At 42.1% G+C, this 53,852-nt stretch overlaps 1 protein-coding gene and 2 long non-coding RNA genes across 3 annotated transcripts; 2 read left to right on the forward strand and 1 right to left on the reverse strand.

Annotated features, from left to right (window-relative positions):
- Positions 1-662: 662 nt before the first annotated feature.
- Positions 663-36,750, reverse strand: LOC139073425 (uncharacterized). Its single transcript, XR_011522149.1, has 4 exons — positions 36,622-36,750; positions 14,230-14,334; positions 1,439-1,642; positions 663-798 (listed from the first exon to the last, which is right to left on the reverse strand). It is a non-coding gene; the product is annotated as an uncharacterized lncRNA (long non-coding RNA).
- On the forward strand, positions 33,858-37,193 carry TCF21 (transcription factor 21). Its single transcript, XM_008535966.2, has 2 exons — positions 33,858-34,900; positions 36,648-37,193. The coding sequence occupies exons 1-2, from the start codon at positions 34,451-34,453 to the stop codon at positions 36,735-36,737; spliced, it is 540 nt and encodes a 179-aa protein (XP_008534188.1). The 5' UTR covers positions 33,858-34,450; the 3' UTR covers positions 36,738-37,193.
- A 6,101-nt stretch (positions 37,194-43,294) lies between these two features.
- On the forward strand, positions 43,295-46,282 carry LOC139073426 (uncharacterized). The gene is made up of 2 exons (XR_011522150.1): positions 43,295-43,583; positions 45,109-46,282. It is a non-coding gene; the product is annotated as an uncharacterized lncRNA (long non-coding RNA).
- The last annotated feature ends 7,570 nt before the right edge of the window (positions 46,283-53,852 follow it).

The raw sequence follows: 53,852 nt of genomic DNA on the forward strand, positions 1-53,852 counted from the left end.
AAAGTTGTGTGCACCAATATTGGGTCCCATCAGTCTAACAAAAAAGACCCACAAAAAAATCTATTAAAGATGCCGTGTCACTAGTCTCATACTAATATTCAGACATTATTCGGCCCATCTGAAGTTGATAGAGCTTTCCATGTTTTCATTTGCTTCAGGTATGCAAACCACTGATTCTTCTCGTCCCCGCTAAGCATCCTGTCCCCCATTTCTGAGATTAAATAAATCAACTTTATGAAACCATCTTGCAATACAGATGCTTCCTTTTCCCAACCCACATATTCTTATAAAAATTTAACAAGAAAATTTTAAAACATTTCGTCAGCATTGTTTTTACAAAGCAACTGTTGGTTATAAACAGTCTTTTAGGTCTCAAGGAGATTTAAGACACTTCAAAGACTTCATCTAAACCCCTAAATCCAGGTTGCTGTCATGTATCTTCTAAGACACGGCATGTTAAGTTTAATGCTTAAAAATTTTTTAAAGTGTTTTCTTAGGCACTGGAAAAATTTTGACTGATCTCATTCTAAGATACAGACATTTGTGGAATTTCCATTTTTATTAGTTCTTTTCTTTTCAAAAGATAAAGAAACTAGTGCCTATGTTCACTGTTTTTACATAAACATCTTTGAACTTGTTTAAAGAAATAACACATTTCATCTGCCAAAGGCAATGTATATTAATATATTTTGATGCATGTTAAAAAAAGAAATTCCTCACAACCTGGGTCTCACAGATGGTCCTCTCGGTTTCTCTTCTTATCAGGAAAGAGGTTAATCTGTTTTCTTTTAGTATATCCTATGGGTCAGTGGCAAGAAAAAACAAATAAAGGCCATCTTGATAATTATTAGAAGTTTGTGCAAATATTAACTGTAAGAACCATGCTAATCTGAACTGCTCAGTTAATATTCATGGTGATGTTTTTTAAATTCTGATTTGAATAATTTATAAAAGCATGCACAATGGTGAGTCTTTATTTTAAACTAAAAGTCATAGTGTATGTTTTCTTCCCTAAGCTTTAGGTGATAATGTAAATGGGGTTTACCGTGGAAAGTTTGGGTTATTTGAAACCACAATTTTTGAGGACAGTATTTTTTATTTCACAAGAAAGCTTCAGTTGGATCAAATAAATAATTCGTCAGCTTTCCGCTCTTCTTTCCACTAGTAAGAAAGAACTATAAGGAGCAGTGAGTTATTTTTTCTTGTTTTAGTACATATTTTGAAGTTTTTATAACCAAGAGGAACACAGATTGTTCTTTAAAGATTCTTTTCTTCTAAAATAAAACAACGCAAAGCTCTCATCACTGACTGGATGTAGTCCCCTCAGTTTTGAAATTGGAGACGAAAAGAAGCAAATGTTTGTCTATTTTTATTCTAATGCCCACTCTATTTATCCATGCAGAATCGCAGAAGCTTTCAGAGGCATTCATTTACATACCTATTTTGCCCAATGAGATCTGTAATCTTCCCATCTTCCCATACAATTTACAGAAAGTGGTAAACGCTTAGCAGGACGCTGAAGGGGCAGCAATAAAAAAATAATCTTATTGCGAGATTTATTCAGAATTAAATCATGGCTGTAATTATTCTTTGCCTTGTTCTTTCTGCATTTTCAAATTTTTTCAAAATGGATGAAATGCACCTAGAAGAAAGAAGAAAATTCGAATCATGGTTTCTAAAGTCCCAAGGAGTTCTGGCAGATTAAACACCACGAATTTCCTAGTCCAGCTCTCAAAACATACAGAGACATCAATAGAAATAAAAACCAAAATTTTGTCCTCCCTTCACAAGACGTTTTGTAATGACTGCTGCTAAAATAATACTGTACTTATAGTGAAAACTGGTATTGAAACTGATAGTGAAAACTTCGTCTGTCTCCTATTACAAAATTAACACTTTAATTTTCTTTTTTATTTCATACTAATAATCCTAAACAAGAATCTTTCTTTTGAGCACTTGTGTGCCTACTTTTGTTAGTTACCAGAGAGCAGTAAGTTGCAATTCTTTTTTAGCTCCTATTTGACTCTCTCTCTCACACACCACACACACCCACAAACACACACACACAGACTCCCAGCACAGAGTTGTGTATCAGGGCACATGGTAATTTTCAATCAAGCCGTCGTTGACACTTCCTGGACAGTCATGGCGTTAGTTAGGCAATGACTCTCTATCTGTAATTCTTCAACTCATAAGGTTACAAAAAGAATACTTTTTCTAGTTCATACACTCAGACCCCAGGTTCCTACGGGGGGAAGATCAGTGTTGACCCCAGTGGCTTTGTTGTTCTCTGTATTTTCTTCAAGATCCAGCCCCCATCCATCAATAGAGAATCTCCAAAAGACTTATATAAACATTTTTAAGTTCCCTATGAGATACATGCTTATTTTCCTGTTACTCATTCCCTATTCCCCAGAGCATGAGCCTTGACGACCTGTGTAGTAAAGTAGCCCAAGCTGTTTTAACTGTCCAGATAATAATAGTAACTAATATTCTTATAATGCAAGGAGACAAGAGAAAGGGTGATAAGTATCGTTAGAATAAAATGCAAATTATATAACTAGGTCGCCAAAGACTATGCTAAATTTCTCCTGCCTTCTTATATAGACAACAGATGTTCTAGATTTTATGGTGTATCCATTGCATCATTCATTCTTTCATTTATTCACTTATCCTTGTGTTTTTTAATTGAAAACCAGTAGACCTCCATATAATGGTTTTAGAGAGTGATGCGTGTGCTACTAATGTCAATATAACTATAATGAGATTAATTACTGTATCCTATTCTGAGGAGAGCTTGTCAGGTGGCAAGTGTCCTTCGATATGTAAATAACATGGAATTATAAATCTCTATATAACTAAGACGATAAGCACGTACAGCTACAAGAAGGACTAAGTTTATGCATATCCATGTAAGGAAGTCAGGTCTCATTTCTTTTCTTGCAAAGGAAATTACCAGAGAACCATTCTGCCTTGAAGAGTCCTATGCCTAGGAAACCCAAGCACATCAAATAGTTTTAACGCTCTTCATTGCACCGAGGCACCTTCCTCTGGTATTTAGCACCCCACGATGTTTTGTCCTGTGCAAGAGCACACTTGGAACCAAGCTCTCCAAAGCCCAATCCTTGCTGTGCAGGGTCCCTTTTGAAGTGCTAGAGAGGAAAAGAGGGTCACAAGCCTTGGCCAATTAAAGATCGACTGAGTGGAATGTCTAAAACATAGATGCGTTTAGTCAAAATGACACAGGAGAGAAGGGGAACTGGAAAGCCCTGAAGATCTGTTGGATTTCATTGCATTGACTCTGAACCTCACGTAGCTCAGGACAGCCCGTGTTTTCTTTCGAATGAAACGTAATCCCGGATCTGGACTGCCGAGGTTAGAGAGAGTCAATGGCATTTTTTCCAGGATTATGATTTTAACCCTACTTCCATAGCTGAGCCTGAATATCTAGAATCTCTCTCTTTAAAATTCCCTCTTGCAAGTGGAACGAGACCTGCTTTATTTCCTCTGAAACATCATATACATTGAGATTTTTACAAAAGTGTTGCTGATACTACCAAAGTGGATTTTCTCTGTCCGAATTATCTACAATCATTAACTATATAATAACCACCACCAGCTCGATAACTCACTTTGCACAATGGAAACTTTAATTAGGTTGGAATTAAGTCAGTTCTATAGTTTCTCAACAGAACCAACTGCATTTCAATGATAGGAAACTGTTGTGAGCTACAGATTATGCTCCATGTCATTTTTGAGTTCCCAAAATGTCTCAGGTATTCTAAGAGGTGCTAGCTGAATCTATGTAATAAATCCCTGTAACAAATAATATCCTAAAGCAAAAAGATTTTAATACTTATGTTTGGAAGCTATATTTAAATATATTATACGCACTTAACCTCTCTCAAATGACGCCATGATACAAGAGTGGCTCAGGCTTGAGCAGTATTTTATCTATTTTAATGAGGAGAATATAAATCCTTAGTTAAATAAAAAACAAGTAGAAGAAGCTCATCAACGTCAACAAGATCAGCACTGTGTTGACAGGCAATCAATAAATATCTGCTGCATGAATGAACGTCTGACCCTTTTTTACAGAGAACATGTACAAGTGCTAACAGCTGTCATTCTGTCTAGTATCGTACCATCTGCTCTCCTTGGAGTTCAACTTTGGAAACAATAAATGTTTTAAAATACATGTTGGAGCCAGATGCATCACACTTGCAAGGCAGAACACCAGAAGCATTCTACCTACGTGCTTAAGAATGCAAATAAGCCTGCAGTCATAGAAATCAAATGCACTGGTAGCACCAAATCAAAATAGGCTGAAGAAGCTCTGCCTACCAAATGGAGGAGAATACTGTCTAAAGCGTAAAGTGGATATTCCATAGGAATATAGGAATTACAACAGCAAGCAAGCATTCAAGAATTTAAGGTTAGCCGTCAACAAAAGAAAAAACATCATCCAATGCACTAGATGGAAAGCCCATAAGCAAGAGCTAGTTTCTAATACTTGAATATAGCTTAATTTGGTTAACTTTATTAATTTGCCTATCTGCAAACAAAAATAACTTTTTCTGTTTTCCAGGTCTCTTTCTTCTAACTGGTTCAAATAAATAGACAAATAACTTTAACTCCTACGGTGCTTCCTAACAATTCACAGCCTGGGAAACAGGCAGAAAAACAGGGTTAGAATTTTGTTTTTTTCAGGGTGGAGAGCAAATTTTCATAGTGTCACGTGGACATACAGGTCAAGCTGTGCTTGTCACTACCTACATGAGCAAAGTGGAACACAACCGTTTGTACACTTGTTCACAGCATTATTCCTAGTAGTCCAAAAATGGAACTAACTCAATGCCCATCAACTGATGAACAGATAAATAAAACGTGGTCTATCCATACAGTGGCAGAGTATTCAACCATAAAAAGGCATGAAGGACTGACGCAAGCTACAACCTGGAGGAACTTCAAAGACATTATGCTAAGTCAAAGAGGCTAGTCACGAAAGAGTAAATGTTATGTGATTCCATTTATATGAAATGTCCAGAATAGGCAAATCTATAAAGACGAAGTCCTTTAGTGGTTGCCTAGAGCTGGGATGGGAAGCAGTGACTGTTAATGGGCAGAGGGTTTCTCTGCAGTGGAGGGAGGATGAAAATATTTTAAACTAGATTGTAGTGATATTTGCACAACCCCATGCATATACCAAAAGACCTTGAATTGTATACTCTAAATGAGTGAAATGTGTGGTATGTGAATTATATCTCAATAAAGTTGTTTTTCAAGAAGCAGAAGGAAGGTTTGAAGAATTATCTGGGCTTAGATCTGTTATTTGAAAGCACAATTATTTAATTACTTTTCTACACAAATCAAATTGGCTAGAAAATTACCTTCAGCTCTTTTTTTTTTTTGATAACGTGATTCCTGTATTTCAAAACTATTTTTAAACTTTTTTAAATCTCCCTTTGAAAAAAATCTGAAAAAGTTACAAAATGTGACAGACATTTTAAATAAATTATGTCAAAGTAGGATAACCAAAAGTGATACCATCATCACAATTGGCATGAAATTATCTTAAACTTTTCTTCCCCATTCCCTCGCTGTTGCTCTTGTTCTGTTCCAGTGCTGTAATAAGTGGCCTCAACCGTACCAAAAGGAAGCTTTGCTTTCATGCTCGTCAGCATTACCCTGAAGCTAATCATTTACCTTGGGGGTTGTCCAAAAATGATTTCTTTTCAGGATAAGTTAATAAAATCTAAAACAAAACTGTTATGCTCTGTCACCCACCAAAATACTCTGGAGTAAAAAAGAACACTCAGTTGGTCGACTGTCCTTGCACAATGTCAGTGTCAAATGAATTCCATAATGGACAACTCGGAACTGTAACTCCGTAATCCCGAGAAACTCCCACCGGCTCCTGGTCCCTCCCCCGCACCTTCTAAAAGGTTCAGGAAACAGCAATCACAGCATCGACAGCTGGCTCTAACTTGCAGAAGACCCATATGTGCTCCTTGGTCTTCTCCTTAAAATCATCCTAGCTTTTGAAGCTCGAAGATGCTGTCTTTAAGCTGCAATTTTCCTATGCCTGTATTTTCTGCCATGTCTTTTTGGCAGAGACACAAACTGGGAAACATAAACAGGAACTACCTCAAGTAACAAAAATTGTATGTCGCCATTGGCTCCACAGAGAGCTCCAAATCTCTGAAATGTGGCAGATCTTTTCCCACAGGAAGGTCTTAATAACTCCCGGCGTATGTCTGTACCGTCTCTGTATCCACGGTTTAAACTCCATTTCTGACTAACAAATCAGGCGAGTTCTCCAAAACTGATTCATAAAACAGGGAAACTCTATGCTCAACAGAGTTCCAGAAGTTCATCCGTGAGAGTGAAGCCGCAGTAGGAAGGAAGACGTGAAGCATCACGGGTCTTGATTGAAGATTGCGCCCCACGCCGGCTGAGCCAACCTCACGCTGTCCAGGTGACAGGGACGCTGGAGCTGGAGCGAGGCCTCCGCCGACTCCCCTCTGGAGCTATCAACCCAAACGAGTGCCAGGAGCAGTTATGAGAACCTGGAGCTCTGCTCAGGGGCACAAAGGCAGGGCCGAGGAGAGCACTCCCCCCTGCCCCCACGAGCCTTATCTTCCCCTTCAAAAGACAGCAATTTTCAAACATAATCACCTAAAAGTATCCACTATCTTTCCAACGAATTTAAATGTTTAGAAATATAAGCCCAGCATATTCTTCATTTTCAGCCTTTTATAAAGAGTTTTGCATAATAATCATATGCAGGCCAAATGATTTGCAAAGAGTAAAATTTGAAAAGAATCTTAGGTAAGAAAATTGAACAAGAAAATCCAATAACAGCTAAAAATATGTTATTATTAAACTATTAGGTTTTGCTTTTGTGAAGAGAAATGTCATAATACTGTTTTTATTTGTTCAAATAAAACCCACCTGAGACTCTTGCAAATGTTTAGGAAAAGAAAGTCCATCTCCCCTTATATTTATCATTTCTCTCAGCATCCCTGCCGTCTACACGCATATAACGGGGTCATCTTCTTGAACGACTTACTTTACTCATGAAATGTAAATGATATCTGGAAATAAGTCCATTGCAAAATTATGTTACCTGGAATCTTTCTAGTAGTTTATTTGATTATCATCAAAATAAAATGAGTGAGATTTCCTGCTTTCTTCAGATTTGGTTTTGTTTTGTTTTTTGCTTCAATAACGGTTTTAGAAGGAAATGGAATAATTCTGTTTTACTTTAGATCTTCTGAAGTTTGTTTGAAGACCTGCTGGACCCCTGTACAAAAGCTGCCTGTGGACCAGTCCTGGGCCTCACACTAATTCCGCAGACTTTGGGAATCAGGGCTGCGTGGAGCAGAGGCGGGGAAGCAACATGCAAGAGATAGCAATCATCGGGTCGATAAAGTGGTTCCACATCGTCCCGCCCAGCACTCAGGATTCACCGTAATTCCCGGTGTTAGCGCTCGCTCAGCGAGCGACAAGTTGACGGGGCAGAAGAAGGTGGGGAGGAAAATGACCCTGGAAGCAGAGTGTTGGTTTTACACCCGCTGGGTATCTGTTACAAGTGAATTTCCTCTGGCGCCAGCAGGTATTTTGAGCAGGCCTCCAGAGGGATCCCCGAGGGGAAGGATGGGAGTGAGGGAGAGGCAGCTCTAAGTGTGGGCATCAAAGCTTTCACGATCTCGGAGGAAATCGGTGAGATCCGGATTGATTGGCTCAAAGGCTGCAAGTGGGATACGGAAGATATTTGGAATTTCTGAGGCTTAGAGAGGCAGGGGCGGGGGAGGAGAGGCAGGGAGTGAACAGGATCCCAGGGAAGAGAGACCTTCCCCAGGCCAAGGAGGTAAAATTCCAGACAAACCCGCAAGGAAGAGGAGAAGCTCTCTCCTGGCTTTTTAGCCCGGCCGCAGCTCGTGCCAGCTCTCTGGGCTGGGCGTCCCCCGCTGCCAGGGGCCCCGCGTGGCGGCAGGGGAGACCGAGGCTCGGGCTGTCGCCCCCTGGGGTCTGCTAGGCCGCGCCGGGAACGACCACGGCCCGCGAGGCGCTGGGGAAAAGGGGCTGGATTTATTTGCACTAGTCACTCTAAAGGGCTGGGGAGACAGCTATTTATCCGATGCGGGACCTTGACAAATGGACTGGACAGTGCGAGAGAGGACAGTCCCTCTGACCCGGGGCCGCGCTGGGGCGGAAGGCAGGGCCCTCCCACCTGCTCCCGACCCCCTGGGCGCATCGCGGCGACAGGCGCGTCTCCACCTGCGGCCAGGGGCCCTCTCCCGGCTGGAGGGGCTCGGCTTAGACGCCGGCCTTTCCGCGGAAGGGCCGGCCCCCTCTCCGGCGGCACCTTCTCCCCAGGTTCCCGGAAGGTCACCAAATCTGCGACCTGGCCGGGTTGCCCTGGAGGTGACCCAGTCCTGAGTTCACACTGGAGGATCCACCTTGGTAAAAATCATTCGGTCTGGCAGCATCCGGGTCATATATCAGAGAGGTCGTTTAAAAGTCTTTTCGAGTTTTTTGAGAGAACTGACAAATGATTTGAGCCTGAAATTTAATTCCACGTAATATGAAATGCACTCATAATGTGCTTACTGGTTCTTAACTGAAGATAACTCAGCGCCTGGTGTCACTGATTCTCCAGAAGATCTGATCAAAAGCCGACGACTCTTGCCTTTGCAGTGCATAGCCTGACGACAAGAAAAGAGCAAACCACTGCCAAATTCACTCTTTCTATATTCCTGAACTGAATGTATTTCTTAGAATGTATTTCTGTCGTTAATATGTAAAGTGCTTTGCGTATTAAAGTCCTTTAGAAACAAAGACATTTGTACTAAATATCGACCAACAAAGATAAATGGGTGAATTTCTAACTTGAAATGCAATCAGGAGGAACTATTTTTCCAACAGCACATTGCTTTTAATGTAATTCAGTTTTGCCAAGGCTGCGTTATCTTGGTAGCCCGAAGATGTAAGGCTAGATCCCTAAATACGGAATTCTGAACAGGAACTCAGACTATTGATAACAAGTAAACAATCACTTTGCTTTCAGGATCGGAAATAGCACTTTTTGGACAATCTCGAAAAAGCTCTGCATCAAGCAGTGATGTTAATTTCTTTCATTGTTCGCCTTTATTTGGTTAAAAACCTAAGACTGAGAGAGTAATTTGAATAAATTCTTTCTTATTCAGTAAAAGAAATCGAAATCGGATCCCACCAGTTAAAAAGATGAAAGTTGAGTGTGGCCAGAAGATGAGGGTTTTAGCCCTTTTGATGGAGACTATTTGAACCTGAAAATTTTGCGTGGCTATCTATCTTGCTAAAAGTCAGGGCGAGATAAAGTGTAATCTGGCTCTGATTTCTGCTGGAAAGAAAACATTGAAATGACTGCTCATTTATCACTGGAGCCGCCCTCCCCCTCTTCCACCTTGGTTTAATTGACAATGTAGCACCGAGCTGTTTGTGTCTTCCCTTGACTGTTGGAAATGAAACCAACCCCGGTGAAGGCAGAGTTCTAAATTACCGGGTTTATTCTGTAAAGAAATCATAAGGAAAAAGTATAGGAAGTGCTTATAAAAACTCTACCCTCAGCAAGAGCAGTGGAGAGGCATCCAAATTCTGTGATGACTCATAAGGTTTTCCTTCTTGTCTGACTGCTTGGAGAATCTGCATAGGTAACCCTGACCAAGGGGAGCTTATTCCCAAACTGATTGCAGGAATACCTACTCTTGTGATTATGGGAATTAAAATGATTGCATCGTCTGTGTCCAGTCCAGACAGCTATTTTAGCCAAATAGATGCAGCATTTATTTCCTCTAAATACATCTCTAAAATCACAACAGAAAAAAAGTCAGTATGCACATATAATAAAATTCAATCTCAATTGTAATCATTTATATAATACTAGGACAATAATAGGAAACCTTTTCCAATGGTCTAATTAGTCAGGATTTCTTAAAATGGTAATAGCCAATTTCGACGAGTCCAATGGAACAGCTACTCCCACAAAAACTGCTTGAGAATGTATAAATTAGAACAACCTAAAAATGTCCAAAAGTGTTCTTTAAGCGACTTTGAAATATATATACCCTTTAATCTAGTAATTCTGTTTCAGGAATGTGTGCTATGGAAAGAATTAAGATTTGAATTAAGATGCACAAAGATTTTACTTAAGGGATATTCGTAATAACAAAAAGCTGGAAACAGATATATACATGAAAAATGATTTTGCCATTCAGTTATGTCATAGGAGAACATTTAATGACATACAGAGATATTTACAGCATGTAAGAGAAACTGGACTACTATAAAATATAATTCAATTCTTTGTGAAAAAAATTTATTCATAGAAAAGATTTGGGAAGATATATATGAAGGCGGTTTATCATAGGGGTGTGGTATTCTACTGTTTTGTTCAAAAGCTTTATATTATATATATTTACATATATATAATTTTAAAATAAAAAAACATTGTGCAATGAAAAGTAAGTCTTCCCTTTCATTTCTCTTATCCATGTTGCTATTTGAGTTGTTGTCTTCTTTCATACTGGTTTGTATAATTCTTAATAGATTAAGGAAATGAGTCCTCTTTCTGTCATATATTTCCAAATATTTTCCCTATTTGAAATCTGTCGTTCAATTTTGTTTATGTTTAAAGCACGTATGGAAGCACATTGATCCATCTTTCATTGCTCTCAGGGTCTATATTTGTTTGGGGCGCCCCCTCACCTACACGCACACACACACTACATTTTTTAAAAGCTTCTCACTTTTCTTCTAGTAGCTTTATAGTTTTCATTTTGAACTGTCTCTGGTCCATTTAGAATTTATTTGAGTTAAAGAAGTAGAGATACAGCCTCTTTGTCCTAACACAATTTATTAAGGAATATATTTTTTCCTTGATCTAGAATATCACCTTTTTCAGAAATTAAATTTTCATTTACACTTGGATTTCTGGACTCTTTATATTATTCCAGTAGTGTGTCTGTGTACTCAGGTGTCAACACACAATTATTTAAATTAATATAAATTTATAATATATTTTAATATAGGCTACTACTCCTCCCTTATAACTTTATTCCTTATTCTTTTTTTGGAATGTTCCCAACACTATAAGCTCCTGTACTTTCTGTATATTTTTATTGATATAGCATAAAATTTATTAATTAAATAGGGAGAAATGATGTCTTCAAAATATTGAGTCTTCAGATCAAGAACAACATATGTTTTTATGGGGGATTTTTATTTCTAATTTCTTTAAATATTCCTCGGAAAGTTATATAGTGCTCAGGAGGAATTATATTCTACTGGCTAAGAGTATAGGCTCTCAAGCTTATCAGACCTTAAGCAAGTTACATAAACACTTTGTATCTCCATTTTCCTGCGTGTAAAACAGAAACAATAATTGCACCTGCCTCAGAGAGTTGTAATAAGGATTGAATGAGCAGTTTCATTCAAAGAACTTAAAACAGCCTCTGGCAGTAGCAAGCACTCAATAAGTATTTCCTATTACAAGATGTTGTACGTAGCTTTTTCAAGTTTTTCCTAAGTATTTAATCTTTTGCAGTTGTTACTGTAAATGGAATCTTTTCTTCTTTTTTAATTTTCTAACAGGTTGTTAGTCCTATTAAGAAAACTGTTAATTTTGCATGTCAATTTACAAATTGCATTCATTAGGTCTCTTATTCTTTCTATAGCTTTTCATTTGGTTCTCTTCAATCACCCAGGTATGTCATTCTATCATCTGAAAACAACTATAAATTGTCCTTCTCCTATGCAGTTTTACTGTTCTTCCTCTTGTTTAATTGCCTTGGCTAAGACTTCTAGAACCAGAATGAATAATAGTAGAGATAACACAAAATTTTTGCCCTTGACTTCAGTAAGAATGTGTCCAGTGCTTCATCATGTATTTTATCACATTACAGAATTTTGTTTAACTATATCATAATAAGATTTTTTAAATGAGTGGATGTTCAATTTTGTCAAATGACTTTAGCTCATATAGACATGTCTGTGGTTTTTTTATATGACTTATTAACATAATGAATATATTAGTAGAGTTCCTAATATTAAACATCACTGTATTTGTACATATAAAAGTGTGAGTACATTTATGTGTATCCTATTAGTCTGTCCATATACTACTTAATTCTACTTATTTATATTTTGGTTAGGATTTTTGCATGTTAGCCATACAAGTGAGCTCAAAATACACAAGCGCTAGCATGTGGTTTAGAAAATTCTCTAGAGAAACAATTCTTGTCTCCATAGCAGATCACAGTAAGTTTTCATAATATCAGGCCATGAGAAAAGGCATGGAACACACTACTCCTTTGTAAATATTTGAAATACCACATCAGCGTATGTGCCATGCTCAACTATCTCCCACCAAAAACTAGTATTGGTCTTTATTCTTAAAAGCAATAAAATCAAAGGGTTTTAAGCAGAGAAGTGAATTGATTAGATTCGTTTTTCCAAAGATCACTCCGGCAGCATCATGAAGAATGGTTAGAGGTGAGCAGGAAGGGATGGGGGGAGACCACCTGAGCAATCCAGTTGAAGTTATCAAGGTGAGGGAAGGGCTAGCTTGACACTAATGTTGGCTGGGAAGGTGGAAGAGGTGGATGATTTCACGGCTTTTGAGGAGGTAGAATCAAATGAATTTGGTGATGGATTATCCTATATGGAAGGTGAGAGAGAAAGAAGTGTCAAGAATCAGTCCTCTGTTTCTGGCTTCTGCAGCTGCTGCCGCTGCAGAGGATGAGGCTGGCTTGCTCTGTGTCCACGGCCTGGGATCAAAGATACCCTTAGGAACAGGATTACCTCAACTTTGAGACTCATGAAAATAGGAACATAATTAATAAGTTAATATACATATTGATATAATTATTATAAGTATATATACATTACAATGATACCAAACCATGTCCCTGAAATAATTTGAGTAATTATAAAAAGATGGATTCCCCAAGAATCCATCTCTGAGAGAACACCATTTCATCTGATAAAGAAAGGCATTCAGAATTTCTCCCCTAAGAAATATTTCTACCAGAAGAGGGTAATTAGGAAGCAGTGGGAGACAATGGAGAAATATCAATCAGAAAAACCTGGATTCCAGCAACTTCTCCCTGCTTCTCAATGAGTGAACTTGGGCAGATAATCTTGCCAAGTATTAGTTTTATGTCTGTAAAGGAAGACAATAACATCTACCTATAAACCTTATTGTGAGGATTAAGTGTGATGACACATGTCAAGCAGTCAATCCACCTGGTACACAGTAGTTCTTTCCCTTCAAATCAGAAGTTTTTCAAATGACCACATTTGCTTTTAATAAACAAGTAACTCCTGAGAGTAAGTCAGCCAGTCCTTCACACCTTGGTGCAAATTACTTACTGCCTTTTAAAAAAAATAACACTCTTGGAGGCTAATATTGATGAAATGAGTTTGTAATCTTATAAATTCTTAATATCTAATGCAGAAAGAATTACTACAAAGGAGTATACAAACCTGTATTTTTATAAAATTACCAAGTGCATTGAAGAAACATAAAGTGTGATTTGGTCACAGAGAAATGCGGTCTTTTAAAAGGCATAGGACACAGGTATTTTTCTAATATATTCCTTTGCTTTGAATTTCTTTAAATATCGTATGGTAGAAAGGCATTCCTAGAGTTGCATAACAGAGCTTAGCAGGTCCATAAAAATTATAAAAATACATGTCTAATTCTGTTATAATAATCTTAAGAACTGCTCAAATATTTTAGTTGCCTTGAAATTGATGTTTTCGTTATTGTCTATTAAAATCCATAAATTAATGCCATGGCTTTGTAGTCATTTCATTATATTGAGACTTTCACGGTAAGTGGGTTTGCTCAAACTCATAGCATTGGACTGATAGCCTACAATTCCCTAAAAGGTCACGTTGCACAGACTATAATGATTAATTTCTCTAGAAACTTTAGGTTCAGATATAATCTAAACGATCAGAGAAATAATATATTTTACTTAGAGAAAAGAGAAGAAAAAGAACCATAATCCAGAACTTACTAGAAACACAAGATAGAGTGTGTAACAGTAAGAGTTAATACTTATCGAGCACTTAGGATGTGCTAGTTTGTGTGTGTGTATGTGCGTGTGTGCGTGTGAGATCTCACTTCATCCTCACAACAATCCTATGAAGCTTAAAGAGGTTAATAGTGTTCAAACTTACACAGCCAGAGAGAAAAAGAACCGCGATGACCCTTCCCCTGGCTCCAAACCTAATGGCGTTCTCCCACCTCTCATAGGTCCCCATCTCTCCGCAGCAGCCAGTTCACTGAAAGAAGACAAGAGTCACAATAAACTAAGGTCTGCTTCAGAGCTGTCTGTTTTGCAGTCAAACAAACTCAATTCTTTTATCTGGAGCACAAATTTAAATCTTTTAAATAGATTCACTCAGAGATACGCCTGAGTTCAAAACATGTGTGAAATGAAAGGAGAAAAAAAAAAGCCCATCCTACATTGCATCTGCTGATTGGCGCTTTGCAAGCACAGCCCACAGCCCTAAACAGCGTGCTGTGGCCAGCTAAGCACCTTGCTTTCCAACCTGACGAATAAGGTGGAGATGAAGATGAGCGGGAGTCAGGTGAGTGATAAAGTGCACAGGGCCTTGTATGTTACTCGACTCACAGAAGGCTCTAACAAACGTTTGCTGAATGAAAAAAGGATCCTGAAGGACTGACGAGGCGCGGGTTGTTACAAGTGTCGATGGCATCATTTTATACATTTCGGGAGTGGCCTGCTTGGACAGGAATAATCCCCGTTGTTTGTACTCTATACATTGATCAGTTTATTGTTTTTACAGTTTTATTAAAAGAAAATACTATTACGTGACTAAGAAATCAAAACCTACAATTTAAGAAAAAAGTCTTCAACCATTTCAGCAATGATTTCAAATTTACTTAATCAAAATTCTCACATTTAATTGAAATCACAAATCTAACACGGTAGGTATATTTAAACACCTCAAACAGCTTACACAATAATTATAAAACTTCTTCCTATACTGAAACGGATTAAAATGTATTAATACCTTGAATTTAAATTTGCTCCTTCATCATCCCTATACTTATTCTCATTTTTAAAATTATTTTCCAGGCTCTAGGCAGACAGTAGTGAAACTATTTAACAACCAGCACTGCTGACGATGCAGACCTGCACGCCTGTGGTACTGACGCTCCCGAGCTCCCCACCTCCTGCCCTGTCAGTCAGTCATCCCAGGCATAGCCTCTTAGGAGCTAAATCAGGGGAGATCTGTGGAAGTGCAAGGGAGGATGGAGGAGGTTGGGGTATTTATTGACCTGAAGGGAAGTATTTCAATGTTAACCACTGGTATAGCCATCGCTGTACTTACCAGCTGAGTACCAGCCTTTCTTATGATAAGACTACAACACTCAGAGAAGAAAGGCTATTTTTTCAGACCAGCCAAGGTTAACCTGGGTTATTAGCCAAGTGACCAACTGTACAGAGACAGTGTGTATTCACACCATCCAAGACGACTTGAACCCTAACCAAAGGTTATCTGATTGGCCCCTTTTGATGGTTGGATTTTGGCTACCATAAACTTGCAAAGAATATGAGGCTCTGATAGGTAATTTTGGGGTTTTGAGGAAGATTAGCAGCCAATCCTCCTCTTTTTGCTGAAGAAGATTGGCCCTGAGCTAACATCTGTGCCCATCTTCCTCTACTTTATATGTGGGACACCTACCACAGCATGGCTGGACAAGTGGTGCATAGGTCCTCATCTGGGATCCAAACCAGTGAATCCCGGACTACCAAAGCAGAATGTGCAAACTTAACCGCTCTGCCACCAGGCCAGCCCCACTGACAGATAATTTTCCCTATCTTACAAGCTTAGTTATTTTCTCTATTTGTTGCTTGCTTTTTAAGTTTTTTTTTTTAAGGTTTTGCTTTATTATCATTATAAAACCTTATTTTCATCCTCTTGCATAACTTGGGCCTGGACTGGTTTGATCAAGCTGGAAGCCTCTGAAAAGTCTGGTTCTCTGTAATCCCAATTCTTCCTTCTCATCAACAATCAGTGTTGACACGGAGAAGTTAGTTTGCAGGAGAAAGGAAAGAACTTAGTCTTGTACACGCTGCCTGTGAGACACATTCATATGGAAATGACCAGGAATCATATGAAAATTCATCCCAAGCTTTCAGGAATTGAATCCGGAGTAAAGACATAACTGGAGAACCAGGCGTATAGAAATGCCAATGAAGACTTGGAACTGATTGGGATCATTAGATGCAAAAGGAAGAAATGAGAAAACTAGCAACAGAACCTTGAGAAATGCCCATATTGAGGTGATTTGTGTAAGAAGACAGTGAAAACAAAACAAATGATCAAAGATAATGTGAAGACAACATAAGGTACGTATGTCACAGAATCCAAGCAAAGACAAAATTTTAAAAAATATATACAGAGGAAAGTGATATCATTGTGTATAATAACAAGAACAAAATGTTAATAACCTAAATGCCCATCAATCATCAAGTGATTAGATTACGATTCTGTAATACCATAGACTGTTACACAACCATTGGAGTAAGGTAGACCTATGCTTGCTACCATGGAAAGATTTCCAAGTCATATTGTTAAATTTCCAAGTAAATCACAGATATAGAGAGAGAGAGAGAGAGAGAGAGAGAGAGTAATTCCAAATATGCAAAAGGAAAATAAAAAGCGTTGTATAATACATATGTAAGATATATATTCAGGCACATTTCTGTATATCTAGATCCATCAATTGATCAAGCAATCGATAGAGAAATATAGATAGAATAGAGTATTTGGTGGACTTTCAGGTTGACCACCACTCTGGAGAAGAGGGCTTCGGGAAAGAGAGACATGGGACTTGTGTATTTTGATTAAGGTACTTTTGCTTTGTTTGAGGCCTTACAATGAAACTATACTTATACAGTACTTGGATACAATGGTAATAAACTATGCATAATTTTTTATAATAAACCAATAATAAGCCAGCAACCAATGCTGTAGGAAGAAACCAAAGGGGATGAAAACCAAGCGGAAGGCCACTGTTTTTATCACTAGAAATTGGATGGAGGCCTTAAAAGAGCAAGTTCAGAACACTGGTAAGGAACGAGTCCTGATTACAAGGGTGAGAATAAGCGAAAGTGGCAGTCACAGGTATGTCTGACTCAAGATCCTTATCTATGCCTTTGGGAAAGACTATACAGAACAGGTAGCCACAGGTGACTTTTTCAGGGTTAAGTCTGTGGAGTATCCGGTGAGCCTGTCAGAGCCACTGAGTTGCCATGAGGCCTTTGGCTGGAGCTGTGGGAGAATACTCCCTCTTCTGTATGGGAGGAGGGGATGGCTGGACCTTCAGGCAGTGATTCTGTTCCATCTGGAGCCCGCTACAGACGCCAACCCAGCAGACGGCAGAGGAGGAACATGAGTTGAGTTCTAGTGATGAATTTCAGGGCTAAACCTCAATGTGCTGAACCAACTATATCCTTGGACTTTTCACCTGTAAGAGCCAATAAATTCCCCTTCTTTGGTTAAATCATGCTGGGTTTTCTGTCACTTGTTGCAGAACCCACCCAAAAGGCCTATTTTTATTTGGGACTCTACCTAAATAACACAAGAAAGAACATCCTAAAGTGAATTTCACAGACAGCCAAAAAAATTTAGTATGGCCATTAATTTCAGTGTCTGTCCCATCGTTCTCAACCAGCACAGCTTGCTAACCAACACAGAAATAACATTGGGCGTTTTGAATTTCATCGCCTCTCCTTTCCTTTCCCTCCTCTCTAATGGAGGTGCTTAATGAGTAGTGAAAAGTGCCAAAAGGTGAACGAGAAGACAACTGGATAATCAACCCCAAAGGCTAAAGCAGTGAACCCCAAAGCTATTTAGTCAAGTCAGTAAACCCTTGTTTGGCCTCACTGAAGTGTTCATTTTCAACAGGCAGCTCTTCCTGACATGCTGCTAAAGGGTGGATAGGAGATTTTTTTTTTGAATGTTAACATTTGAAATATTCAGTACTATTGAGGAATGGGCTTATTAGAAATATAAATCTGTTTCCACAGTATTTGAGAGGAAATCATAAGTGAATGACTTCTTAAAACCTAGGAGGTCGTTTCAGGCTTGTTTCATGGTTTGATATCAGAAAGTACAATTATATAATATTTGATCCACACAAAAGAAATTAGGCAACACATATATATATTATGAAACATAGTAATAAAAAACACTGCGATAGACTGAATGCACCCGGCCCAAATTCATGTGTTAAAAGCTAATCCTCAGTGGGATGGTATTAGGAGGTAGGGCCTTTGGGAGGTGATTACGTCCTGAGGGCAGAGCCCTCATGATTGGGATTAATGCCCTTATAAAAGAGACCACAGAGAGCCCTCTCACCTCTTCTGCCGTGTGAGGACACAGTGAGAAGACCACCATCTAGGAATGAGGAAGAGGCCCTCACCAGACAAGGAATCTGCCAGTGCCTTGATCTTGGACTTCCTAGCCCCTAGACTGTGAGAAATGAATGTCTGTTATTTATAAGCCACTCAAGTCTACAATATTCTGTTACAACAGCCCCAATGGACTAAGACCAACACCTAGAACCACCATTCAATATAAAAAGTGGAACATTGCCAACACCAGTGACGCTATTTTGTGTGCTCCCCAAGTCACGTCCCCTACTGCCCCTGGATAAAATCGCCACTCTGGATTTTGTGTTCAGCGTTCCTTATGCTTCTGTGTTGTTTCATCCCATATATATGTATCCCTAAACAATCACACTATAGATAGTCTTCTATGGCTTGATGTTTCATTCAATGTTATGTTCCCATGACTCATGCATAATGTTGAGTACAGCTCTAGTTCATGTAATTTTCCCTGCTGTATAACATTAAGCCTTTGGTTGCCATCTTGTATGGTTATTCATTTTCTTCCTCTTTCTTCATACCTAATGTAACCTGGGGGCCTAGGGGTAGAAACAATCCATCCCAGTCAGTGTCTGTATAGAAAGATCACGGTAGGAAGACAGTTTCTCTTTCAGGAGTTATTGACTTAAAGAAAAACTTGCTAACTCATCTATTACAGCCTTCCCAGAACAAATTGCAGTGTTGTCTTCATAAAAAACCTAAGTAGAAACTATGAGGGACCATGGGGAAAATTCCCCCAAAACTGTAAGGAAAATGTCTCTAACTGTTCTAATCTTCACACTCCATTATGGTTTTCAGAAGTGAAAAGAAAGTACTTGTCTTTTTGTTCCTCTCGAAAACACTTAGCATGTAGTTGTTAATATTAAGAAGTTCTGTCCTTTCATTGGGCTGTGTTTCCACACTATGACAAATACCTCGTCAAAAATTAAAATGCAAGGATATCGTTCACCAATTAAAAGGCACAAAATAGTAAGTTGTGCTATAATATAGATGAACTTCACAAACATTATGCTAAGTGAAAGAAAGAAAATGCAAAAGATCAAATATTCTATGATTTATGTAATTTATAATTCATAAAATACGTCTAGCAAAGGGACATTTATAGACACCAAAACCAGTAAAATGATTGTCTGGGGCTTGGGCAGGAGTGAGAACTAACTGCCGATGAACAAGAGGGAAATTTTGGGAGGGATGGAACTGGTCTAAAGTTGGATTGTAGTGATGGACGCACAACTCTAAATTAACTAAAATCATGGAGTTTGTAAGGGTGAATTTTGTGGGATGTAAATTATACTTCAATAAAACTGCTAAAAATTGAAGGGCTGTCATAATGTCTCTAAAATACTAAATCTGATACTTTCTTGATAGTTTCGCTTAATTATTGCAATCTAGAAGTTGCTCGGGCTTTTGAAGAAGCAGCTTCAGTCTGCTAAATTTTAACGTTTACGTGGTTTGCTTAATGTGCCCATTTTAAAGTAAAACTGGAAGGGAGCCGTAGGGCAGCTTGAGAAGACGCTGCTCGTGAAGACGCTGCTGAGCAAGGAGGGGCTGCCAATACGACATGGAAAGATCACCACCGCTCCACAGAGAAGTAGCAAAATCCTAAAACAGCAGCAGATTACCCAAGGGATCCTGTGTCACGAAGAGAAAGGATTACAGGAAACTGCCACTAGCACTTTATTTTCCTTCCTGGAGCTCTGGGAGAGGCTTCAGTGACTCAGCGGGCAGGTCAGCAGCTACTCACACTATAGAGTTACCCACAGGCCTCGTCGTAACTTACGCCTCGCCTGCTCTTTGTGAAGCCCTCTTCCCTTTTGTCAGAGGCATTTAAGATTTTTGTTTCCACAAGTTTGCAACTCTCTGTTGAGTTTGGCTTGTGAGCTGGTAGCTGTTAATTGAAGTGGAACACCAAACAGGCCTTCAAAGGAAACCAACTATAAAAAGCCAGGAATAAAAGGATGGTTCGGCCAAGTCAATCCCACTCTTTTGGATACAATTCTAAATGAAACAGCATTTTTACCTCAATATGGACCAGACCTAAAGCTAAAATATGAGAAAAGAAAGGTAAAATATTAAAAAATATTTTTAAAAAAGTTTTTTTTTGAGGAAGATTAGCCCTGAGCTAACTGCTGCCAATCCTCCTCTTTTTGCTGAGGAAGACTGGCCCTGAGCTAACATCTGTGCCCATCTTCCTCTACTTTATATGTGGGACGCCTAACACAGCATGGCTTTTGGCAAGCAGTGCCATGTCCACACCCGGGATCCGACCCAGCAAACCCTGGGCCACCGAAGTGAACGTGCACACTTAACCACTGTGCCACCAGGCCGGCCCATATTTTTTAAATTTATAATTATGTTTGCGGAGCAGAGAAGGAAGGCAATTGTTTAGATAATTTAAGCTCTTTCTCCAAATACCACTTTTGTCAGTTATCTTTATACTTTAGGAGAAGAAAATTGGCATGGATTATCCTAATGGTGAAAATTCCTCTAATGGTTTTGCACATATAGTAAAAATGTAAGTGAAGTGTGGTCGTATGGAGTTTAACGTTCCAGAAACAAGCAGTCAAAAAAGTCATTATCGTTCTCAAAGTTTTCCCTATAGAGAAAATTGTAAGATGACAGAGCCTGCCATCTTACAAACAGCCACCAGCCTAGTCTGCACTGCATTTTTCTTTTATGTTACGAAAAAAAGAATCTTGTTCCAGATATTTGGTTTGTCAACAGGTCTGACTTTCTATGGCACTCTGATTACTAAAAAAAAATAGACATCAGTCACATGATTTAAAAATTCATCAGAATCCTAGGATGTGAGAAAGAATGTTTCATTCCTACATGCCATTTTTCATAGATGGAGAATAAAAACATATCTACAGAGACTTTAAGATAATATTAATCTAACATAACTAGTTAACATAACTAGTTTCACATGGTATGTGTCAATAATACTTCTAGCATTAAAGATGGAAATCTAATGCAATGCAAGTCATTTTTATGTCAGTGTTTTATTTTTAAAAAAGAGCACATCTGAACCAAGCATCACTAGTGATGATAGCGCACTACAGAATTTCTCAGGAAGGTCACTTTTTAGCATTTCTCCCATAGACTCAGTGGATTTCTCTGTTGGTATAAGTTGCTGTTGAAGATCGAAGTCAGTTTTCACATCTCACCGAAGACCCTATAAGAAAAAGAGAACTGAACAAGAGGAGGGTGTGCTTGCCATCCTACTCTATCTTCAACCCACCAAGGCCATGTGCTGAAATTATATTTTCTAGAAGAGTGCAAAGCATTAAAATATAAATCCAAAGAGGCCAGACAGCTCACTGTGTGACGGCCCGATGCTTTCTCTAGACCTCTTAAGGCATTCTGTAATTCTTGTGAACCTGTGATACACACACAGACCCTTGTCCTGACAATACCTCTGCAAGGGAAGAACAGAAATACGCTTTTGGTTCCGAATTAAAGCTTTAGAATCAGTCCCAAAGTTTACGGAGACTAGAATGTGACCAAATCATTGCACTAAATAATAATTTTAACAGATTATCATAAGCGTCATAATTAAAGGTAAATGCCAGAATAAATAGGGGTCTCTTACTTTCAGAAGACCTTTAAATTAATGTTTGGCAAACTTTTATTGTAACAGTGGAATCCTTGATTCAAATGCACCTTTCTTTCATTTGTTACTGTGTAACTATTTGATTTGCTTATTTTCAATTTTACAATTAGTGGCTGTTTATAAAGAACAGATATTCATTCTCTTCTGAATTTGTATTTGTCAGAGTTAAAAAGAAAATGTTGAGTACTCCAAAGGTTTGCTACATCAAGACAAAGAAGAGTGAGCGGTCCCCCGCTGGCTGGGTGATGACCTGGTTGTGCGAGCAGAGGTGAGAACAAACCAGCTCTGCAGCACGCAGAGCAGCCGCCTGGAGGGCAACCAGGTCTTCAGCCGCTCCAGCTGCCACCAAACGACCAAATCATATGGACCCTTGCTCAGAGTAAATTTTCATTGGTTGTATCATATTCATGTCATCCTTTAAATTAAAGAATTTTTTTAATCTAAAAAGGAGAGTATGTGTAGAAGTAATAACACAAATTGAAAGAGCGCAGAGAAATAAAAACACATCTGTTTAACCAGGAATTTCTTTCTTCCGCAATGAGAAAAATTATCATAAATTTACAAGAAAAGAAATACCACCTAATTTGCATAATTGATGTAATGTTTCTAAGGCTATCTATTTATTGTTTAGGAAGCCTACAAGGCTCCTGAGCCCTTGGATAAAAATCCACAAGGGATGGGGCAGGGCACCACATTCATTCTTAGATTATCCTGTATAAGATATTGACTTCGGACACTTTTCAAAGAAAGGCAATTAACGGGGGAGCTAAGAATGCAAAATGATTGCAATCAAGTGGAGTTACTTGAAAAACTTGAAGGTAAAATCCTTAAGCCTTTCATACTTTTCGTGATGTAACAAGACACTATAATTTTTAAATTTCTCCTTAAAGGCAAAATGATGAACAATACATACAATAATTGGTTCAGTTTTTAGATGATTTGTTAAGACTTGATCTTTTGTAAGACATGAAATGTATATGAATACGAATATATGTATGAAAATTAAAATAAAAAATTATGTATTTGAGTAACACTGAAATAGAGGCTCCAAGATTCTATAACTTGTGTCCATTTAATGGGAAATCATATGTAAATATATTATTAGAGAGGCATGATTATTTTTCCTTCTGTTCAAAAAGTTTAAAATCTTTTATTTAACAGGGTCATTTTAAAAAGCATTCCTGTGTGTTTGGTTGGTTTGTTAATTGGTGGTTTTCCCCCTATCACCAGAAGTAAAGGTTGGCCCCATTTTCCACGTGTATAAATATCCAATGTAAGTCTAAATTTCTTCATGATGAAAACCAATGACTAAATATATTTCTTCACCTACTTGGATTCTCTCACTCCATGGAGACCCAACTTGAGACCCGTGCTCATGGTCATCTGTGGTGTAAATTACAAAGCAAAATGGAGACCTATGGGGGTTGAATAGCGTCCCTTCCAAATTCATGTCCACCCAGAACCTCAGAATGTGACCTTGTCTGGATATAGGATCTTTGCCAATGTAATTAAGGCAAGGATCAAGATGAGATCATACTGGATTAGAGTGTGCCCTAAATCTAATGAGTGTGTGCTTATAAATGACAGGAAAGGGCACAGAGAGAGACACAGAGAGAAGGGCCTGTGAAGATGAAGATGGAGGTCGAAGTGATGCAGCCACAAGCCAAGGAACACCTGGGCCACCCGAAGCTGGAAGGGGCAGGAAGGAGACTTCCCTAGAGCCTTCAGAGGGGCTGTGAACACCTTGGTTTTGAACATCTGGCTTCCAAAACTGTGAGAGAATAAATTTCTGTAGTTTTAAGACCCCTAGTTATGGTCGTTTGTTGCAGCAGCCCTGGGAAACTAATGCAATCTTGTGCCTTCAGATCTTTACATTCATTCGTCAGTCACAGATACGAAAGACAAGTGTTGTTCAAGGTATTGGCCTTTCTTTTTTATAAGAATGAAATCAGAGGCCAGAATTCTAGGATGTGACCATTTTGGCTCTTGGCTAGAACAAGCTTTTTACTGAGATCTAATTCTAAAAGTTGGTAATGCAAAACCGGAGAACGGGCTACAGGTCACCTTCATTTCAACAGTTAATTTTCCTTCCTAAGAAACTCAAGCAATTATCTAGAATAGGCTCGCAGGCAAATAGAACAGAATAGAATAGAGCCAAACAGAATGGGCTCACGTAGGCAAAAGCAAAAATCATGTACTAATAGAGTTCCATCACTTTTTAAAATCACAAAAAATTCAAAAGAGATGTTAACCTAGCATCAATTTTAAAATAAGCAACTCAAAAAAAAAAAAAAGTTGTATCTGCATTTTAATCTTTGTTGATAGCTCTTTTAAAAAGTGTGGTTACTTGCACAGTAAAGAAAGTTGTGATTTTTACCCCACGGTCAAATAAGCTTGGTGATATCAGTGATCTACTGGGAGGCTCTTGCAAAACATGCGATATCTTTATTCCACTATGACCTGAACTTCATAAATTTAATTTGGGGGAAAAAAGAATGATTGCTAATGAAACGAACAGTTAAATCCCCAGACAGTGAAGGGAAAGACCAAAGTAGTTATAGCTCAAAGCTGAACAGATTTCTAATTTTGTGACTGAGACCATGAGCTGCTTTTCATCCAAAATAATAGAATTCTAGATTTTATTGAAACTGTTCCTCTCTCTCCCCCACACACATTTTTAAGGCTTAGTTTTTAGAGAAGGTGTTTCTTTGATGTTGTTGAAAGTCTTATAGTCTTCATAATCACACTCCCAGCCCAAAGTGAAAATGGAAAAAAAAATAGAAGGCGACTGTCAAAAAGCGCCCTAGAGATAGTAATCATAGCAACAACCACCATCACAACAACCGATATTTATAAGTGTTTACTCCAGGTTAAGCACTCAACTAGATCACTCCACAAATATCATCTCAGTTAACGCACCCCAAACACTAAGGAACCCATCCCTGCTGTCACCGTGTTAAACAGGACACCGAGACCCAGCGAAGTTAACGGACTAGTCCAAGTCCACACAACTAATCAGCTATATAAGCAAAAGTCAGACCCAGTCCCTTGGTTCACAGCCCAAGAGTGTTCTACTATGTCACAATAACTTCAGAGAAAAGCTTAAGAACAAAAACCATAATTCTATGAAGAACATTCATGTTTTATCATTTAATCGGCTATGAGCATCACATTTTTCATCCAATATTTAGTTCACCCTTCTGCCCAAATTCATTTGAGAAATGTTATACTCTACCCTTCCTGGGAAGATTATCTCATTGTGGTCAGTTTTGCAGTTGGGTTAAAAGAAAAAAGAGCTTACTTATCCATGTGAGAGGAAGTTTAATATCTGCCGAACATTCTCGCTGAAAATAATACTGGCTTTATCTAAAATATGTCAGAGTGACCAGTTAGAAAGAGCCCAGTGCAGTCAATCAATGTTTGTTTTGTCTATAGAGTAACCCCCCAAGAAATGTTTGGCAAATTTTATTGCTGAATTGGTCTAACCCATGTCTATTTCTGTGTGGGAGCTGAGTGAAACACTCCAATGCACTGGACGAAGAATTCCTAAATTCTTCTACTAATGGGTTCCTTAGAGTTGATTTAGAGCTTCTAACTAAAGAATGGTCTTCCTCTCTTTGGGAGGATTGCCCTCTGCGAATTTTAGGAATGAGTATCAGATGACCCTCCTCGTCATAGACCATGAATCTGAATTTAAAGCTCTTCACCCTAATGATTCCTCAAAAAAGAAACCAAGACAAACAGAGCCCAAGATTTGTTCTACTTGTTGTTGTCATTGTTATTGGTATAATGACATTGGTATACAGTACACTTTCCAATGACAGAAGAGTCCTAGGCATATCTCCTCTTAATCCTGAGTACATGGAAAGTTAGAAATAATAATAAATAAGAAAAACCATTCTCCAGTTATAATTTCTGAAGATAAATGCTATGGACTGATTTTGTCTTCCCCCAAATTCATATGCTGAAGCCCTAATCCCCAGTGGGACTCCATTTGCAGATAAAACTTTTAGGAGGTAACTAAGGTTAAATGAGGTCACAAGAGTGGGGTTCAATGGGATTGGTGGACTTAGGAGAAAAAGAGATCTCCCCCCACCCCCACATACTCAGAGGGAAGGCCATGTGAGGACACGGTGAGAAGGTGGCCATCTGTAAGCCAGGAAGAGAGTCCTCACAGAAAGCAACTGTGCTGGTACCCTGATCTTGATTTCCAGCCTCCAAGACTGTAAGAAAATAAATGTCTGTTGTTCAAGCTACCCAGCCTATGATATTTTGCTGTGGCAGCACAAGCTGACCCAGACAGTAAACTACTATCAAATCTTGAAAATAAGTCAAAAAAAATAAAAAATGGGGGGGGGGGGAAGAAGCTTGCCACTCACTCCCAACCCTTTACACCTGTTGCATGATCAGAGCAATAGAAATTAAACAAGCAGCCTCGAGGGCTTTAGGGAGGGCCAATAGTTGCTAATATAAATAGCTTTAACAACCTGCACATTTTTACTGGTCCATCCTCAAAAACGGTAACTTCATAAAGCCACTTTACTGAGTGTTAAGTTAGTGACAACCTTAGTTGGAATGGCTCACACAGGTGTGTGTTCTCAGACATGTAGTCAGAGGTAGGTTGTTAAATATGTTTCAACTAATTCTGAGCTCCAAATGAGAACTGAAGCCTGGTTGGCCCAGTGGCATAGTGGTTAAGCTGACAGACTCAGCTTTGGCAGCCTAGGGTTTGAGGTTTTGGATCCCCAGGGGTAGACCTGCATATCACTCAAGCCATGCTGTGGCAGCATCTCACATACAAAATAGAGGAAGATTGGCACAGATATTAGCTCAGTGACAATCTTCCTCAAGAAAAAGAGGAGGATTGGCAACAGATGTTAGCTTAGGGTCAATCTTCCTCACCAAAAAAAAGAAATGAAGCCCACTGGTATTTGATTTGAACTAAGTATAAACTTCATAGCAAACTTGTGATCTGCATATAAGTGATGAAGCTAGTTTATACACAAAGTGAATTTTCTTTTTTTTTTTTAATGCTAAATCCATACTTTCAAGTTTTTTTTTTTTTTAAAGATTGGCACCTGGGCTAACAACTGTTGCCAATTTTTTTTTCTGCTTTATCTCCCCAAATCCCCCCGTACACAGCTGTATATCTTGGTTGCACATCCTTCTAGTTGTGGGATGTGGGACCCTGCCTCAATGTGGCCTGACGAGCGGTGCCACGTCCGTGCCCAGGATCCGAACCCTGGGCCGCCGCCGCAGAGCGCATGAACTTAACCACTATGCCACAGAGCCAGCCCCTGAACTTTCTACTAAACAAAATATTCTACTCCGTACATGGCTAATTTTATCCTTTATGCTGCAAATACACTGGCAGAAACGGAATTGGCTATCCTTCTTTTTACTAAGGGATTCCTCAACTCTAAGTTTCGGCACAGCATATTTAGAGACAACATTTCCAAACTTTCCTGGCAGATAAAGAGGCCAATAGCACGGGAGTGGAAGTGATATGTATAACTTCAGGTCCCGTTATTTTAAGGAATCTGCTTGCCCTCAACCCTCTTCTCCCGTTCCTAAAAGCTGGTGAGGGCAGGCGGACTGCACTTCTGCACGCGAAGGCACCCCTACCCCGAGGATGGCAGAGCAACAAGACAGAAGGAACCCGGGTTTCTGCAAGTGTTTGCGCAGCAGACACCCATCAGCTGGACCACCTGCCCAGGTCTGCAGAGAACTAAGAGGGAGAAGCAGGCTTGGGGCTTGTCTGAGCCACTGTATTTTGGAGTTGTGTTCGTTAGTTGTGTTAGTGCGGTGTTGTGTTAGTACTCTAAACAATGTGCACCTCTTGCAGTTCACAGCGCACCTTCCACAGGCTGTGGTCTAGAACATCCATTCGTTCTTCGCCAATTGTCTATTAAGTGCGTAGTGTACGTCAGCCCTGCTCTAGGCTCTCAGCACAGTGAGCAAAGCACTCGAAGAGCCTGCGCCCTGGAAGCTCTCGTTACAGTGAGGGTGGAGGAGGGCGAGCCAAGGGACGATAACAAATTAAACAAAATACTTTCAGAACATATTGGTAGTTTCAAGTCAGGGCTCTAGAGTCAGATTGTCTACATTCAAATCTTGACCCTGCCATTTATCCACTGTAGTAACCTGTCCCCAAGCATGGCGCTCCCACTCTGAACCATACTTCCTGGTATTCACGCGCTTGTCTAGGTCCCTCCCGTTGAATTGGGGCGGGCCCCATGACTGACTTTCGATCAGTGATGTTGCGTGACTCCCAAGGCTAAGTCCCAAGAAGACCTTCAGCTCCACCTGGGTCTCGTAGAATGGTCGCTCAGCAGGAGGCCAGCTCCCACGGAAGAGGCCCAACCACCTGAGACTGCCAGGCGGAGGAAGCCGCCTGGAGAGGCCATGTGAAGAAAGATGCCCCACCAGACCCGAGCTGTTCCACCTATCCCAGCTGAGCCCCTGGGTGTGTGAATGAAGACAGCCTAACCAAATCTTCAGGTGACTTCAGCTCCAGATGCCTTCTGGGTGCAACAAGATGAGAGACCCGAGTGAGAACCACCTGGCTGAGGGCAGTCCACCCACAGAACCAAGAGAAAAAATAATGTCACTAATGTAGGCTATTCCACAGCAGTAGACAACCGGATACGAACTTTGTGAATTAAACAAGGCTTTTAATCTCTCTGTGTCTCAGTTATCTCATCCGTAAGGTTCCTACCTCATTAGATTGTTAGGAGAACTAAAGGACTTAGTCCCCAAAGTGCCTGGTTTGTGGTAAACACTTACTATACGTTAGCTACTAGTATTTATTATTAACAAATAAATAGGATTATGGGACAGAGGTATCTTTAAGTGGATGCTCAGGGAAGTTCTTATGTGGAAGGTAACACTTGAGCTTAGACCTGAAAAATGAAGAACCAACCATACAGAGAGAGAGCCAGAGAAGGCCATCCAAACAGGGAGAAGAGCAAGGACAAGGGTCCTGGGGTCAGCAATGATACAGTGTCTTTGAGAGACACAGCATGGCCAGAGTGGTTGGAGGGTGGTAAGCAGAGTAAAGAGGCATACAAGCCAGGATAAGGAATTCAGATTTTATATTAAACACAGCGGGAAGCTTGAGGGATTTTAAGCAGAGGAACGACTAAGACCACTCTGTTGGAAATGGATTTTAGAAGGGCAAGAATGTAAACAAAAAGATCCTGCAGGAGACTTCTGTAGTCATCTGAGTAAAAGATTTTGATGACTTGAACCAGAGTTTAGCAGAGGAGATGGAAAGAAGGGCTTCATCAAATGAGTGGCCCTTGGGCTGCCCATCAAGCCCCCATGGTGGAGATTAGATCTCAGTTTAACAAAGTCACTCTGGAACTTATCTTACTTAAACACCCTTGGACAGGTTCCGACGCTATCCCCCAGGATGGCTCAAATGTGTCATTTTATATAATTCGAGGTTCAATTGTTACAAATTCTTTTTACTAAATAGGGGATAACAGAGTATAAATTTTCTCACACATTCCCTACTATTCACATAGAAAAAACAACTCCAAGCAATCTGGCTTAGTGGAAGGAGTTTTACACGGCAAATCAGGACACAGGTTCAAGTGGGAATACTGTCACTGACAACCAGCGTGGACCTGTACAGAATTCTTGACTGTTTAGAGACTCCTCGGTTCTCAGCCCCTTCCAATTCTGACAGTGTGTGACTTTGGGGCTCTATTCAAAATACTACATCACCGGGAAATATTTCATGTTCCCGAGGTCAGGATTCACACTCTCAGTACTTTCCTGCTGGTCCCAGGATCTAAACTCCACGACTCTTGGCTCCTCAAGGCCGAGAGCACCTGCCATGAGGACATATCCCAAGGAGATGATCACCAGAAGGATTCTGGTGCCATCTTCTCCCAGCCTGACAGCAAGGAGGCTGACAGCAGGATGGCCCACATCTGTTTTATAGCCATCAGTAAACCATTATTTAACATATAAGTGCTTTACAAGTATCTTTCATAGAATCCACAAGATTTATTCTTTTTAGGAAAATTTGGGGGACTTTGCTCTCAGTCTTTACATTAAGATACAGAAAAGTCTTCACTCAAGCAAGTTTCTCTAAAACTTCATCGTTATGGGCAGAAAGTCTCTGGCACACATTTCTGATAAGATTTTCATTTCATACAGCAGCTCTTCCTTCAGTAGTGACAACAGAAAGGAGAGACTCTGTATAAAACGGGAGGATGGAGGCAAAGACTCTGACCTGGTGCCTGACTGGAGAGTTGCTCAGTTTTCCGCCACTTCTTTCCTAATATTGAGCAGGTCTAATAACATTATTCTCACGTTAGAAGACTTAAGAGGACATTAAACTGGGTTTGTAAGGCTTTTGCCGCTCACCATCTGCCTGAGTTGCCTTCAGCCCTCTGGTCCACGAGGTAAAAGCTGTCCTTCGTGTGCACAGCCTTGGCTGCCTTCAAAGTTACATCACAAGCACGTGGGGTGGGAGATTGCCTCTTGGCTCGAAAGAACCATGATGAGTCTTTCTTTGGACTTAATTGTTGTTATTTGCCAGCTTTACATCTTAGAGTTCTGGCATCTGATCTACAATTCATTGAATTAAATGTGAGAAGTTGGGGGTTGGCAGGGGCCGTCTGATTACTGGTCATAAATGACACAGGTACAGAGACCAGCAACACCCACATGGCCAGTCTCACTGACTGGTGCTATCGTCACTGCGGCTGCCAAAACGCAACAGGCCAGCGCCATTACAGTTTGGAACAAGAAAGGGGAGACGATGCTTGCTTTACAAAATAAGTTAAAATGTAGTAAAACAGAGTCAGGTTTCAATGGGCTTATGAGCAGAAGATGGAAAGCAATCAACCACCAACAAATGGTACAGTGACAGTGTCGAATGGAGAAAGAGGCACCGATTTGCATAGAAGGTCACATTGTTGAAGAGGTGGTAGCTGCCATCAAACAAAGACAATAACACACCTGCAGGGGCTAATTAGGAGCAAAGGAAAAAAGAGAGAATTGGCTGTTTCACCAAGTTGCCAGCCTGTGTGCCTTCTGCCAAATAGTGGGGGGTACAGACAAGGATTAAAACTTGGATTGAAAGGCGTATTTTTATGTTTATGGGAAAGAGAATGTGATGGCATATGAAGTCAGTTCAAAAGAAGCCTGTGATGTTTTCCTTCTCATAAAAAAGGAAGCAAATTATTCCATCCAAGTGCAGTTGAATCAAATTTGAACTTCCTGAAAATTTATCAGTTGATAAACCGGGATTTAAGTTCAAGGACACATTCCACGCCTAATCTTCATTTTACAACTTTTGGAGATAAATTTTCCTTAGCACTGAAATCTTTCAAAGATAGCCTTTCTTGCAAAACAAATTGTTAGAAGTGTGCGGCAAATTGACCAGATGTCTCTGGGGCACAAACTCTCTCTTAAAAGTAAGGTAAGAACTTTTAGTAACTAACTCATGCTTTCAAACCACCGGTTTTCATTTAGTTCTTCAAAACAGTAATGTTTAAACTACTTCTCTTGTTATCGAAAGAGTTAACACAGCTTCTCAAAAATGCTTCTTTTCTCAGAGAATACAGTTTATATTTTGGGAGAATTTGGCACAGTCTAAGTTACAGCTTCACTGATTTTTCGGTGGAATCCGACAGTAAGTCACTTCCCCACCCATGTGTACCTAGCATTTATGAGCAGGGAGAGACACAAAATGTCAAGAGAAAAACAGTATGATTATACTAATCTACTTTCTTCAAGACTTCACATCCAGATACCTGAATAACAGCCTTCTTCATATCTTGCTCCCAAACAGGTAGCTTCTCTCACCTTGTAGAGTTTTTATGAAGACCCCGAAGTTCGTTATCAACCCACCAGCCCTTCCCAGCCTAAATGTATCACTGCAGGATAAGTGGACTGAATTCTGGCTTATCTGAAATAAAGTAATTTGTAGGCACAAAAACTAGTTTTGCTCCCTTCCAGAAATTTCTATTTTTAAATTTTCAGACCTTGAAAAAGTAGACAGATGGCAGAAATCTATTCAGTGGTACATATTACTATGATTGTTACTGTCCCCAAACAGCCTGAGCAGCCCACCAACTAAGGTGTAGCGGAGAGCCAGACCCACACTCCCCTCAAAAAGGGTGGCTCCAAGAAGCAAAATCTTTACAGCTTAATGGCCTGGTATGTGGTAAGGCCATAGCTCTGATTCTTAATTATTATCTCATTGCAGAGCCCAAATAAATGTTATTTGTAGTTATCTGGCAGATATCTCAGTAGACACACACACACACATACACACACATGTTTCACAAAGCATTGGCCAATGCCATTTTCACATAGCTCTTTTAGTCTAAAAATAACTTTAACTTTCATGTCTTACCAAGACTGAGAAAAGGGAGGGCAAATCACAGAAATCCAGTTTGGGAATCACTGGGGAAACGTTTAACAGGCCTGCTGGGTGTTCTCTTAACGCTGTCTTAGATCTCAGATTAAATTATTATACTTTCTGTGTTGTGGTACTGGGTCATTTGTGCACGAGGACAAAGGCAACTTCAACTTGATATTTCTGTCATCCCTGCTGTGGGAAGAGTCCTTTTCCTGGTTTATAACATCAATCACTCTCGCAATAAATCTTGGTGGTGGATATGGTCATTTAAACCTCCACCTGCGCAAACAACAGAAATGAAGGAGCTCATAAATCTCTGCACTGGTGAGTAACAAATTTTGGATCCTGGGCAAAGATATTATGGTGGGGGGCGTCTCACTAATTCATTAATAAAGACTGATTTGCTGACAATCTGTTTAGTTTACAGCATAGGAGAAAGCAAACAGGACCCTGCTAACAAAACAAAACGTTGGAGGTTAGCGAATTCCCAGCTGAGCCAGGATTAGAGATATGATATCTTAATGTAGGAGAGGGGTGCAGACGCCGAGCCAGAAGCTCAGAAGCCGCTCTTACATTTTGCTCCAGCCCCTCGTGTTCACTGCCTAACTGCAAGGAAAAACAACCTGGAGAAGAAAGAGTAAGAAAGATTCATGCACTCAGTCTCTCCAATTTCATGGCATCAATTCCGTCAACCCCTGGGTCTCTGGTTCTCTTTGCTCTTCCACTCACTCCCCAGATTTTCTTATTCTCCAGGAAACACGGACCAGGCTGGGCTTAGGGATGCAAAGGAACGTTCCCCAAAGGGATAATCCTGATCAGTGCTCTGTAATGTCAGCTTGGCCTGTGGAACCCTTGTAGCACAGGGGATGTAAGTAGAAGGCCAAGGAAGCCCCAGGCAAGGTGAAGTCTGAGAGCAACTCAGGTTCTTAAGATAATAATAGGTGCATTTCTAGAAAGAAAGTTAGGAGAAAGTTTTAAATTCATTAAGAAAAGATTATCAACTAAGGAAATACTTTCCACACACACCTGTGACTCTCTCATTCCCCCCACTTGCACTAAACTGTGTGGGTGCGTGTGGTGTGCAATGGTCAAGCATGTCTGTGTACACGCAGGCTGTTCCTTGATATCTTTAAAGCGACCAGATGCAGACGGGTTTTTTGGTACTTTCTCTGCCATCAGCCTAAAGATGCATAAGCACTAGTTTTCTTAACTGACCCCGGTTAAGGCGTGAGGATGTCTTGGTAAAGCCATAGAGTCTTTCACGGTGCTGGCAGGCACAGTAGATCCCTGCCTGGACTTTAATTGGTGTTTTCTGTGTTGTGGTACTGGGTCATTTGTGCACGAGGACAGGGAGAGGCTTGTGAGATTTGTGGGTGGAAGGCCCAGAAAGAGCAAAGAATCCGGTCGTTTTCCTAAAGTTCTCAGCAACGCCCAGCTATGATCTCTTAAGAGGGAAAGTAGGCTGTAGAAGATGGGCCGGCAGAGGGGCTGGGGGCTTGCCCAAGCAGAAGAAGGTGACGGGTCTCCACATGTTGCCGATGAGTTGATTTACATTCTAAGTTGGAAATCAGGGTCTGTGCGTGAGTTTCCCTCCGCTGTGAAAGGGGTCTAAGAGCGCTGCTGGGGCCCGGCAGGCCCCTCCCCTGGGCTGCAAGGATCCGCCTCTCTATTCCCCAGATAAATTCCTAGTGTCCACCGAATTCCTCAGCGCTCTCTCACACTCCTCTACGGCCACGACTCCGGGGGTGGGGAAACAGAGCGCCGGGTTCCTTCCCTCCCGCAGACGCCCTCGCGGTTCCTTCTCACAACGCTGCGAAGGGGAAGGGGTGTGCGACCCAACCAGACCCCCGGCTTCAGCTCCCAACGCGAGGTGGCTGCTCCACACTCCACACTTGGGGGCCCATTGGCGTTGGGGTCTCTCTCTCTCTTCTCTTTCTCCTCCCCCCCTTTCCTCTCTCTCTCATCCTCTCCCGCAAAATGTCCACCGGCTCCCTCAGCGACGTGGAGGACCTTCAAGAGGTGGAGATGCTGGACTGCGACGGGCTGAAAATGGACTCGAACAAGGAGTTTGTGACCTCCAACGAGAGCACCGAGGAGAGCTCCAACTGCGAGACCGGGTCTCCGCAGAAGGGCCGCGGCGGCCTGGGCAAGAGGAGGAAGGCGCCCACCAAGAAGAGCCCCTTGAGCGGGGTCAGCCAGGAGGGCAAGCAGGTCCAGCGCAACGCGGCCAACGCGCGCGAGCGGGCGCGGATGCGGGTGCTGAGCAAGGCCTTCTCCAGGCTCAAGACCACCCTGCCCTGGGTGCCCCCGGACACCAAGCTCTCCAAGCTGGACACGCTCAGGCTGGCGTCTAGCTACATCGCCCACTTGAGGCAGATCCTGGCTAACGACAAGTATGAGAACGGGTACATTCACCCGGTCAACCTGGTAAGCTCCCCCGCGCGGCCCCCGCCCACCCCGCGCCCCGGGTCCCGCCCGCCCGGTGCCAGTGTGCGCGCCGGCCCCGGGACCCACGCGTCTCGGCCACCGCCAGCCAGCGCCTCCGGGGACCTTCGCAGGAGATCCCCACACGGCCCCCACTCTCGGCCCTGCAGGCCCAGAGCAGGGTGATTTATTCGAGTGTTTGACGTGGCAGCCCAATTAGGAGTTTCCAAGTGCATCGAGCGGGCCAAGAGGAGGGTCCGCGCACCGCGCCATCAGGGCCGGCGTGGAGGGGCTGGTGCTGACAGGGAGCACTGACGAGATGCTGCGCGCCCAGAAGGCATTTTATTAATCCCTTTATTCCTCTTTTAGGTGAAGAGTAGAAAATAAATTTCCCTTCTAAATCTTACGAATAAGAACACCCAACTCTGTTTCTTCCCAAAGTGTATTTAGGACCATTGGATATGGACACATTCATGCTCCTCATAACAGTCATGTATGTCTCCAACTACTGCTCTTCTCCTATAGGTGGATCAATATTTTTAAACCCCAGAAGTTCCAGCAAATGTCAGCATACTCAGTAAATTCTCACTAGTATTAGTGTAATACATTATATTAAAATAGATCACTCTCATCCAAGATTTAACATGTTACTTTTTGTCTTAAGAAGTAATGCTCACTGAGTCTATATTTTCTCAAATGCGCTGTACTGTTTAAGGAATATATTCTAATTCCTTTTTATTTGATTAATTTCATTTAATACATATTAAAACTTCCAGACTCCAAAGAAAAACAACAAGGACAACTTACTAGCACCTCTGTTTATGTATGATAAGAAGGAGAGGTTTTCCTCTTAAAAGTCGTCTTATCGCCCAACACTAGTGAGAGGTCTGAAGATCTGGACTGTCTTCTCACTGAGTTAGTTTCAGGAACTGGGGAGAGAGAATGCGAAACCACATTTTGCCCTGAAAAAATATTTTTCCCTCCAATTAAAAGTTTATTTTTCGAATGAGATAAGTAAATAGCGTTTTAAAATCTGGAACTAAAATGAAAATAGTGCCTTCATCTACAATTGCTGCTGCCTTCATCTTTGAGCAAGAAACTTAAGTGAGCTCACAGAGATGGGAAGAGAAATCTGTGGTTGCTCAGTCCAGTAGGAAGATGCTCCTAAATAAAATGTGCCTGTATATTCTTTTATTAGCAGTATTTTTGTTTTCTTAAGAGCCAGTCGTTAATTTAGAAAATGTGGTCCAGGCTCGCGTTTGTGATGGAGGAAATGAAAGTTGGCGGTAGGGAAATCGATGAGGATGAAAGCCAGAGGGCCGGGAAACCTGAGCACGGCCTCGGAATAGGGGCCAGGGGAACGCTTCGCCTCGAACCTGGTGCCCAGTAGGCGCGAGGTCCATCTGGGCTTCCCTGGCCCTGCTCACAGTGACATCTGCCTCCCGGCTGTGCCACAGCACGAGCCACTTTGGGCTTCCCAAAGGCCTCCTCTCTTGCGTTTCACTTCGAACCCAGTATGAGCCCCCCTCTTTGCTGTACCACCCCGAGGAGCTGTGATTTGGCGCCAACGCTGCTGTTTGCTTTATCCAGCCACGGGGCGCGCCAGCACGCCGAGGAAATTGCAGAGATAACGGGTCTCTGCGCCTCACTGCCTGCCCCCACTGCGCCCTCTCCTTCCGTCTCAGGCTCCCAGCCCATCCCACCCCTCCTCCGCGGCCGCTTACCTCCTCCACCCTCTTCTCTCCTGCAGACGTGGCCCTTTATGGTGGCCGGGAAACCCGAGAACGACCTGAAAGAAGTGGTGACCGCGAGCCGCTTATGCGGAACCACGGCGTCCTGACCTTGGAGGTGCGAGTCTGGGAATGGCGCGCTCCCGGGGGGAGCGGGCCTCGGGAAGGCGAGCGCTGCCCTCCCTGCTCTCTGTCTCTGCTTCTCCCTCGCAACGCTCCTCTCCCTGTCCCACCCCGCGAGAACACTTTACTGCGACGAGGAGATTCGTTTCCAAACCAGAGGAGATCAACTGTCCTTACAGATTCCCACCTATTTAACTTTATTAACTTCTACCGTGAATGACTCTGCGAGCCTTGCTGGTCCAAGTGCAATATGTAATTATAAATATATAAATAGATAATAAGAGCCTATCAATGTGTATCTTTTGTACAATATGTTGTAAAATGTAGGTCATAGAATAGCTGACTTTGACAGTCACATTTATAAAGTAATTCACTTAAAGATATATTTTTTTCAAACAAGTTTTGCTACTTTCGAAAATAAATCTTTCTTTATATTACTAAAAGCCCTGACATTGGTGTGATTTTTAAAAAATTTATTTGGAATAGAAAAGTGGGGAACTATGGGGAAGTTTGATAATAAAAGTGGTTCTTTTGAACCCCAATCTAAACTTCTAGAGATAGAAAAGGATTCAGTGCGATTTTCATGTGAGGGTGCAGATCATATTTTGGGCTGAAACCTCCAAAAGAAACTCTAGTCTCTCAGATTCACAGGTCACTTTTAAGACAGAAATAAGGTGACTGTGAACAAAGAAAGGGCAGGATCAAAGTTATCAACAGTTACACAGTTCAAGGGAAAAACACACCAGAAACGAAAAATCCGATTTTCATGTATTGCACAGTATAATTGCTGACACAAGCAGGAAGGTCAACTCCATGTTTTAGAATTTTCCAGGCGCGGACCTGAACCCAAACAACGCAAAATTGCAAATCAGTGAAGAAATGCTGGGAGCTGTAAAAATGTAAATTCCATAACCTTTAGGATGCGTTTTACCATTTTCCAAGTGCTGCGACATGCATCACACATTTCTTATCAGTAATTAATGAATTACTTCTAACACCGCGCACGCCTGCTTTTCAGCGACCGTCAGCCAGTGAGCCCAGCTCCCCGCCACGACTTCCGGCGGACTGGGTTTTAATTTAAACATCTTCCAGGCTACGGAACAACTCGTTGGGGAAGATTAAGTTGAGATAAACAGAGAGACGAGGCCGAGGAGCCTGGGACCGGGTTCCCTCGCTGCCCCAGCGCAGCCCGCGGCGGCCGATGCGCCAGATGCCACCGCGGCTGTTTAATGTTCGGGGTTATGACCGCAGTGTTTACAAGACGTCTTCGGTTATTTATACTGTTATTCCTCGCAGAGGGCCTTGAAACTTCCGCTTCTTTTGCTCTTGCTTTCGACTTTTTTTTTTCTTTTTCTCGGCTCAGTTTGGTACCTGGAGTAAGAGCTTCCCCGCTCCCCCTCCCGCCCTTACCTCCGACCAGAACGCGGCTTAGCGGGTGGAGCCCTCCGCCTGGCTGTCAGGGAAGGAGCCGGCGGTGCTAGCCCCGAGGAGGGAACCCCTGTGGCCCCGGGGATGTTCTCTGCCAGTGATAGTCACCAGGGTACTAAGAGCGATTCTCCACTCTCCAAGGGCTGGGAACGTCGGTGACTCCTCATCCACGTGCCTCTCATTCGCACGTCGTGGAACTTCTTGAGGTATTAGTCTACACCCCCACCCCCCACCCCACATTTGACCTTCAAGAGCGCATTTCAAGCTCTGGCCACCTCCACTTTCCCCAAATTCGCGTGTTCGTTCCGTCTACTGGAGGAACGGGGCCCTCGCCTCCCCCATGCTGAGTTCAAGCCGGGGATGAATCCCAGCGCCACTCAGTCGTCTGCATTTCAAGCTAAGCAAGTTTTCGAGCTCCCACTCAAGTTTTTACAGACCAAATGCTCAGAATTCTGAGCACTCGACGCAGGAGGCCCCGTAGAGAAAAAAACTTCTGCTTGCTCATTCTGATGACCCTAAACTGCAAAAGGATTTTTTAAAAGTCCTCACACCTCCTACTTAAAATTTGAAGCCTTTGCTTAAATTAAGCATGAGGCTATGAATACGGTTCGTGTGGCTTTAAGCCCTAGTTCCACGCCTAGCTTTTTCCTGAAAGGGCCTGGATCCTCAGTTTTCTCATCTTCGAAAATGGGGATAAATGTGATAATGATAATATAACACTCATAACTCGTGCTTTTCCTCTTTCGCCTCTCAAAGCTTTAGTGGGGCTCAACTGAGATGGTATTTGCGCACTTTGTAAAGGAAAAGATCCGTGCAAAGATCGGTTACTTTTACTAAGTGGCGGCTGGTGAGTCGCCTAGACCCAAACGGGAAGAGTCTATGCAGGAAGCTCAAAAGGGTATATATTTGCAAGGTACAGGTGATGGCCTTTTCATTGCACGAAGCAAAACACCTCTCTTCCATAATGCAATGTTGAACATTACAATTTCTCTCTCTCTTTTTCTCACCTTTACACCTCCCCAATGTTCTCCAAATTCGTCCAGAGCTTTCTGCCAACATGCCTATTTTCTGGAAATCTAGAATCCAGAAACATTCAGAGAGCAAAGACAGGGCCTGGGACCAGCACCATGAAGGGCTATACTGGTATCAGGGTGTCTGGAAGCCCCACCTGCCGGGGCCTCAGCCTGGGGCCTCCACACGCTGCACCCCAAGGTTGTTCACAGACAGCACTGAATAACTGGGTTGTGGCTACCTCCAGCCCCAGGAAAGTGACAGCATGACTGCCCCCACTCCTCCACACGCACATCCACAGTCTAAACATCTCGCCTTCCCCCTGGGCCCTTCTCCTACTCCAGACCAGGACCCCGTGCCCGCCAGGTCCACTGCCTTGTGTCTGCTGCTCTCCCCCGGTCTGCCCCAGCAGGGCGCCACCACCAGCTTGCCAGGTCCTTGGTGTGTCTCGATTTGAATAGGAGGCTAGTGGCTCAGAAGGACTGGAGGACCCCCTTTGCCACAAGCCAGATAGGGGTGAGGGGTGGGGAGTGTCCTGTCTGTGACCTCTTGGTTATGAAAACTGTCTTAGAAAATGTTTCAGAAAGAACCAGGGGAAAAAAAAGAAGAATCGGGAGAACAACGGAAGCAGGTCGTAGAAACCTGGAAAGAGAATGAAGTGTTGCAAATAAGCGTGTCTGCGAGTTCTCAGGAGGAGCAGATGGATCTTGAAACTGGACTGTAGCTGGGAACGTCTCTCTCTCTCTCTCTTTCTCTCTCTCTCACCCACTCTCTCTCTCTCACTGATTGCTTGTATGATTTTCAAGCCATTCATTGTGTTTCTAGCAGGTTTTCCCACTATCAAACCTGAGACACTTTCTAAACAGAGCAGTGGTAAACCGAGTCTGGTAGCTGCTGGTTATATGCAGCAATAAGTAGGAAACACTGCCCAAGGGGACTTTTGAGCTGGTGGTTCATCAGTGTGTATCAGAATCACCTGGAAGGCTTGTGGGCTCCACCCACCCGAGTTCCAGATTCAAAAGGTCTTGAGTGGGAACCCGGAATTTGCCTTTCTAACAAGTTCTCGAGCGATGCTGACTCGGCTGGTGTGGTCCAGGGACCACACTTTTGAGAATCGCTGTTTTGGGATGTCTCATTAGAGAAACAAAAGAAGTTAATGCAGAGGGAAAGAAAATACTTGATTTTTTTTTTTTTAAGAGGCTGCATGTTCTGGCCTCCAGTTTCATCCACTTTTCTGTTCACTCCACGCGGCATGCAGTGTATTCTTAATGCTTAAATACCAGTCCTGGACGTCAAACCACTGTCCTCAGAAAACAAGAGATTTGGGTGACCCTGGTGTACGCACGCTTCTGCCCTCAGACAGACTTCATCAGGTAATGAGTTAAAGATCTGGGGGGATTAGAGCCCAGCTGCTGTTGGCTCTCTTGCGACCCCTAAGTGGTAGAAAGATCTGGGCGTCCGGGACTGGCGCCCCCTGCGGCTCCTCGTTGCGCAGAGGGTCCCCCGGTCCAGGCCGGGCCAGCGAAGGTTCCGCGCTGGTCTGGGGCCCGGTGCATCGGGCTCCTAGGCAGTCGGCCTCCTAGGCAGTCGGCCTGGGGCTGGGGGGCAGCGGCGAGGGGTGGTCGCCGGGTGAGGCCCGCGGGAGGGGAGGCCCGAGCCGAGAGGCCGGGTGGGAACGTCCCCTCCGCGGCTTTTCTGCTTTTCCAGACCCGAGAGGAGTTTAGGGGAGGAGGAGGGAGGCTCCGAGTTCTGAGCCCAGTCTACACAGCCTCCCGGGGACCCTAGTACTCTGGTACTTCCGACACCGCCGGGAGCGGGGGCCGCTGCCCACCGGCCCTGCGTGGACGCGCCGCCAGCCGAAGGTTCCAGGGTTAGGACCCCGCGCGGCCCGGGAGGGGGGTTGCCGGCCCCGCGCGGTTGGCGAGCCCAACTTCCTTTCCTAGCTTTGCATCCTCCTCTCCCAGTGCTGGCTCTGCCCCTGGAAAAGCGCGGTGCCAGCGGCGTCCTGGAGGGCCCTCTGGCTTCCTCCAGGAGTCTTGGCTCGACGCGCCTTTGATCTTTAGTTCTGGCCGCCTCCGCCGGTCCACCCTCCGGCCTGCTCACGGAAGGATTAACCACTCCCAGGACCCGGCTTCAAGATCCCCTCCCAGGGCAGAGGGAGGAGAAAGGGGTGGGCAGGGCTGAGGGAGCACCGTTTAGAATGTCGCCCGGTTGAGACCAGACTCCTCGAGAGACACGTCACTTCATCCTTTGCACCCAGACTATGCCTGGCACCTCCATGAAGGCCGGATCACGAGTGAATCATTAACCCTCTGCAGCTGCGGGGAAGAAAGTGGATAAGACGGAGGGCGTCGGAGCAAAGAAATTGACAGTGGGGCTGTTGCCGGAGTTTCAGTTGAAACTGAACCTCCTACGTTGAAGTTCAGGCGCATACTCGAGGAAAGAATAAAGCAAGCTGACTTGCCAGAAGTAGATGGCATCAGCTGGGGCGGGGTGCGGGGGCAGGGGGGGGATGTTTGACCTGCCACCCCTGACGCTCAGATGAAACAGAAGAAGACATTATCAGTTTTGAATTTATATGGCCCTTAGGTAGGAATCATCAACTTAAAAGGTGCTTTGAATAGTGGAAATAATTGGAGACACTTTATAAGAATAAAATGTTCACAAGACCTTATTTTAAGATTAATCCAGTTGGTGGTGGGGAGATAATTTGTTGCCTTTAGCAGACGCAGGTTAGATCTACTACTGGTGGATGGTAGAGTGGAAAGAGCTTTTGACTGAGTCCTTGGACAAGATACTCCGCTGTTCAGGACCTTGCTTCTTCCATCTGTAAAACGGGTATAGCAATGACCGTTTTGGTAAGCTAATGTAAGTGGGAATGTCTGATACATGATAGGCATTAATTAATTTTGGTTGTCTTTCCCCCTTCTCCCCTTCTTCTGGTCATTATCTCACAAAGCGCCTGAAAGAATGATGTGCATTTCCCCTCAATAGTTATCTAGCCAATAGTAAGCAGTTATTAAATTCTTGTGATAATGCAATCGCTTCAAGTCATCTTGAGTATGATTAAAACCGGTTATCATTAGGTCTCTTCTTTCTTTAGTGAGACCTCACGGCTTTGTCCGCAGTGGATCCTGTTCCTAATTCTGTATTTCAGCCCTTATCATCTGATCAATAAGAGGTGTTATTTTCTATGATTTCTTTGTGTGTTTACTTAGTTTGTATCTATCTTCGCTGGCTCCACCAGGGTGGGGCAGGTGTCTGGCCATTTCACCTAGGTTTCCTCAGCCCCTAGCACAGTGACAGGAGCATGGTAAGTCCTTGAAGACTTCATAAGAAGCTCCTCAGAGATGCCTGTGTCTTCTAGGTAAGTTCATGTCGCATTGCCAGGACCACAGGTTTGCTCAAATATATTGTCTAATTTTAATTTTAGAATTTGGTAAGAGACGCTTATTCCATAATAAAAATAAATGTATAATGAAAAAATCACCATCAGTGCTGTTGAAGGGAAATTAACCTGAAACATTGGTCCTCACCACACATGGATTCTTTCCTTAGCACTAAAGCCCAAGAAAGGGCCCATATACAGTGCTGTGTCTTTCACAACAATGTTCGTCTCCCTTGAGCGTTCTTACCGTTACTGGGGACCAGTCATCTCTAAACTTCTCTGTTGGTTCCTGGGCTCGTTCACTAATGCCCCTGATCTAGAATTCTTTTTCTTCCTTTGCACTTTATATGCTTACCACCATCTTCTGCTGCCCGGAATCTCTGACTTTCAGGCACCCATCACCTACTCAATAGCTCCTTCCTCCACCAATTTTTTTTTTTCTTAACAAGCATTTTTTTCTCTCCCCCCTCTAAGGACTAAAAAAAAAAAAAAATCCAAGTCATCTCTAAACCCAAGGGAATTTTTCAAACCAGCAGGGGTCATTTGGTTACAAGGAACAAAAATCCCTTCGAACTGGCTCAAATAAAAAGGGGAATGAGGCATTGTAAAGATAGGCCAAGGAATCTGGCTGACATCTCCAGGCAGAAAATAAACACTGGGAAAATGTATTGGGAAACCGAAAGTCAGGAATGAAACTCCCTCTCTCTCTCTCTCTCCCTCTCTCTCTCTCTGGGGCTCTCGGGGCCCATAGCTCTTCTTTCTCTGCCCGTCTTCTGCATTTCCTCCTCTGCAGTGTGATTTTCTGTGCTGGCTCACTTTCCACTCCTCCTGAACTTTCTGTTTCTTACAGGGTTGCTTCGTTAGGTTGGCGACTATGGCCTCAGTTCTACAAGAACCAACTGCAGCCTCCACTATCCAAATTTCAGTCTCAGCATCTCTTAAGTTGAATTCTCAAGATCGGAACTACTATAGACATGTTCTAATGGGCTCTGATTAAATTCTTCAGGTCAGTCGCATGCATCTTGTCTCCTTAGCTGTGGTTAGCTGGGGACGGGTGAACAGGTTGGCTGCTCGTGGGGGCAGTTTTTTTGAGATGGAGGCTCTGGGTGAGACAAGAATCCTAAATCTGTTTGCAAAGGATGTCATCTAATGTGATCAGGGCTGGGGTGTCTGCATATGGGCCGCCTAGTGTTATTCTGCTGCACCAATGGTGAGCAACATGTGTTTGGGGAAAGGTTATGTTCACAGGTCTTGTTGTGTCTATGATGCGGGTATGGGGTAGGGATAATAACAGCCAGAAAACGTACTCATATAACCTAAAATGATCTACTTTATGGAATAGAAACATTTCATTGAGAAGATCACCACCACTTTTTAGCCAATAAAATATTATCATTGGGCATATTTAGAAGTCATGCTAACTTGCATAGATTCAGCCTTCTTAATTTTCTTCATCCATTTGCATTACACAGAGCACATTCATATGCACTCTCATATTTCATCTTCAAAACAACCCTGACCAGGAGGTATTATCATCTCCATTTTTCATATAGGGCAACTGAAACTCAGAGAAGAGAAGTAAATCACCAAAAATTATATAGTGGATAAGTGACAGAAAGCTCAGTACAGAATTATTGTATCTCATTGAAACTGAAATTGGTTCCTCCTGCCTTGAACATAAGAGAGTCCTCAAGATAAAAGAAATTAAGGACAGTTATAACCCTAAAATAGAAAGAAAGACTTCCAATAAAAACATGTCATAATGATTTTTACAGTTAGAATTTTTTTTTCTTGGTGAGGAAGATTGACCCTGAGCTAACATCTGTTGCCAATCTTCCTCTTTTTTTTTCTCCCCAAAGCCCCAGGACCTGATTGTATATCCTAGTTGTAAGTCATTCTAGTTCTTGTATGTGGGATGCTGCTACAGCATGGCTTGCTGAGAGGTTCATAGGTCCGGGCCCAGGATCCAAACCGGCCAACCACAGGCCACAGAAGCAGAGCACGCAAGCCTAACCACTCTGTTACAGAGCCGGCCCCTACAGTTAGAATTTTTATTCTATATTTATTAAACATCTCTTTTAGACTCATTTATAAGTATACGTTTTTATACTCTATCACCATTAAGGACACATAAAAGGATATTATAAGCAAAATAAGTTAGTTAAATATTCCAAAAACTGTTTCATATTCAGAGTCTAAATTATTTAGAAATATTTATTCAGTCTGTCATTAAAATCTGGTGATTTTCCGCCTATTATGTATCCGTTAGTTTGTGTCACATAATAAACTACCTCAGAACCTGGTGGCTTAAAACAAAAAGCATTTGTTATTGCTCACAAGTCAGTTGTGCGGTTCTGATCTGGGCGGAGCTCTGCTGTTCTCTCTGGACTTGCTCATATATATGTGGTTGGATGGCAATTTGTCTGAGGGCTAACCAGTCAATGATAGCCTCACTCACATGTGGGTGGCTGGCTGGCTGTTGGCTGGGGTAATGAGAGTTAATGAGCCGCATGTCTCTCTTCATCCACTAGGCCAGCTTGTACTTGTTCCCAGGGCGACTGGGGAGGCAACAGAAGCTCACAAGACTTCTTGGATCTAGGATGAGAACTGTCATAGCATCACTTTGACTGTATTCCATGGGCTAATGCCAGTCACAGAGCACTACCTTTTGATGGGAGAAGCTGCAACGTCACGCTGCATAGAGCATGGATGCAGACAAGGATGGAGATTTGGGCCACTTTTATAATTAATCTGCTATATTATGTCTTCCTAAAACTTTTTCATATTCAGAGACTAGCCCTTCTGAATCATTTCCCACTTAGAATACAGTATCTAGTGAAACCCCCCAATTTGGTCCTCAGGGTTATTAAGCACATTCCGCAGAAGAGTTCTCCTCTGTTGTCCCTGTGATTTTATTCCAAGCCACTGATATGTGTTCTGCAAGTTTCAATGCTGACCCTTTCTTGATTTTGTCAGAAGGAGCATAAAGAAAATACCAACATAAATTAGTCACACCAAACTTTCTTTTACCTATTCTTAGAAATTTGGAGGTTTTTCTGACTCTGGTTGCATTGCTTGGCATGTGTAGTGGGCTGCATGGTGGCCCAAAGGATATGAGATCTTAACCTCTGAAGACTGTAAACGTCACCTTATTTGGAAAAAGGGTCTTTGCGGATGTGATTCAGTTAAAGGTGCTGAGATGGAGAGATCCTCCTGGATTATGTGCGTGAGCCCTAAATGCCATGCGAGAGTCTTGATAAGAGAAAGGGGGAGGCAGATTTGAAAAACAGAAGAGGAAAAGGTGAGGTGAAGACAGAGGCAGAGATGGGAGTGATGCAGCCCCCAGAGGCTGGAAGAGACAAGGAGTGGATTTCGCCCTAGAACCTCCAGAGAGGGTGGGCCATGCTGACGCCTTGACTTCCACCCAGTCCAACTGATGTCGAACTGCTGGCCGCCAGCTAAGACAGAATAAGTTTCTGTCATGCTAAGGCCCCAGGTTTGTGCTCATTTATTATGGCAGATACAGGAACCTAATACCGCCTGTGATAGGCCATCTGTTGCGTGTGTCTCAGTAACAACGTGAAACAGGGTCGTCTACCTGTGGTTTACTTCTTTTCTTACATCTGTAAAGCACTTGGATGTTGCTTTATAAGAAAATACAGAGTTATGGATATTTCTCCAGTGATAAATACTTTTGTTCCTACACATTGCTTCTCTATTTCCATTCCTTTCTGTGTATAACAAAATATTTATATTTATTATTTATAAAACAAAATAACATTTTTCTGATGTTGAATCAGAGTATAATCTGCTTAAAGAGATTTTTATGGCGATTAAACCCAACATGGATAATACCAACAATATAGATAATTCAAACAAAGAGACCAATGTTAAGATGCATCACAATTTTAGATACGAGAAAATGTAGAATGATGACATGCGGTAGCTCATTCCATGCCTCGTCGCTGGGTGTCCACTGTATGCAGGACCCTGTCTCACACACTGGAAATAGATAAGATGACGCCTTCCTGACCTCCAGCTTGGGGTTTCCTTTCCAGTAGTTACAGGGTCTCTTCTCTGCAACAGCCTGGAAGAGCAAGGCAGCGTGTGTTCTGAAAAGCACCAGCTGTGACGTTTTCCTGAAGAGTGGGCTACCAGGACATGCTGGCTGCCCAGTCACCTTCTAACCACCAGGTTATGGACAGACCAGCCTGTCATTCACAGATAGCACAACATGGAGCACTCCCCAGCTGCCTCTACCCCAGACTAACCAGTCTCCCAGCCATGGGCAAATATCTGGAGAAGTGATTTCAAGAAGTCCTGTTCCACATCCAAGGGGGTGGTCCCGGAGGCTTTTATTTTCCTGAGGCTAAAATTGGATCTCAGGTCATTTGGAGATGGGCGCTCTAAGGCAGGCCTTCATTCTGCCACACTGATCTAGGCCGCCATTTTGCAAACGTACTCTTGGTCCTAAGCAAACAAATTTCAGGATATGATAGGTGCATGAGCAGAAACTACCTTCACTACTGGGACATCAATGCCAAAACTATGACTGATGGATCGTCCGAGTCAGCCATGCCCTGTAAGAGTGAGCTCTGTGATTCCTCCCCTGCCTGCCAAGCCTTCTGCTCCGTCTCAGGGCCTTCCCCTCAAGCAACTTACAAACTTGCCAAAGCATTTTGTCTCCAGAACCTGTCTTTTGCTTTTTCTTTTCTTTTGAATCTTATAAATCAGTTCACAAATTATATGTAATTTATACTATCTTTCTCAATATTTCATATCAGGTACACTCTAATTTATTAGAATAAGCATTTTTAAAAGTGATATTTTCAGAAGCTCGTAGCCAGGCCTGAGCTTTGGGGGCGCTGCCACTTCGTTGCTCTGACCCGGAGCTAATCATTTAATCTCTCTGTGCCTTGATTTCTTCACCAGCAAGAAGATTTCTAAAGTTCTTTTCAGCATTAAACAAAAAAGTCATGACTCTAGAAAAACATCCTGTGGTTTTTGAGCCAAACTGCTGGTGTTTGGCAGGATAAATGCCCAACCAGTCTGAGCTGGATGTTGTAGGAAGTCCCAGACATTGTTGGTACCATGACCAATTTTGGGACCTCTGCTGGCCCTGACGGTCAGAACTAAGAAAAGCATGAGATTTCTTCTAAGACTCTCTCATTAGAACAATTTCTTTTTCCACACGTTATATAATAGTTAGAGAAAATTCAAAAACAAATGATGTGTTCACGTCTATTTAGTTACTGTTCTGACCCTGGTCTGGGGCTCATCTCCACCAAGTGGACAAGCAAAATGGGGCTGAAAAGATAAGAATGATGGCCCAAGGGCATGGGACTCTTGGAAGACTGTCACCTTCAGTAAATTTAATATTTTATCACATTTTTTTTCTCTCTCCACCATCTAGGTAACCATCCCCTGATTTGCAGATATTTAGATTGCCTTTAGCTCTGTACTATTTCACTTCAGGCCATGACGCCCATCTTGGATTTTTGTCTGCATCTTCCAGAAGTAGAAGGTCATTCTGGGCCAATGAGCATGACCCATTTTCGGCTCTTCACACATATTGCCAAATTGCTTCTCATTTTACGCCCCACCAGCAATTTCCTGCTTGGACTGAATTTTCCATTTAACTGTTTTTTCTCTTGGCCACATAGGGAAGTCTAACCACTGAGCTATAAAGAGAATGAGGGGTTGAGATGAATGAGTTTCTCTCTTCTCCACTCACTTACGTCATCACCCCTTTTGGGTCAGCTGGGCAAGGGCTGAAGGAGAATACGAGAAAATGAAAACTGTCGTAATTGTGCAGGTATTGGCAGTGGGAGTGAACTTGTTTCTGAATTTTTGCCTTTCCATTCCATCCCTAAAAAAAAATTTCATCCTGTATGCCTCTCAGGAAAAGATTTAACTCCCAAACCAGGAACTCCCAAAACAGATTGCTGCCAAATTAAAACAGATTCTATTATTTTTTTCTGATAATAAAAATAATCTATGGTTATTTCAAAGCATTAGTTTTGCTTTGTTTTCTGTAAAGATTGGCACCTGAGCTAACATCTCTTGCCAATCTTCTTTTTTATTTTCTTCTTATTCTCCCCAAAGCCCCAGTACATAGTTGTATACTCTAGTTGTGAGTGCCTCTGGTTGTGGCGTGTGGATGCCACCTCAGCATGGCCTGATGAGCTGTGCCATGTCCATGCCCAGGATCCGAACCGGCGAAACCCTGGGCTGCTAAAGCAGAGTGCACGAACTTAACCACTCCGCCACTGGGAGGCCCCCCATTTCAAAGCATTTGAAAAGAAAAGATTTGCTTCCAGAGAGACAGATTGATAAATATAACAAAATTATGTTAATGTCATAGATACAGTTTATATCCTTTTTGTCTCTTAATAATATGAAATAAGTTTTTGCCACAGTATACAATGTTAGGGGGGATATACTGTTTTTAAAGATTGGGCAAAATTCCATTTAATGCATAAACCATAAATTATTTTTGGACATTTGTTACCAGTTTTTCCTGTAATAAGTAATACTGCATTGAACATCCTTATTCATCTATACATCTTTAATTACCTCTCAGATTACTCCTTAGGATAGATTCCTAGAAGAATCTAAAAATATTGCAGAATTGCTTCACAGAAAGTCTGCCCATTCAAACTCTCACTAGCAGTGTATAGGAAAGCACATTACAATGAACCCTTGTGAGCACTGAATATTATTTTCTAAATCTTTGTCAAAGATGTCTCATTGATATTTTTCCAGGTCACTTTCAAACCAGGTCTTGGTAGCTTTACTAATTTACTTATACAGCTTAGAGAGAGAGAGAGAGAAGATTCTGCTCCCGCAAGTGTTCAAGGATTGCTCTGGAAGACAAGTTATTTCCCTCTGCAGCATTTGGGTTGTGTAACTACTGAGTTGTGGTCAGCAGGAGTCAGGCACCACCAGCCCTTCGAGGTCCCCATATGGTCTGGTCACGTTTGCTTCATAATTAACTTTACTCTCATGAAATATCGAGGGACGGGTAGAACAGATGATCTTGGTTTGCATGGAGCTCAGAAGGCCTGTGAGCAATAACTTGAACTCTGTTTACAATTGGAGTTGAGAGCTATACAGACCTGGTAACCTGCAGGTCCCCAAATTAATCTGCAGTGGAGGGAGGACAGTGAAGGCCGAAAGAAAAACACCACCTTGAGTGAAAAGAGCGGAGTGGAGTGGGCCCAACTGCGCAGCGCGGTGTGGCTGTGGAAAAGAGCATTTGCTCCAGGGAGAATGAGAAACTGGGCCCCATCATCCTCTGAACCAGCCTCTGACGGCTGGAATGACCGTCTCCCAGGAGATCAAATCACTGTGCTGTGAGAGCCCCCTTTTTAAGAGCGAGTCACCAAAAAGAGGAAATGTCCTACAGTTAGTGTGAAAAAAACACCAGGAAACTATCTCAAGGTCATCAGGGGAGGCGGCAGCAACCCATGGGAGAAGAGGGAGTCAGCTCTCCAAAGAAGCTGACCTTGGTTCAAGCACAAGAGCGACAGCTGTCAACCGAACAGGAAGGAGGGGACGCTAACCCTGGCTCAAGGGGGGCCAGAGACCGTGGCCCTGATGGCCTTGAGAGGATGGCCCTGGCACTTCAGCCCAGCTCCTGCCCCCACAACCCGTCCTCCAGAGATTCAGACTTTGAAAATGACCTACACATGGTCATCCTCCTAGGGATTCGTTAGGCAAAAGAGCACTGCTTGCTAATCAAGATGGGGGGTGGTGGTCAGAGCACTGGGATGTGTGAGGTACAAAGATGAAAGATTTATTCTCATCCAGTGGTGACATCTTTTTCATCTTTATGAAACTTACGGGCATTTTCTCATCTGGCTGGAACTCACAGGGTGTTCACCCATTGTTTATAAAGGAAAATTTTTATTTCTCAAATTAAAAATATATTGGTTATTATAAATTTCATCTTTATATATGCCAGTGTGTGACCACTGTTAATAATGGAGTGCAGAGCCTGCAGAACAGTTTTCTTTGCTTAGAGAAAATATACACATACAGACTAACAAATATATACATAGACATACATATATACATACATATGCATGTCATATGTTGGTTAGCAGTTTTAACTTCACAGGGATAGAAACATAGACCAATTTTCATTTTTCTACCACTACTGTGCTATGTCAAATCTCCTTTTCCTAATGCGGAGCAGATCCCTAGCGATATCTTGGGCAGGTACCACAGCATTTCCAACATTGTTATTAAAAGACAAATTCAGTGTTATCCAGTTTAAAACTTGAATCTCATGTCTAATGTCAATCTCATCTCCCGCGCTAGCTGTGGCCCATGGCTCCAAGGACCCATGATGGGCTTGCTCTTTGGATCTTCTACCAAGTCACTGACTTGGGTTGGAGTGAAGAGAAGGGGGTCTGGCTTATCTCTTCCTCTACTTTAGTCAAGAACTTATTTCTCTGATGGTGGAGGTTGAATAAGCATTCCCCTTCTTTTTTCCTTGGGAAGCCAACGGAGAATAGTCAGAGCTTCCACATGAGCCAACAGCATCCGACTCCAAAGACTTTTCCCTACCCTACCACTATCCCCAGGTCTTCCGTTTAGAAGCTGTAAGGGAGCGCTGAGGGGATGATTGATGGAGGATGCGGGGGTGGGGGGATGGGTGCCCTGGGATAATGATGGGAAGCAGCAGAGCTAGTCTGCCCGGTTGTTCATAAGCCCTAGTAGAGATGTTGGCCCCTAAATGTTTGAGCTTCCTTGGAGGGCGTCACTGTAGAACAAGATACTTAACGCCGCTTATCCATAGCTTTTCGTCTTAGTTGCCAATTTTAAGCAACATGAAAAGATCACTCAACAGTTTTTGAATGAAAAATGAGAACATGCTATACATTCATTTTTGCAGCTCACTTTTTAAAAAGTCATGGCTACGTAGAATTTCACTGATGGATACTAATATTTTTCACCATTTCTCCCTTTATTGATAAGTTGTTTTTAATTATTATTCCTGTAACAAACAATGCTAAGATAAGCATCTTTATTCCTTATGTACTCATGTTAGTATTTGTGTAGAATAGATCCTTACAAGTAGGATTGCTGATTTTGTCAAAATTTTTGGATGGTTACTATCAAATTGCTCTCACTAAAATTTGAAAAAGTTCATACTCCTAGTACCAATTTCCTCACATATTTGACAATAGTCAGTGTTATAAAATTTTAAAAACTTTTGCTGAGGACTTCTGCTTCCCGGAAGATGAAGCAGGTGTACTTTTCTCTATTCTGACTGCTAAGTACAACTAGACACTCTGGACATTTTATATAAAGCAAACGTAAGACCCTGAAACCAGCTAGAGACCTTGCCACCCAAAGAACAGCAAGGAACAACCCCCCAGCAGTGTCAGTGGAGACCATGTGAGGAGACTGGACCTCCATCCCCCACTGGCAGTATGGGGTGACCCACCCCTTCCCTGCTGGGATGGTGTTGAAGGAGGTCCAGTGGAGAGTCAAGACTTTGTGGAAAAGGCAAAATTATGGAGCCGGTAAAATGATCAGCGGTTGCCAGGGGTTGGGGGGAGGGGGAGGGACAAATACGTGGAGCACAGAGGATTTTTAGGGCAGCGAAAATATTCTGTATAGATATAGTGGTGGATACATGTCATTATACATTTGTCCAAACCCACAGAATGTACAACACCAAGAGTGAACTCTATTGAAACTATGGCGTTTGGATGATGATGCATCAACATAGGTTCATCAGATGTGACAAGCGTATCACTCTGGTGTGGGAGTGATACACGGGAGAGGCTATGCGTGTGTGCATGCGTGGAGGAAGGCAGGAAATGGGAAATCTCTGTACCTTCACCTTCCTCTAAATTTTGCTATGAATCTTAATCTACTCTTAAAAAATAAAATCTTTAAAAAAAAGTCAACAAATGCCAAAGCTGAGATGACAGATGTTAGCATTATCTCACAAATATTTTAAATCAGCCATGATGAAAAAAGCTTCAATGAGAAAATACAAACATTCTTGAAACAAATGACACAACACAAAGTCTCAGCGAAGAATTAGAAAATCTCAGCAAGAAGAGGAGGGGAGAAGGGGAAGGAGGAGGACGTGAGAAGAACCACATGGAAACTTTAGAACCGAAAATACAATGACTAAAATAAGCAGCTCAGTGGATGAGCACAACGGCAGAATGGAGGGCATGGGGGAAAGAATCAGTGACCTAAAAAGTAGAACAACAGAAACTACCCAACTGAACAAAGGACAAAAATGCACTAAAAAAATTGTTAGGTTCTCAGGGTCCTGTGTGATTCGAACAAAAATCTGACACGTGTATCGTGAGAGTCCTGCAAGGCAAGGAAAAAGAGAACAGAACTGAAAAAGTACTCAAAGATCTAATAACTGAAGATTCCCCAAATTTGGCAAAAGACAACGACCTACAGATTCAAGGTGAGGGAACTCCAAACAGAATAAACCCAAAGAAATCCAGGCTAAGATAATTAAAATTCTGAAAACTAAAGACAAAAAATCTTGAAAGCAACCAGAGAAAAATGATACCTTAACTATGTGTGTGAAGCAATTAGAATGACAGTGAATTTCTCATCAGAAACAACAAAGGTAAAAAAGAAGTGACAGAAAATTTTTCAGGTGCTGAAAGAAAGAATTGTCAAGGCAGGATCCTATACCAGAGAAAGGTTTCTCTTCAGGAATGAAGGGAAAATCAAGACAATCTCAGATGAAGAACAGCTAAGAGAATTTGTCATCAGCAGACCTACCCTAAGAAATGGCTAAAGGAAATTTCTAAATAGAATGAAAATGATAAAAGAAAGAATCCTGGAATATCAAGGAGGAAGGAAGAATGAGACAAGGAAAAATATGTGTAAATATAATAGACTTTCATTTTCCTCTTGTCTTCTAAATTATGTTTAATAGTTGAAGCAAAAATTACTCTAACACTGCCATATGTGGTTCTAAATGTAGGTAGGGAAAATATTTAAGACAGACAATCTTATTACAAATGGGAAAGGGAAAATGAACATAAAGAGAGGTAAGATTTCTATACTTCACTTGAACTGGCAAAATTATGACGCCAGTAGACTGTGATATGTTATGTATGTATAAGGCGATGACTGGAGAAACCATTAACAAAACTATATAAAGAGATGTAGTGAAAAACTCTATAGGTAACAAAATGGAATTCTCAAACTACATTCAAGTAATCCATAGGAAGGCAGGAAAAAGAAAGCAGAAACAGAAATAAACAAAAAACAAAAT

This window comes from Equus przewalskii, chromosome 9 (assembly GCF_037783145.1).
Source record: "Equus przewalskii isolate Varuska chromosome 9, EquPr2, whole genome shotgun sequence".
NCBI classification, from domain to species: domain Eukaryota; kingdom Metazoa; phylum Chordata; class Mammalia; order Perissodactyla; family Equidae; genus Equus; species Equus przewalskii.

Bases quoted from the DNA above. Each gene is read 5' to 3' on its own strand.
- TCF21 (XM_008535966.2), top strand. From the start codon at position 34,451: ATGTCCACCGGCTCCCTCAGCGACGTGGAGGACCTTCAAGAGGTGGAG. The intron at 34,901-36,647 runs GTAAGCTCCCCC...TCTCTCCTGCAG, and splicing joins ACATTCACCCGGTCAACCTG to ACGTGGCCCTTTATGGTGGC.